Source organism: Megascapheus bottae, chromosome Y (genome assembly GCF_031878675.1).
Source record: "Megascapheus bottae isolate mThoBot1 chromosome Y, mThoBot2.hap1, whole genome shotgun sequence".
NCBI lineage: Eukaryota > Metazoa > Chordata > Mammalia > Rodentia > Geomyidae > Megascapheus > Megascapheus bottae.
In genome coordinates, this window is record NC_143548.1 from 5,693,547 (window position 1) to 5,765,635 (window position 72,089).

Consider the following 72,089-nt stretch of genomic DNA (forward strand, 5'->3'; position numbering starts at 1 on the left):
TGGTCCTAACTGGTGAAATGACTAGACACACCATCAAAGCATTGTTACACGCCATTGCAATTATGGGAGTTTCTTGGACGCTTCAGATAGAAAATGGTCCTGCTTACACATCAAAATCCTTTTGTGAATTTTGTTCACTTTGGAATATTACACATCACACAGGTATCCCATAGAACCCACAATGCCAAGCCATTGTCGAATGCACTTATAAAGAAAGTAAGACCCTCCTTTCAAAAGAAAAGTAGGAAATAGAGGGGCTAGGGCTCAAAAGCCCCAAACACAACTAAATGACTGCCTTACAATGAAAAATTTCCTGAAATTTGCACCTGCTGTACACGGGTCCCCAGCAGCCTTACAGTGGTGCCTCATGAAAACACCTACTCCATTCCCCTTGGTTAGATGGAAGAACCCCATCACAAGAAGGTGGGAGGACCCTGCTGCCCTAATGGCACAAGGAAAAGGATTTGCTTGTATCTTTCCAGATACAAGTGACAAACCTATTTGGATTCCAACTTGAGATGTCTGACCAGCCATCACTGCCCATGAGAGAAATGCATCGACTACACTTGGACAGCCCATCGGACAGCCTGCAGAGGAGAAGATATAGGCCCCGAGCTAGAACACAAGTCATCCCCTGGGGAGATCTGAAGGGATTGGTAGAACAGGCTCAAATTAGGACCCTGGACTCAGACTCAGATTCAGGACACAATACTCTATTCCTCCTGATGTGTGCCATTATTATAGCCAATTCCCAACAGCTGCAGGGCATGTTACAGTAACACTAGTACCCAGCCCCCAGATCTTGGTGATGGTAGGGGAAGATACCACAATTTCCCCCCAAATACTTCCTTCCAATGGCAAGATTGGCCTCCCTTTTACCACAGATGCTTATGGCACCAAAAGATAAACCTCATCTTTGAATGGGAGAAGGCCATTTCTTTTTATTTTTCGAATGAGTCAGTTAGGTACTGTACTACCCCTTGTCATGGTGACTCATGGGACAGTGTGGTGGAACAACATGGGACTTACCCTGTTTGCTCCACTGGGAAAAACTGTACCCATGCTACTGACATACCCTTTTGTATGCAGCTATGCCCCCATAGGGTATTTGATAGTTGTGGAAATGTTTCAGTTCCTCTTGAGGAATTGGTGATTAGTAATCACTGGCAACCTAATGATACTTATTCCTTTGCAGGTTTGGTGCATGTTCCCCCATATATTGTTTTGGCTACTAACAACTCTCATTTTTCTCAGGTTAAACTAATTTGTCCATGCCATAAGAGAGCAATAGGATTGATCATTGTGATCATGTCAGCAATCATCGCCTCAGTAGTTTCTGTTACGACCGCCACCATATTGTTATCTTTGAGCATGTCCACCGTATAACAGATAAATCAGCTTATCCCTCAGCTGTCATCCATAGAACTACAGCACCTGCACATTGCCAATCATTTTAAAGGAGGCCTCCTCATGCTCCAACAGCAAATAGATTTGCTTCAAGAACAGATTATGTTTCCTCGGCTGCAACAAGGAGAACTATGCAATGCTATGACCATTTCTGTATGTCAGTTTTCCACATCTGTGCCCAATATCTCTGAACTTAGTGGTTATATAGAAGGCCCTTGGTCCCTCAATTATTTAAACTTTACTCAGTGCTTATTCCATGATATTACTCGCCTAAATCAGACTACCATACACCTTGTTCCCACTGCATTCTTTGAAAAGATGTACTTAAGAAACTGCAACAATGGTTTTCATTATCCTCTGTAGTTGTCTGGGGGAACTTGTACTACTAGGGCTTGTTCTTTTGGGAATTATTAAGTGCCTGTACTCCCGGCAATGATGCCTCGAGGAATGGGTTACTGTAACGATGGTCCTTTTAAAAGAGCAGGTAGAATTTGTGGGTAGAGCTGGTCAGATCTGCCTGAGTCAGCAAGAGAAGCAATAGAAGCACACTTTCTCCTCATAGAGATGTGACCCACAGGCACATCTGCCTGGCTTGCCAGCCATGAGTTCTCCATGCTCCCTGCACTCCCCGCAAGGACCAATTGGTACCCGCCTCAATTGCCTTACAAAACCTCTTTTCTAGGTAATTGACTGGGGGAGACTCAGCAGGTTGGAGTGCTGGGAATATTTAACCCCTGATCTGCACAATAATGAATGAGACTTGCTCATGCTCATCCTCCCAGCATGTGTACTGTGTGCATGTCATTCATGCTTACCTCCTGCCAGAAATCTAATCCCATAGCTTTTCAACACATTACTACAGCATGAAAATGATAGTAGGAGTGTGTTAGATAAAGCTTCAGCAAGACAGATTTAAAAGAAAGAAAACAGAAAATTAACGTTGTATATTCATAAATATTATACTGAAACAATCTAGACATTCATATACATTTTTCTGATATTGCATTCATTGTTATGGCTTTCAACAAATTTGTTTTTATACAAGTAGATCATATTAAATTCGATACTCTAACTTTTGTAGTAAATAATTACTAATAATTTCATAATCAGTTAATTAGAAAATGACCATATATATATTTGAAATTATTGTATTTTTGTTTTTTATAAATTTTTTATTCTAATTAATAGAAGGGTTACATTACATTCACCAGATAGAAGATGAATTACTTAACATACTTTGATATGCTTTCTCATATTTTGGTTCCCATTTCCTTCCCTACCCTCACCTGTCTTCTTGTTTTCACCCCCCCTACCTATCCAATTTCAAATAACAAATAAGCATGTATACATGTGTCATATAACACGGTAAAAATATAAGATAACCAAGGGACAGAAAAAGAGACGAGAAATAACATAGTACATTAAGGCCAACACTCAACTTATTTAATGTTTTTTTTTTCTATATCCTGGAGGTCATTTCATTTAGCACCATAGTATATGGCCTTGTAAATCTTTGCTAGGATAGCCAAAGTTTTCGAATGATTATGACAAATGAGGGATACCATTGAACCTATGTTCCTTTGAGTCTGGCTTACTTCACTTAATATAATTTTTTAAGTCTTTCCATTTTCTTACAAATAGGGCGATGTCATTCTTTCAAACAGCAGCATAAATTTCCATTGTGTATAAATATCACATCTTGTGGATCTACTCATCAATCGAGGGGCATCTGGGTTGGATCCATATCTTTGCTATAGTAAATAGTGCTGCAATGAACACCATTGTGCTAGTGGATTTAGTATGTCCTTGTTTCTGTACGACTGGGAAAATGCCAAGTCATGGAATAGCTGGGTCATAGGGGAGCGCTATGTTTAATTTTTGAGGAACTTCCATACTGCTTTCCATAGTGGTTGAATGAATTTGCACTCTCACCACCAGTGTAGTAGTCATTCATCCTGTCCATATCCCCTCTAGTATGTCTTGTTAGTAGATTTCTTGATCATGGCCATTAGTGAGATGGAATCTTAGAGATGTTTTGATTTGCATTTCTTTATACCCAGAAAAATAGAGCATTTCTTCATGTGCCCATAGGCCATTCTTTTATCTTCTTCAGAGAAGACTCTCTTTAAGTCTTTGGCCATCTTTTAATGGGATGTTTGTTACTTTAGATAATAGTGTTGGAATGATTCAATGTTTTGAGCAGTTGATATATTTTAGATATGAGGCCTTCGTACATTGTATGGTTACTGAAGACCTTCTCCCACTCTGTAATCTTTCCAGTTAATTTTCTAGCTGTGTCCTTTGCCACACAGAAGCTCTGAAGTTTAATGTATTTCCACTTATCCAAACTTTCTCTGATTTGTTGTGTTTCTGGGTCATTATTAAGAAAGTTTGACCTGTGCCAGAGTACCTTGTGTTTCTCCTATTCCTTCTTGTAAAGTTTTCAGTGTACCTTCTTTTACTTCGAGGTATTTGATGCATTTGGAGTCAATCCTGGGACAGGGTGAGAAAGGAGGGTCCAACTTTAATTTTCTGCAGGTGCTTAAGTTCTATCAGGACCATTTGTTGAAGAGGCTGTCTTTTTTCCATTCTCTTTTTTTTGGCTCCCTTTTCCAAGATTAGGTGGCTACAGGTCAGTGGGTTAATATCCAGGTCCTCAGTTCTATTCCATTTTCTTCAGGCCTGTACTTGTGATAGTACCAAATTGTTTTGGTCTCTATAGCTTGGTAACAGAGTCCAAATTTAGTATTGATATACCTTTTGCCCTTTCTTTCTGCTCAGATTTGTTTTTGCTATACAGGGTGTTTTATTATTCCATATGAAATTTTGGATTGCCTCTACTATTTCTTTAAAGAATGACATTGGGATATTGATGGTTATTGCATTGAATTTGTAGATAGTCCTTGCAGGACTACCATTTTCACAATGTTAATTCTTCCAATGCAGGAGATGTGAGGTTTTTCTATTCCCTTAGTTCTGTTTAATTTCCTTTTCTCAGGGTTTTAAAGTTTTCATTATAAAGGTATTTTACATTCTTATGTTTATTCCTTGGTATTTTATTTTCTTTAAAGCTATGGCAAAAGGAGTTGTGTTGGGGCCTGATCTCCATCTTGGAGGCCTGTTCATTCCAACTCAGCAGCCATTAAAAGCTTTGGGCAGGCATTCCTTGCAGTCCTTGCATACCTGTCTTGAGGCATCTCTGTGTACATGACTCTACTGAGCCCCACAGCACAGGTCCTCAACCTGTGCACTTTCATGCACTTGTCCTGCCAAGTACCTAAAAGTTTGCCCTGACTATTGATAGCATGGTGGCTCCCTTCCTATTGGCTAGCTTCCCAGGTCCTACCTTGTCTTTCCCCAACAGTATATAACTAAGTGCCTGACACAATAATACTGAGATCTTCTGCGCTTTCATGTCTGACACAGCTCCTGGCTCAGTATTGTTTTTTTCCCTGGTATTCGGGAGGGCTGGATCATCGATACATGCCATCTCATGTGGCTTTAGGGGACTTCAGGCTGGACCTGGGTGTCCCTCTCATACCTGTGTTGCTCAAGAGCAGCAACAACTGTGGCCCTGTGTGAGGACTTTTGCCTCCTGTGTGAAGGCTACACATGTGAGGATTTTTGCCGCCCATGTGAGGGCTCCACGTGCTCAAGAAACTTTTATCACTGCGGGTAAGTATATTGCAATGAAATATGGGAAAGACTTTTTCTAAGAATGACCTTTCCCTTGATTCTTTTAAGAGTTGAGAGTTAGAGATTTCTGAAGCACAGGCAGTTAAAACATGGGACACTTTAGTTAAAGTCACCCCATGGCTGCCAGCTAGTAACTTGTTTGATTGGAATACTTGGCATGAGCTAGAACAACTGATCAGAAAAGCCCAGATTAATCGAGGCAAGATTCCTCCACTAGGAGTGTATCCTGTCTTGTTTGCTCTAAAGAGCTGCTTTTCTCCTCAGGCCTCCAAGCTGAGGGCTGAATTCCTCTGGAACTCAGGCAACAAAGAGAATCTGCTTGCCTCCCTTACTCCCTGGAGAGATCCTAATCTCTCACTGTCAATAGAAATGCCAGACTCCCCTCAGGGATATGTGAAAGAGCCTCATGAGAATTCAGATAAGGAGCCTCTCTAGATCCCTTCAATGCTGCTCCTTGGCCTCCAAGATCCAAATCTAGTCTCTATCCTTTTTTGTCAGAGATCAGATCTTCTTCTAATCCTTTTACATCACCCTCTACTAGTCACCCATCATACTCAGACCCTGAGGCCTCAGAAGTCTTATCACATGAGGATCTGGGCCGGGCTGCCCTGCTAGCTTCCCAACCCCTATGTCACCAGCCAGGGTTTCACCCACCACATGATTCAGAGTCCTACCACCTATTTCCTGTTAATGTTAACCTGGGCGGTAACCATCATGTGTCCTGGTATCCATGGGAGCCTGGTGATCTTAAGGAACTCAAAAAAGCTGTCTTAGAAGATAGCCCTAATGCTCCTTGTATGGAAATAATTCTCCAAGGCCTTGATCATTAGCCATGTACTGTGGCTGATTGGATGGCTCTGGCCTGAGCAATTCTTCTAGGCCCCCTTTTTATTTTTATTAAGTGGTGTGCCCTGTACAAGGAAGAATGCCACAAACAGGATGAGAGGAGCCAGCATGCCCAACCCATAATCCCCATTACCCTGAGGATGCTTGCAGGGACCTCTGATCAATACTCAATGAAGTTCTAGCAGGCAACCATACCCCCTCCCTAACAGGGTCAGATTAGATCTCTGGGCCTGGCGACCTTGAGAAAACTCGAGAAGGGTCCCTCTGAGTCTCCTATAGCAGGAATTAACCAAAGACTTGGAGAAGTCCCTGTCCACTTTTATTGATAGAGTTGAGGGGAGCATAAATAGAACGTTCCCTCCTGGAGAGCTTAAGGACCATTTTGTTAAGATGATGGTTTGGTAAAGTCTGAATAATGAACACAAAATGCTTGCTCAGGATTAAAAGGCAGATCTATGGAGAGATAGATTGTAGCCACCCAAGAAATGGATACTTAATCCCATCAGGCACAGACCAGGGCAGCTGTGCTGCAGGCCTCCTGCAGAGTTGATATGGCTGCCCTTGTTTGCGCCCTCAGGCAGGCACTCCCTGGGAGAGGGCATACTTCTTTCCCTGCAGTCAGGAGGGACATTTTAAGAAAGACTGTCCCAATAAGCCACAACACCACTAGACCCTAGCATGCCTCGCTCCCTCTGTCCTAAGTGCCAAAAAGGGTTTCACTGGGCTAAAGACTAAAGATCGCAAACTGATATTCAGGACAGGCCTTTAAACTCCAAGAGAGGTGTACCCCAGCCCCATTAAAAAAAGGGATCTGTCTGGGTGGAGCAGGGGCCATTATCTTGCCAAAAATTAGAGCAGTTTCATCATTTGGTTGACCAACAAATCCAGGTGGGACACCTCCAATGCTCTCTGAGCCCTTGGAACTCCCTAGTATTTGTAATTAAAAAGCCTAATGGCAATAGGAGACTACTTCTAGATTTGAGAAAAATAAATGGAACTTTTCGGGACCCCTCAAAAGGGGGATTCCCTGGATACCTGCCATTCCTAATGACCAATATCTCATAGTTATAGACATCAAAGACTGTTTTTACTCTATTCCTCTCCACCCAGAAGATACTGAGAAGTTTGCCTTCTTCCTTCCTTCATTATATTATAAAGGCCCTGATTTGCATTTTGAATGTATAGTACCTCAAGGTATGGACAATAGTCCCCCTAATATGTCAGGACTACATGTCTAGAGTCTTATCCCCTCTTAAGAAGGAGACAGGCTCATTTTTCTATGTATATATGGATTCTCATTATAGGAAGCCCAGACACTCAAGCCTTTAGATTGCCTTTTTAATAAATGTTTCCAACTGTTAAAAGATAATAGCTTCCAAATTATCCCAGAAAAAATCCAAAAGATACCCCCATTTAAAATCCTGGAAGCTGTTCTAACACTGGATGTTGTGTCTCCTTTAAAACCCAATTATCTATCTAAGACACTTACACCCTGCACCAACTTCAAAACCTTATTGATGAAATTAATTGGATGAGGCCATGGATCCTCATAACCACTGCAACTGTAACACCCCTTTTGATCTTTTAAAGGGTCTTGATCTGACCTCAATAGTAATGTTGTCAGCTGATAATAAAGAGGTTCTAAATAAAATTTAATTAGCTATTGTTTAAGCAGCCTTAAAGAGTTATGATCCTGCTGTGCCCCTTATGCTCTATATCCTATCAGGAGAGACCTTTCTTACTGCCCTCTTAGGCCAGGAAGGGGAACTTCTTCACTGGATTCACCTCTCAGTCAGAGGTATGCCTAGAGTTTATTCCATGATTGACCAGATGGCAGATTATATTGTCAAAGGGTGAGATTTATCCACCTGTCTTTTTGGGAGTGAACCCCACTCTCTTATTGTCCCCTTTAGGATTAATGATTTCTCTTGGCTACAAAGAAATAGTGATAGATTAGAATTAGCAATGTAAGGCTTTCCAGTTAAAGTGTATTGTCATTGTGGTGCCCTTAAATGGATGAGCCCCCTTAATCAGCTGGAGTGGTGACATCCAAAACTTTTTCTGAGTGAAGCCAATCCCCCTTTCCCCACCGTATTCATGGATGGAGGCAAGAAGTGGGCTTACATTTTTATTTTCTCCGCAGGTAAAGGCAATTTTTCTCCTTCAGTGACTCTGTCTCATGAAATACAGGGCTCAGTCCAATTTAAGGAACTTTATGTTCTGGTCCTAGCAATATCTGAGGTTACTGGTCCTCTTAACCTATTTTCAGATAGCCTTTATGTGCTCAATTTGTTACCTAACCTCATAGAAGCTCATATTAAAATTGATAGTAACCCCATCACTCCCTTGATGATTCAAGCTAGAAATTTGCTCAAACAAAGGATTGCTCCTATGTTTATTAAACATCTGGGAGTACATCAAAGCCTTCCAAATATTTTGAACGAAGGCAATGCCCTCTCTGACCGGTTAGCTTCTGACCCAGAAGCTACCTCTTTCCATAAGCTCATGCATGTCAACTGGAGAGGACTACTCCACTGATTCCCCAGGTTTCTATTAAAAATCTAAAAATGATTATTAGAAGCTGTAAGTCATGCCATCCTTTTTTTTTTTTTTACAAGTTTCACCACTCCAAATGGGTGGTGTTAACCCTCGAGGCTTTAGGCCTAATAATCTGTGGCAAATGGATATTACACCTTTTCCCTTTTTTGGAAAACTTAAATACATTTTTACCAATAATTACTGCTTATAGTTTAGGGTTTTTGTGAGAAACACGAAATATAACAATGGAGCTATGATGAACAGTAGAATAAAATATGTTACCTATAACAAAACTCAGCAATGCATATATGGTAAAGGATTTTGTAATACTTTGGAGGGCTCATAAATACAAGGAAAATATCTATGATAATTTGAAATATTGTGAAGTAAGCACTAAGAAATGCTTACATTTCTTTCAGGAAATACTGGTCATGGCAACATGATCTGCAATTTATAAATATTTATTGTTCAACCCATAGAAAAAATATATACTTTCCTGGAATTTGAAAGAATGTTGTTGCCATGGAAGCTGAAATTTTCTTGAGTTCTAGCCTACCAAATTCTAATTTCATTGACATATGTTGATCTGCAATAATTTGATCAATTTGTTGTGATATTAATTAAACTAAAAGAGGGAACATGATATCAAGAAAACTTCATTGCCACATAACAAACGAATCCAGAAAATTGAGTAACTAATAAATACCTTTTGGATAAGGTTCAATATTTGGGGGAACTTTCAAGTTTGGATGATTAATGGGTCTTTCTATGTGCACATGTGAGTGTATATATGTGTGTGTGTGTGTGTGTGTGTGTGTGTGTGTGTTTTGTTTTGGAATAAGTCACTAGTGACTGGGAAAAATAAGAACACTATCATGTACCCTTTCAAAGCTGTTGATGTCAAATTAATAAAGTTGAAGAGAAGGAAGATATTGTCTAGAACTCAAGAGAGTTTACAATGATTCTTCTCCAAAGCAGTTCACAAGTAAAACTCTGGAATTATTCCTCACACATATATATTCACTGTCCATCTTCACTCAGAAACTAGATCCCATGTGTGGCCCACCAGGTTATAGGAAAATAGAACTTGTAGAACCCTATATATGACCAATCAAATGGAGTTTTTGTCAGGTCTAAAATTTTGATGTGAAGTGAACAAACACATCATTTCAGAGGAAGAGAAAACTTTTGTGGTTGGAATATGCAGAAGTGTGATTAACTGAATTATCTTTCAAGGACCCATTTCTCTTCTCACTATTATAGCCAGGACAAACACACCAAGGACAGGGTAGAACTGTTTGGGCAATAATGATCAATATATGAAATAAGCATATCACATTGAATCTGCAATTCATGCTAAGCTATCACCACTGAGGTTTCTCAGGTTTCTGCATTCCTAAAATCTCAGAACAATATTGTCCAGTGTCAGAACTTGTCTCATTTGCAAGAGTTTCATCGTGTGCTCTATACATATCGATAAGCTTCTTTTGTTGTTCATCACCCCAGGGTAAACAGCAAAAGAAACTTTTGTTTTCTAGTAAATGAGAAAAGTGGATCATGCAAAACCTTTGCCTTGGTAAAGCATAGGAATTTCTTAATCACATTATGTGTTCTGGGCAAATTTACCTTGAAATCTAAGCAATTCACCACACCTGCACAAGAACATTTGTCAAGAAATGCAGAGGTTTGAGATCACTTTCATATGGCTGAGAATCTTTTCTTTCATATTTTTTGATTGTAATAATTTTTTATTGTAAGAAGGGTTATATGATATTTGCCAGACAGAAGGTGCATTAATTCACATATATTGATACCCTTCCACCTGTCTTGGTCCCCCTCCACCTCATCTTGTTTTCCCCCCTTCCCTATCTAACTTCAAATAACCAAATACAAATATATCTGATATATCAGGTAGCAAAGTGACATACTATAACAATGTGAGATAACCAAGGGACAGAAAAAGAGATGAGAGATAACATAGTACCTTAAGGACAACAATCATTCATTATATGGCTTATGTTTCTATATCCTAGAGATCCTTTCATTTAGCATCCTATAATATTGCCTTATGTATCAAGGTTTTGGTCTATTGCAAATCTCTGCTAGGAGAGCCCAAGGTTTCTACTTATTATGTCAAATGAGTGAAATCTTTGAGCCTAAGTTCCTTTGAGTCTGGCTTACTTCACTTAATATGATTTTTTCTAAGACTTTCCATTTCCTAACAAATGGGGGGATACCATTCTTTCTGAGAGCAGCATAGAATTCCATTGTATAAAAAATACCACATCTTGTTGATCCACTCATCAACTGAGGCACATCTAGCGTGGCTCCATATCTTTGCTATGGTAAACAGTACTGCAATGAACATTGTTGTGCTGGGGGATTTAGTATGTCCTTGCTTATGGATGATTGGGTAAATGCCAAGTAGTGGAATTGCTGGGTCATAGGGGAACTGTATGATTAGTCTTTTGAGGAACTGCCATACTGCTTTCCATAGTGGTTGAATGAGTTTGCACTCCCACCAACAGTGTAGAAGTGATCCCTCCTGGCCACATCCCCTCCAGCATCTGTTGTTATTAGTTTCTTGATCCTGGCCATTCCAACTGGAGTGACGTGGAATCTTAGTTATTTTGATTTGCATTTGTTTTATGACCAGAGTTGTTGAGCATTTCTTCATGTGTCTATAGGCCATTTTTGTTTCTTCTTCAGAGAAGAATCTCTTTAAGTCTTTGGCCCATATTTTATGTTGATGGTTGCTACTTTGGAGATTAGTTTTGGATGGATTCAATTTTTTGAGCTGTTGATAATTTTAGATATGAGGCCTTTGTCTGTTGTATGGTTAGTGAAGATCTTCTCCCACTTTGTAGGCTTCCTAATTAGTATACTATCTATGCCCTTTGCCATACAAAAGCTCTGCAGTTTAATGCAGTCCCACTTATCCAATCTTTCTCTGATGTCTTGTGATTCCTGGTCCTTATTAAGAAAGTTTCAACCTCTGCCAAAGAGGTCTAGTGTATCTTCTATTAGTTCTGGTAAAGTTTTCAGAGTGTCGGCTTTTATCTCCAGGTCTTTGATCCATTTGGAGTTAATTCTTGTGTAGGGTGACAAAGAAGGATCCAACTTTTCGTTTCTGTAATGCTTAACCAGTTCTGCCAGCACCACTTGTTGAAGAGGTTATCTTTCTTCCACTCTACTTTTTTGGCTCCCTTGTCAAAGATTAGGTGGCCATAGGTCTGTGGTTCAATATCTGGGCCTTCAGTTCTATTCCATTGGTCTTCAGGCCTGTTCTTGTGCCAGTACCAAGCTGTTTTGATAATTATACCTCTGTAATAGACCCTAAAGTTTGGTAATGAAATTCTTCCTGCACTGTTCTTTCCTCTACGAGTGTTTTTGCTATATGGGGTCTTTTATTATTCCATATGAACTTGTGGTTTGCGTCTTCTATTTCTTTAAAGAATGACATTGGGATATTGGTGGGTATTGCATTGAATTTGTAGATAGCCATTGACAAGATTGTCATTTTCATGATATTGATTCTTCCAATCCAAGAGCGTGGGAGATTTTTCCATTTCCTCAGTTCTTTTTTAATTTCCTATTTCAAGGTTTTTATGTTTTCAATCAGAATGTCCTTCACATTCTTAGTTAAGGTAGTTCCTAGGTACTTTATTTTCTTTGAGGCTATTGTGAAAGTAGTTGCTTTTCTGATCATTGCCTCATTCCTCTCACTGTTGGCGTAGAGGAAGGCAGTTGATTTTTGTGGGTTAATTTTATACCCTGCTACCCTCCCAAAGTTATAAATCAGCTCAAGGAGCTTGGGAGTAGAGTCTATAGGATTCTTTAAATACAGGATCATGTCATCTGCCAAGAGGGAAAGTTTTATTTCCTCTTTCCCTATTTGGATCTGCTTTATGCTTGCTTCTTGCCTTATTCCACTGGCTAGGAATTCTCATACTATGTTAAAGAGGAGTGACGAGGAGTGATTTGTGTATGTTGAACCAGCTTTGCCTCACTGTGATGAATCCTGTTTGATCATAGTGTATAATTTTTTGATGAGTTGTTGTAGATGGTTAACCAGCGTTTTGTTGAGAAGTTTTGCATTGATTATCATCAAAGAAATAGGTCTATACTTCTCTTTCTTTGATGAATCTCTGTCTGGTTTGGGGATGAGGGTTATAATGGCTTCATAGAATGGTAAAGAACCTTCATTTTCAATTTTGTTGAAGATATTGAGGAGTATTGGTGTGAGCTCCGCGTTGAAGACCTTATAGAATTCAGCTATGAATCTATCTGGCCCTGGGATTTTCTTAGGAGGAAGGTCTCTTATTGCCATTTCTATTTCAGAGCTTGAATTAGGCCTGCTGAGTGGGTTAGTTCTTCTTGGTTCAGTGTGAGTATGTTAATATTGGCTAGGAATTCATCCATTTCTTCTAGATTCTCAAATTTGTTGGCATAAATGTTTGAGAAGTGTTCCCTCATGATACTCTGGATCTTGGTCATTTCTGTCGTGATATTACCATTTTCATCTGCGATTTTGTTTATTTTGGTATGCTCCCTTCTTTTTTTGGTAAGATTTGCTAAGAGTTTGTCAATTTTGTTAATTCTTTCAAAGAACCAACTCCATGTTTTGTTGATTCTTTCTATACTTTTTTGGATTCCAAATCATCTAACTCTGCTTTGATTTTAATAATTTGCTTCCTTCTAGTAGGATTAGGGTTGGTTTGTTTCTCTTTTTCCAGGTGCTTAAAGTGACACATTTAATTGTTGGTTTGTGATTTTCCCAATTTGATATTGTAGGCACTCAGAGCTTTAAATTTTCCTTTGAGTACTGCCTTTGCCATGTCCCAAAGGAGCTGGTATTTTGTGTGCTCCTTTTTGTTAAATTTCATAAACTGTTGGATTTCTGTTCTGATCTCTTCAGTGACCCATTGGTGATTCAACAATGTGTTGTTCAATCTCCATGAGTTACAGGGTTTTCATTGGTTGATATGGGTGTTCAATTCCAATTTGAAGTCCTTGTGATCTGAGAGAATGCAGGGAAAAATTTCAGTATTTCTGAATCTGTCTAGGTTTGTTTTATGGCCTAAAATTTGGTGTATTTTAGAAAATGTTCCATGTGCTGTGAGAAAAACGTATATTGTGTTGTTGCTGAGTGGAATAATCTGTAGATGTCTGTTAATCCAGTTGATCTATATAGTTATTCAGTTCTAAGGTTTCTCTGTTGAATTTTTGCCTGTTGATCTGTCCAGAGGTGAGAGGGGTGTGTTAAAAATCACCATCAATCACTGTGTTTTGATCTATGTAGGGTTTCAGTGAAAGTAAAGTTTGCTCGATGAAGTTTGGAGCTCCCGGATGGGTGTGTAAATATTTAGGATCATTATGTCTTCCTGGAGGAAAGATCCCTTTAGTAGTATGTAATTACCTTCTTTGTCTTTTCTTACTAATTTTAGTTTGAAGTCTATTTAATCTGATATGAGGATGGCAACTCCAGCCTTTTGATGGGGGCTGTTAGCTTGATAGAGTTATTCCAACCTCTTACTTTCAAAAGATGATTGTTTTTTGGGGTAAGATGTGTCTCTTGAAGACAGCAGAATTATGGCTTTCTTTTTGATCCAACTAGATAATCTATACCGTTTAATTGAAGAGTTAAGTCCATTTATATTGAGAGTCAGTATTGAGAAATATGTATTAGTTCCTGTCATTTTTACAAGCTTTCATTAGGGCCTGTGGTCTTGATAGTTTTTGTGATACTTAGATGTGATGGGTTTTAGGTGCCTTTTCTTTCTCTGTATTACATTTGTGTTGGTTTTCCATGTCCAACATCTTTGAGGATTTTCTGTAGTATTGGTTTTGTTATTACATAATGTTGAAGCTTTTCCTTGGAATGGAATATATTTATTGTTCCCTCAGTTATGAATGAGAGCTTAGCTGGGTACAGTATTCTTGGTTGGTAGTTTTGGACTTCAGGGCATGGTATATATCGTTCCAATCCCTTCTTGCTTGCTTGCATGGTCTCTGCTGAGAAATATGGGGTTATTCTGATTGGTTTGCATTTATAGGTGATTGTTCTCTTCTCCCTGACTGCTTTTAGGATCCTATCTTTGGCCTCTATTGATCAAGTTCGGATTATAATGTGGTGGTGGGATGTCCTTTTCTGGTCAGGTCTGTTTGGGGTTCTAAAAGATTCTTGTATTTGGAAGGGCCTGCCCTTCTGGATATTTGGGAAATTCTCTGAGATGATTCCCTGAAGTATATTTCCAATACCATTGACCTCTTTCTCTAGACCCTCCTTAATACCAAGTAGTCTTAAATTAGGCTTCCTAATTGTATCTTGGACCTCCTGTATAATTTTCTCATATTTCCTAGATTTGAATTGACTCAGTTCTATATTTTTCTCTAACAACTAAATTATCTTCACCCCGGAAATTCTCTCTTCTGCATTGTCTAACCTGCTATCAAAACTATCTTCTTTATTCTTCATCTCCCTGCTTCTAATTGCTATTTTTTGATGCCTTGCATCTCTTGTTTTAGATCATGTATGGATTTCTTTAGCTCCTTGATTTCTGTTTGAGTGGTTAGCTCAGCAGCTTTATTCTCTTTGGATATTTATTGGAGTTCAGTCACCTTTTCATTTGTGGATTCTATGAATTCATCCATTTTTTTTGGAAAAACCTTTATTATTGCCTCCTTTATGTCTTCCCCTTTTTCACAACTCACCTTGTTTATGGTTTCCTCTTGTTTAGCTGTGGATTCCTCCCTTATCTCTTTCTTTATGTTTTCACATTTTTCATTAATGATATTTATCAATTGCATTTGTATAGCACTTGGAAGGCTCTCCTCTAGATTTGCCACTGATTGTTCCATTGCCTGTTTATGTTGGGTGGGAGATGCTATTCCTTGATTTGACATTTTTCTTGAGTTTCTTGTTCTGGCCATTTGAGGATAGGAGCAAGATTAACACTAAACAAGATTATAATTTTTCAGATATAACCAACCTAGACCTTTTTATTTGGCTGACAATAGATATTAGCTCTTTTAGATTGGTAATAACACTCTCTCTGTCTTTTTGTACACTTACATACAAATCTAATACAATCACAGGTGACCAATTTATGACCAAAACAATAAGCCCCTCAATCCAATCTCTATTGTATTTAAGTCCCTCTGGACCTAGAGTATAATTGAACACCTAGATGCTCAGCATTGCTCAGCAACCATCAAATGTAGATCCATGCATTATAAGAGCTGAAGGATAAACAGAGGACCAGAGATAGAAAAATAATATGAAAGATGACAAGGGACCTAGGAAAAGAATAATACAGGAGTGTAAGAATATTATAGTAATGAAGAAGGGGTATCGTGTAAGGATAACTGACCTAAGGTGATAGACAGGTAGAGTATTTGTGTAGAAAGTTTAGATGAGCTTAGATAAAACTTATCTAAATAAGAAGTGTAATAAGAATATATAGAGAAAAGAGAGAAGTTGATATAGATTTCAATGATACCAATTTAAGAAAGAAAAGAAAAAAAGGAAAAAGAAACAAAACAGCAACAAAATAAAAGAAAAGAGAACACACACAAAATGAAAACAAAATCACAAATAAAAACAAAAAAAAGAAAAAAAGGTGTGGGGAGATTTCTCACTGCTCTGAGTTCCTACACAAGAGGTATTAGGGTTGAGAACCCAGAGTTTAAAAAGCCGGTGACTGTATCAATGTGGATATTATTTTTGTTCAGAGCTGTCTCTGTGTTTCTAGGAACAACCACAGTGACAGCAGGATTGTGGGGAAAGAGAGGAGAAAAAAAGAAAAAAAAGGAATGAATCATAACATTAGAAAAAAAGGTGTAGGGTAAATGGCAAAGGGAAAAATAAGAACATTTAAAAATGCAAATGAAATGGGGTAAAAAAAAGGCTATTCTTCAGTTTTGTTTTTTTTTTGGGGGGGGAAGTGGTTAGGAAACTTGTGTCTCCACTAAATTTGGGATCTAAACACTTCACAAAATCTTTTCTATTGTGATTTGGCTTTGCGGTTTTTCGGATGAGATTGCTTGTTTGGTAAAACAAAGCTGAAAGATCCACGGGCAGCTTTGTTTACCAGATCTGCAGGCGGCACAGGGGGATGGACTTCAGCAGTGGTGGGGCCAAATTTCTGGCTAAGGGATCTCTGGGAAATCCTTTGCCAGTTAGGTGGCACTGTCAGCAACACCTCTCAGGCTCCAATTGCTTTGGCCTGGGTCATTGCCAGCAGTCAAGATGGCGCTGCTCTCAGCTGGTGGGGGGGGGGGCTCCGTCAGCTCGTGGTCGGGGGCTCCCTCCCAATGTCGTTCCCAGAGTAGAAGTGGAAACTTCTCGGAGGTACTCACAATTTGATGGATTCTCTGGATCCATGAAGCTGGCAGTTCCGTGCACAGCCGGGTGTCGGTTCTGGGCTCGTGCAGCTCCTTGTGGCTCTGTCTGCAGCAGGCAGATCTGAGCTCCTGTGTAGAGCTTTCCCTGCTCTGATTCAGAAGAGCCTTTGTCTCCCGGCCACTCTGAGGCGGAGCTCCATGCTCTCTTTTTGCGCTGGTATTCTTCCTTTTTTTCCTCTCTGCCTGAGTTCTCTGTGGTCCAAAAGCTTACTTAGGATCAATTTCTGTTAGAGGACTGTCTCCTGCACTGCCAGTACATGAGTCTTGGCAGGAGCTCAGTATGTCTCACCCTGAACCACCACCATCTTCCGCTGAATCTTCAGACAAGTTTTCTTAATTATTCAAGGCATAAGGACACAAGGTATTTGTGTTTTCTCAATATGCTCTGAAAACATGTTCTAACTTTTCCCAGCATCTCACTTCTACACATTGACTATTTCTGAATTTGTTCTTGCTTATATGGCCTGATTTAAATTTTAACCCTTCTGTGTAATATCCTGACAATAAATTTGAATGAATAGTCCCCAATTTTCTAAAGGCCTACCCTAATTTCATATTTGTATATTTCTCCTTTCCTTACCCAATTCTTTCATTCTTCTAAATGACTTGCCTCATGCCAATAATTCTTATCTCTTCATAGCTTTTGGGGCAGCCATTTTCACTTTAGGGAAGTTTTTAGAAAAGAAAAATCTGATTAATTAGCTTGTAGTATATGACAAATTACTTGATTCAATCTGCAATGCATAACACTTTATGGGTGAGTATTTAGTACATATTTAGTACATATTTCAGAAAGTGTATCAATGTTAAATAGGGCCTGATGGCCTGGCAGAAATAAGGCAATTTTTAAAAATGGACTAAAATAACTATGTGCCTGATGTAGTGGATGGTATTTCACAAGTTCATTTCAGTTTAAATATTTTCAAATGAAATCAGATTTGCCTAGGGTAAATTTTACAGGATCACCTGATTTTTATCTTCCCAGGTTGGGCCTTCAACTCAGGCCATGAACACTATCCTAGGGCTAGAGATCTACTACTTGAGCCACGGCACCACTTCTGTATTTTTTTCTTTGTAAGTGAAATCGAGCAATCAAACCTGAGTCTTTGTGCATGCTAGGCAAGCACTCAACCACAAGGCCAAACTCCCTGCCCCTGATCACCTAATTTTTTTTGTATTATTTTTTATTGTATTTAATAAAAGGGTAACGTGATATTTGCCAGATAGAAGGTGCATTAATTCACATACATTGATACCCTTCCACATGTCTTGGTCCCTTTACCCTCCCCCCTACCCCCTCTTGGTTTTCCCCCCTTCCCTGTCCAATTTCAAGTAATCAAATACAAATGTATCCAATATATCAGATAACAAAGTGAGATATTGTGTCAATATGAAATAACAAAGGAACAGCAAAAGACATGAGATAACATAGCACATTAAGGACAGCAATCATTCATTATATGGCTTTTGTTTCAATCTCCTAGAAGTCCATTCAATTAGCTTCATACTATATGGCCTTATGTATCAAGTTTTTGCTCTATTGCAAATCTCTGCTACTATAGCCCAAGGTTTCTACAGGTTATGATGAATGAGGGAAACCATTGAGCCTAAGTTCCTTTGAGTCTGGCTTACTTCACTTAATATGATTTTTTCTAAGTCTTTCCATTTCCTAACAAATGGGGCGATGTCATTTTTTTCTGACAGCAGCATAGAATTCCATTGTGTACAAATACCACATCTTGTGGATCCATTCATCAACTGAGGGACATCTAGGTTGGTTCCATATCTTTGCTATGGTGAATAATGCTGTAATGAACATTGATGTGCTAGTGGATTGAATATGTCCCAGTTTCTGGATGGTTGGGTAAATGCCAAGTAGTGGAATTGCTGGGTCATACGGAAGCTCTATGTTTAGCCTTTTGAGGCACTGCTTTCCATAGTGGTTGAACGAGTTTGCACTCCCACCAACAGTGTAGTATTGATCACCTAATTTTTAATGTGCCCACACAGTGTGGAAGATTAATTCCTGAAAAGCTGTCCATTCAATAATAAATTTCTTTGGAATGGAAGTTCATAAATCATTGAATTTTTTTCATGTTAAATGGCAATATGCTGTTTTAACATTGCATGTATATCCACAACAATTATGAAGATGTTTGCAGGGTTAAGCAGTACACAGAAAAAATATATATATATATAAATTTTTTTTGCATACGAATGAACAATGGTGTTATTTCTTATCCCCTTGCAGAAATGATTCACCAGGCAAAACCCATGAGTACAAACTTTTCTCCTCTTTTTATGTCTTTTTATGACATGGCATAGCGAATGACTTTTTCATATTCCTTTGCAAAAGATATTTTGTACAGCATGATGTACACTAAAATTTTTACTGGAAATTAAAAGCACATCATAGTGCAGAAAATTGTATATTTTACAGCATAAAATTTGAAGATGTACTTCATAAATGTGCCTCACATTTATGTCTGATTTTTATAAGTACTCAGTTATCATTATAAATTTTACAAATTTACCATAACCATTACAGCTGTGATATTAAAACCTACCTTTGAAATCATAAATACGACTATATATGTATATATGTATATATATAAAACTATATATAGAGAGAGAACCTAAATGAGATGGTGTTCTACTTCCAATATATATCAATTCTTACCAATTTCACTATGAAATACATGGCTGATAGCAAATCTTCAATGGAAGCAGGGCTTTGGAGGCTCTCTACTGTAATCCTAGCTACTCTGGATACTGAAGTCTGATTATTGCATTTCAGAGCTAGCTCAGGAACCTAACTCTTGAGTAACTTATCTCTAGTTAAGTGTCCAAAACTTGGTAATGGGTTTGTGACTCCAACGGTAGAGTGCTAGGTTCAAGTAATCAAGGTCATGGACAGCACCCAGTCCCAGATTTCAAGCTCCAGTACCTAACAAAAATTCAAGTGGACATCTCCAGTTATTTCTTGATATACTATTTATGCCATTAACAAACATCCAAGGATGTAAAACATAACTGACTGTGTGTAGAGGGAGATTTTTTCATATTCCTTTGCAATAGATGCTCTCTACAGCATGAAGTACACTAAATGTTTTTTTGGACCTTGAAAACCAAATTGAAGTGCAAAAATTATACATTTTACAATAAGTTTTGAATTAACATGCCAACTTTGGTTATATTCATGTCCCACAACACAAAGATGTACTTTATAACTGTGCCTCGCATTTAAGTCGGAATTTTATAATTATTCACTGTTATCCTTATAAATGTTACAGGTTTTTTCCATAAGAACCATGGCTGTGCAAATAAGATTCATATTCAGAGAATTTGGAAGTGGACAGCTTTTATGTTGAAGAATGTACACAATAATTGCCGTGTGCTTTCTCATGCAACAAAATAGTATCCCCAATGTAGTATCCAAGTGAGCCAGAAGAGTACAGAAATTTTGACCAGAGTGGAAAAAGTTATGCAGTTTACTCAAGAGGAAAGTTTTGCACACAGCCTGTAGTGAAGCTACCTCCAGTCCAACCGTGCTGATGGCTGCCATCACTAGAGCAGGGCTCTGGGAAAAAGGCACAAGATCTCCAATGCAAGGCTCTTATCTTTACCCTCATGACAGAGAGGGTGACTACAGTAGAAATTCCTATCTTGATAACTGCCCTGCAGTTATTACAGAATTGCATCTAGAAGGTAGCCCATACTCCATCAGCTGAGAACAGTGCCATGTGTGTATTGGCAAAGAACTAGTCACACAAGCTTGGAAAGAGTTGCAGCCTGAGAAGCAAGTTACATAGTCCCACAGTTCAATGGGCAACTGAACCTGAAACTTTTCTGCTGCTCAAACTTAGTGAAAAATCATATAATCCCAAGGAAAACTTATTACCACAAGGAAATAAGAGGCATCATCAATGGTATCGCACAAGATTCCCTCAAATATACTGAAGAATTCCTTTTTCTAAGTACAATTTTTAAATATTTACTAGATTTTGAGGTTTTCACCATTTCAATTTCCCTTTTAGCCACTTTTTTCTTCATTTTTTTCCTTTTATTTCTTCATTGTGGTTCTCTTAATCCTAGAAACAATGATTAGGAGATGCTCTCTATAGTGGGCACATTTAACCCAGACTTTACCAGTCTTTTTACCCTTCCATTGTGTTTTTCTATTCATTTCTAACCTTGGATGTATTTTGGGTGTTTCTCATCTTTCTTCTATTCCTTTTCTCCATACAGTCCCCTTTCTTATCTTCTTACCTTTCATTACACCTATTTGTGTCCCTGCTCCTTATTTATTATTTTGTATGGTGATTCTCAAATATCAGTTGTTTCCCATAGGGAATACCTAGGGAAGAGTCCTCAGAAAGCTCTGCAAGTGCTCCTGGTAAGGATGACGGACTAAAAGGTGGATGCATGAAGAACGCTACATGTGAGCCAAATTAAACATTAATGGAGGAATATAATGGGAGCATATATATTCAGATAAATCAAGTATGAGAGAGCATTCAAAACCAAATCAAGGAGGCAAACAATTCCAAGAGAGGTATAAAAGAAGTGATGCATGCTATCAAAAATTAGCACCTACAAGGAAGAAAACAAACAGATAAAGTCTGGTAAATTACTGGAAACACATCTAAGACACATGGCAGATTTCCAGTGCTCCAAAATCAAAACATAATTTCTAATTTTAAGACTAATCTGCATTGACATGTGTGTGGAGAAAGACATCAATGGGATAGGAAGCATGTTAAATGGAATCATTGCAGAGAATTTCTGAAATACTGAAAAGGACAAGCCCATCAAGATAAAAGATGTCCAAACAGATCAGCACAGAAGAGGACATCCACAGTCCATTAGAATCCATAGAGGATCAATAGAGATCAAGAAAAAGATCTTTGTAGCTGCCAGGAATAAGAGGACAATCACCTATATAGGAAAAGCAATGAACAAACCCCCACAGATGCCTCGTCAGAGACCACACAAGCCAGAAAAGGCTAGAATGACATATTCCATGCCATACACACCAATATTAACCAACCAAGAATACTGCATCTAGCTCATGGCTAAACTTCAACTGCTGGCTGAGAGAAAAACAAAACCTTTCAATGCAAGGAAAATTGAAACAGAGCATACACATCAAAGCTGTATTCCAGAAATTTCTCAAAGCTATTCTACACATTGAAAAACCAACACAAACATGATAAGGAGAAAGATACGGTACCTAAAAAGTACACCAAATTACTAGAGCAAGAACTGACAATACAGTCCACAAGGAAACAGATAAAATGATACTAACAAATACCTTCCAATTCAAACTTACAACATCAAGGAGCTTAACATTTCAATCAAATCACATAGACTGACTTGTTGAATCAAAATTGATAATCCATCACTCTACTGTCTTCAAGAAACAAATATGCCTCCCTCTCATACAAAAAATTATCTTGAAACTGAAAGGCTGAAATAAAATCTATTATGTACTAGGCAATATGAATGGGGGAAGAGCCATCCTTACAGCAGATAAAGTAGACTTCAAAGGAAATTAGTGGGAAAAGACTAGGAAATATTTTAAATATTGATAAAGGAGGACAAAATTATTTTAAACATCTGTGCTGCAAAGAATGCCAGAGCATTCAGTATCATCAGATATTAATGACAGTATAGAAACAAAATAAAGATTCAAATACAGTAATTATTGGTGACTTTAACACACTGCTGTCACTTCTGGATATATAACAAAGCAAACCTGAACAATAAACTTAGAAATGTGCAAATGCATACAACAATTAGACCTAATAAACATTTACAGATCAGTTTACTGAATAAAATCAAAATATTCATTTTTCTCAGCAACATACAGAGAACATTTTCTAAAACATAACATTTTAGAGCTCAAATCAAATCTGTGTAAAAACAGAAATACTGATTTTATTACCTGCATGCTCTCAAAACACAATGATGTAAAATTGGAAGTCAACCCCAAATGACAACATATAAAACCCTGTAACTCATGGAGATTGAAGGAAATATTGTTGAATCACCAGTGGAATACTGAGGAGCTCCAAACAGAAATTCAAAACTCCATGGTATTCATAAAAAAAAGGGAGGCTGTGCAGTTGCTACTATCTCATCTGGTCTCCAGCTACTGGCCGGGGTCAACCCCTCCGTACTCTCCAACAAGGCTTCCGACCGGTAATTATGGGGTAACATTCGTGTGGAGAGAGTTGCTGACAAGTTCCAAAGACCGAAGAGAATTTTTGTGCTCTGAGCACTGAAGAGAAAGGATTTGTTTATAATGGATTCCGCTTTCACTGGATTATCCCAGGATTCATGTGCCCTGGTGATGACGTCACATACCACACATACCAGAACGGTACTGGTGGCAAATCCATTTATGGAGAGAAAATGAAGATGAGAATTTCATCCCGAAGCATATAAATTTTGGTATCTTGTGTGGGCGAATCACTGATGGCCCCGTTTTCCTACACACTGTCAAGACTGATTGGTTGGATTACAAGTATGTGGTCTTTGGAAGAAGAAAAGGCATATCAAAGTTGTGGAAGCCATACAGGGCTTCGGATTGGAAATGGCAAAACCAGCAAGAAAGTCACCATTACCCACTGAGGACAACTCTAATACTTTTGACTTTGTTTCTCATAACCATCAGAATATTGCTTCCATAGCTCAAGAGAACACCCTTCTACCCAATCCTGCTTGCAATATCCTGTAATCCTTGTGCTCTCACTGCCCCTGATTGGCTTCCATGTTTTCCTTATTCCCCTCCCTCAAACTCTAGCTGGATTGCAGAGTGAGGCTTCTGATTAGGAATGAAACCTAATTTTTTAAAGGAGCAGAAAATAGACAAATTCCTTCCAATCAGAGTTAAGAGAATACTCGCAGGGATATTTGTCACTCAGTGCATTAGAGAAATCTCAAATCAACAATTTAATGAGATACCTTAGGCTCCTAGAAAGAGTATAAAAAGACAATTCCTAATCCAGTAGAAAAATACAAATAGGAAAATGAAATCAGAATTAAGTGAAATAGAGTCCAAAAATCACCGAATCAACAGAACATGGACTTGGTTCTTTGGAGAAATTAACAAGTTGACAAATATTATACATACAAAAAGAAAACAAACCCAAATTAACACAATCAGACACAACCAATGGAAGTATCAGGGCAAAAACAACCCACCATGATCCAAGATCAGAATATAATAAGAATTTTTCAAAGTATTATGGCAACAAATTTGAGAATGTTGAAAAAGTGGAAAAAAATTCTAGCAAATATTGATAGAACCAAATCAAACCCAAAAGATCTAAACCAACTAAATAGTTGATTTTCAAGTAATCAAATAGAAATGCCTGTAAAAGACTTTTCATGTAATAATGTCTTAGAGTCTGAAAAAGTCACAGTCCAATGGCATTAATCCTTCAAAGCAGAACTCACACAAACACTCCTCAATCCACCGAATAAATTTGAAATAGAAAGTTCTTTGAAGCCAAGAAAATCAGAAAAAGACTGATCAAAGAAATAGAAATGTAGAGCAATTTATTTGATGAATATTGATTCAAAAGTTCTGACCAAAATTCAGGCCAATCAACAGCTACAATATATCAAGCAAGAACATTCCTATCAAACACCACTCATTGCTAGGATGCATCACTGACTCAATTTTGATGAGTCAATTAATATATTTAATCACAAGTCATGACAAGTCATCTCAATTGATACAGTGAAACTATTTGAAAAATTCTAACAATTCTTTTTATAATATTAGCTCTTAAAAAACCAGTAACTTATGGAACAATTTCAATATCATAAAGGCTGTATTTGCCAAACCTACAGCTAGTTAATGATGAAAAATCAAAGCCATTCCCTCTAAAAATCAGGAGTGAGACAAGGATTCCAGTCTATCTACTCCTTTTCAATGTCGTATTAGAATTCCTAACTAGAGCAATATGGTAAGGAGCAAATACAAATGGACTGCAAATAGGGAAAAGGAAGATACAAGGTCCCTCTTTGTGGAGGACAGCTTTCTGTGGTTAAAGAGCATTACAGACTCCAATCTCACATTATTCCAGCTCATTGAAAATGTTACTAAAGTAATAGGTTTTATTATTTGTTTTGTGAAAAACCATTGTCTTCTCTATATGCCAACAAGGAGAAGAGAGAGGGTGAAACCAGGAAATCAACTTCTTTTGCAATAACCTAAAAAAATAACTGAGCTTAAAAAGAGAAGAAGCAGTAAGATGAGAATTTTGAAATTCATAAAGCTGAACAAATAGAGGCCTCCTATCTAAAATTTATCTGCAGTTCAAAAGAAATTAACTCATTCAAAACAAATCCATAAAGAAACAAAATATCCCATGCAAACCTTGGCTGAAGACATAAACAGAAGGGCCAGGAGTTTGGCCTAGCGGTAGAATGCTTTTCTAGCATGCTCTAAGCGCAGGGCTCAATTCCACAGTACCAACATACTTAAGAAAATATCCAGAAGTGGCTCTGAGAGGTACTGTGGCTCAACTGGTTAAACTCTAGCTCTCAGAAAGACCAAGCATGGTGCTCCATTCCTGAGTTCAAAGCCTAAGGCTGGCAAAAAAGACTTAGAGATACATTTCAATGAATAGGAACTCAGAATGGCCATAGATAGACAAAGAAATGCTCAATATCTCTGTTCATGAAAGAAATGCAAATCAAAACAACTTTGAGATGCCACCTCAGTCCCATCAGAACAGCCATTGTCAGGTCAGGTTTCCAGATAGAGGACAACAGGAATTCCTTCCGCAGAATAAATATCCTGAATTCTATCACAGTTACTATGAATTCCATTAACGAAAGTTCATCATATTGGGATGTCTGACTTTATCCTCCAATTTGATTCCAGCAGAATGAATTTTAATGAAAAAAGTAGAAATGCACTTCATTTGCCATCTCACCATAAGATGAACACAGGCAGAAGGCACAAAACAAATCATGATCCTTCTTTCTGAGGAGTCAATTTTGTGGCCTCTGCTTTCTACTTAAGAGAGGAATACTCTGTTGGGTGGGTCTGCTTTTCTTCTTCAGATAACAAACCTTCCTTTACCCTCTTTTCCATTTTTATATTTGTGTGTCTAATTTTCTGTCTAAGGGATGTGTCTAGGTATTCTCTTTGCTACATACAAAAGGGCATCCTCATTGTTTCAAACTATATTCTTTGCAACTATGCATATTGCTAATGACATGTCTCAATCTTTTCGTCAAGGACAAAGTGCAAAATTCAGCCAACAGAGAGGTTGAAATCCTCATTATTTTTCTCCTTCTTTTTGGGGTAAATCATTTGATGTTAAATCAGCATTCTATTTCATTTGATAAATTTTCATGTTGGAAAATGTAATTAGTACTACAGAAATACCTTTTAAAGGGCAACTCCTGGCTCCTATTTCTAAGCAATAGTTGAATGTTTGGAGCACATTTGGTATACTCAATATGTGTCTTTCAATTATTTCTTCCACAATTCAAAAATAACTATAAAACTTTCTTTTACAAAATTTTATAAAATTTCCTTTCCTGTTCATTCATTTTTTATAAGTGTCTGACAAGATTCATTTTGATCCTAAACTGTTTTTCTTTACTTTACATGATGTTTATTCCAGTATTTGTTTTAGCAAAGTATGTACACATGTTGGGGGGAAATGCAGCTAAGGCAATGCAAAATTTTTCTTTAATGTCAGTTCCCTTAATGTCAGTGTATTAAGGAAGTGATTATTACATATCTGTGTTTCTCTTAAATAGATAAAGTTAAAGTCAATCTATTCTGGGACTTCAAGTAAATACAGATTGCTTTTTTTGGAACAATGCTGGAAACATCTTAGCCCATGTTTCATTTTATCACAATGAAATACTCAAAGAACAACAGGTAAATTATCACTGACTTATGACACTATTTACTCCATCGAAAATAAAAGTAAGGGGCTGGGAGTTTGGCCTAGTTATTGAGTGCCTGCCTATCATGCAGGAAGACCCTCAGTACCACCTATATAGCAAAATCCAGAAATGGGGTGGTGACTCAGATTAGAACACTAGCCTTGAGGAAAGCCCAAGGACAGTGCTCAGGCCCTGAGCTCAAGCCCAGGACTGGCAAAAGAAAAAAACAATAAAAATAAATAAATAAATAAATAAATAAATAAATAAAAGTAAGCAAACAGAGCAAATGAGCAACAAACTTTCTTTCCTAAACAAGGATCAAATTTGCACTCAAAAATGCTGGGATTTACTTGCTCTCTCTTTTTGTGGTTAACAATATGCTTCTCATATGGATTCAAATGTCTGCTAAGCAACAACATCAACAAAAGTAGTGAAAAGTAGAACATCCATGGCCAAGTTTTCTTTAGTTTCTAATACTCTATTGGATTTGAGCAAATTGTTGTTCTTCCAGATATACTGATTGTTCTTTCCATTGCCATCTTTCATAGTCCACTGATTGCATAGAAATCTTTTTTGTTGGTTGCAGTTTATGGTCTTTGGCTGAAAAATCTGGGGATGGATGATATACCTGAGCTCCTCAGCACAAATCTTGGACCATACCATTTGGGCCTTCCAGTTTTCTGGGACATAATTGGAGATAAGATTCATGGGCTGGCTTGATCCATGAACCTCATATTTCAGTGTTCTGCCTTGCTAGGATATCAGTGGTGATGAACTATATCCCAGCTCAGTGTACAAAGTTTTAAAGTGAAAATAGGAAGCCACCAAGTGATATTAAACAACATGGCCCACTGTTACCCATGGAACTACTCAAATCAGAAAATGACTACTGAAATAGGACAATGAATTGAATAGTAAGTTTTTCACTAGTGGATCCTGTACTTCACTAATGGATCCTGTCTGCATTTTTATGTAAATTCCTTATGAGAGTTTTTTAGATGACTCAAATAAATTAAATATATACTAGAAAATATTTTACCAGTAAGCTTTTACATGCATTTCCTATTTGATGATATTGAAATACGTATGAAAATATGTATGACAGTAGAAAACACAAAAGTAATGAGTGGTATTTTGAGTGAATAAGGAAAGTAGACAACACAAAAGGAATGTGTACTATGGTGAGTGTGTATTAAGTATTGGACTGTGAGTGTGTCTAAGTACAACACAGGCAAAGACTCAGAAAAAAATGAATAAAGAGAAAAGAAATACAATATTAACCACATTGATCCAATCATTGTAATTTTTGAAAGTGTCTTGATCATCCACAACCTCCTAAGGGCTTTAAAATTCGCAAGATATCTTCCAATTATAATTTTTGTGCATGAATGCACACAATTAACAATTTCTTTTTAATATGATAGTATGTTTAGTTGACATATAGCCATTTTACTGACTATAATTACTTTGGAATTTAATTTATGCACAGCCAGAATTTGGAGAAGCTGGAACTCTTCCTCATGCACACTTTTGCTCAGCACAAGTATGATGGCTATTATGAACATGTGAATAGTGAAGTTGGTATTTTCCATTTTAAGTCATTTGTACTGTCATTTCAAATTCCTAATGTTTGCTTGTAAATTGCATCGTACTCGACACTAACCTCACTGCCATGATAGATTTCGTGCCTTCCTCCATGACTCACAAGAACCACAGAATATATTGTGACATTGCAAATGTATTTTGCAATTATTTGTAAAACTCTCAATGTAAAACCATATTCCTAGTAATCATACTCCCTGTGTAATCTATAAGTCAGATGTTGAAACTGACATTTTCTTCTGTAGAAACAGTTAATAGAGGGCCTATGAATTGAGGAGCATAGCTGTGAAAATTTAGGAGACTAAATAATATTTTCATTATATTTTGTTTTATTTGTTCTTTTGTCTCTTATAATTGAGTCAGTGAACATTAAAATTATGTAAACATCAGCATATTTTTCTTTGTGTTTAGATAATCCAAACTATTTGGATTTCTTAATTTAATTCAATTTTTGTGATAATGTATAGCGGGTTCACAGTTAAAATTATCAGGGAGTAGGTGCACTACTTCTCAGACATAGTTACCCCTTCTCATGATTTTGTCCCTGATTTCATCCCCGCCCACACTCAATCAGCTGTTTCCTCCCTTTCCTTCCCTATTTCAAATAAACAAATAAACATATATACAATTTACAAGGTAACAAATGCAGACAGAGAACCCGATGAGATTAACCATGATGGCAAAAAAGGAGAGCAGAGAAATAATGTAGCACATTGAGAACAACATTGTGTACAATCATTTTCTCTGTGTTTCACCTAATGGTATTCAAGGCTGCAATCTTGTGTTTACTTTACTTTAATCACTACTGTTTCTGCACTGCCTAAAGATTTTTAACTGAACTGTAAACCTCCAATGTTACTTTTTTATATTTAATTGCATAGTGTATACAGTATGAATCTTTTTGCTAATATTTGCTACTGAATAGAGATATTATTTTTTTGATGTTATGATCTTGTTTGGGTTTCATCAGGATCAAGAATAGTTTACACATTCATCTTTACTTAAATGTATATTCATATATATATACATTTTATTTTAAGTATTTCTTATATGGAAATTGTTTCCACAAAATTGCACTTATTTCCCTGCCATACCTTGGAATGGTGATTGTCACTTTTCTACAACGTATTTGATTTCACACATAGAAATGGAGTACTGGCTGATTTTCTTTTTAATATGTGTGGATCCTGGCAATCATAACTAATTTCCTGTAAATGTACCTGGAATGTTTTGAACTTCATGAATTATCATTTAACATGCTTTTCATATTATGTGTATAACAATTTATTAGATTCTTTTTGTGTAACCATCCAACATTTTGCGTAACTTTGAATTGAGAAATTAGTTTCACATTGAAGGAAATAGTCTGCAAGCAGGTGGTAATATTTGTTACATTTATCATAAGATACAGACTCACTTATTTACTTTCTGTACAATGCACTGTAAATCAGTGAGGATTCTGTAACTTTGACAGCGTTTTACAAGGATGAGTTATTCAAATAACATTTTGTTAAGTGCCGATTTTAGCATGTTCTCCTAATTTTGAATGTGTTCAGAGTGTTCAAATATAATTCCTGAGAAGGTGTCCATAAAATTAAGTTTCCATAGAAACAAGTTCAGTTAATCATTAAATTTTTAATGGTAATTGGCAAGGTACTGTTTAAAGTTGTAAGTAGAACTACTACATTTAATGAAGTTGTTATTCTTAGGGCATGCACAGTGATATATGTATGTTTCCTTTTCATAGGAATGAATGATAACGTTATTTGTTATTCTCTTGCAGAAAGGATGACTGGATTCAAATAATAAATGTATTGTGACTTTCAAACAAATACATGAATTTTATTTTAAACTGTGTATCTAAACTCAGCAGTTTCTTTAGAAAATATATCCTTCACACTGAATCGTTAAGGAAATGTGTTTGCTTTAAAATGATTAACCCATTTCAGTTCAGCATTGGAAAACTGTAGTGAGAGTGCCTTGGTAATGAAATCAAAATTGGACTAGGCTTCTTAGTGAAGAATGAACCGCCTTTTTTTCCATTTTAATTACATTTCCTTTTGAATATCAAGTGGCTTTGGAATTTTTATTCGACTATCATCTGACATCATATTTCAACTCTTGCACAAATTCCATATCAATATCATTTTGGAAAGTTGACAAATGTCTGAAAACCATATAGTTCTGGCATAATTTTCTCACTGTACAAGATTCTGACAAATCTCTAGGATGCTTGTTTAATTGATTCTCATGAAGAACTCTGGGATTGCTTCTGAATATTAGTTGCAGAGAAACAGCAGACATTTTATGTACACTAAAGTAGCATCCAAAATTTGTACAGTGTGTGAAAACTTGAACTCCTTGAGAAGGTTAATAGTTATGTACTGAGAATCTGACAAGTGTACATCACTGATGTGAGAAGAAAAACTGGTGTTTGATAATTTGCAGATGTAGTCCTAAAATATTGAAGGTAGTTTGGATTCACTGTAACTCAGGAATCTTTTGCAAATATGCTGACTCCATTTTGCTTTTCAACTTTTCTATAAATTTCCCCATACATTAATTTTTGGTTGATTAAGAACCTTTTTAATCAACATTCACTTTTTGTGTGTGTCTATATTTTATATTGTGATTAATAGAAGGGTTTCATTATATTCACCAGATAGAAGGTGCATAACTTCACAAACATTGACATGGTTTATCATGACATGGTCCCAATTTCCCTCCCCCCTTCCCTCACTTATCTTGATTTTTCCCCTTTCCCTTACCAATTTCAAATTAAGTACATATAAAATATATCAGATAAGAAGTTAAAAATTGTAACAAAATGAGATAACCAAGGGAAGGAAAAAGAGATACGTGATAACATAGTACATTAAGGACAACAATCACTCATTATATGGCTTTTGTTTCCTTATCCTGGAGGTACTTACATTTAGTGTCATACCATCTGGCCTATTGTCTTTAGATTTTGTTCTATTGTAAATCTCTGCTAGGAGAGCTCAAAGTTTCTATGATTATGACAAATGAGGGGGACTATGTTCCTATGTTCCTATGTTCCTTTAAGTATGGCTTATTCACTTATTATGATTTTTTTCTAAGTCTTTCCATTTCCTTACAAATAGGGTAATGTCATTCTTTCTGACAGCAGCATAGAATTCCATTGTGTAAAAATACCACATCTCGTTGATCCACTTAACAACTGAGGGATATCTAGGTTGGTCCATATCTTTGCTATGGTAAATAGTGTTGCAATGAACATCATTGTGCTACTGGATTTAGTATGCCCTTGCTTCTGGATGATTAGGTAAATTCCAGTAGTGGAATTGCTGGGACACAGGAGAGCTCTATGTTTAGTCTTTTGCAGAATTTTGATACTGCTTTCCATAGTGGTTGAATGAGTTTGCACTCCCACCAACAGTGTAGCAGTGATCCCTCCTGGCCTCATCCACTCCAGCATCTGTTGTTATTAGTTTTCTTGATCCTGGCCATTCTAATTGGAGTGAGGTGGAATCTTAGATTTATTTTGATTTGCATTTCTTTTATGATCAGAGATGTCAAGCATTACTTCATGTGTCTATAGGCCATTTTTGTTTCTTCTTCAGAGAAGACTCTCTTTAAATTTTTGGCCCAATTTTTAATGGGGTGGTTGCTACTTTGGAGATTAGTTTGGAGTGATTCAATTTTTTGAGCTGTTGATATATTTTAGATATTAGGCCTTTGTCTGCTGTATGGTTGGTGAAGATCTTCTCCCATTCTGTAGGCTTCCTATTTAATTTACTACCTATGTCCTTTGCCATACAAAAGGTCTGTAGTTTAATGAAGTACCACTTATCCAGCTTTTTTCTGATTTGTCCTGTATCTTGGTGCTTGTTGAGAATGTTTCGGCCTGTGCCAAAGAGGCCTAGTGTGTCTCCTATTCCTTCTTGTAAAGTTTTCAGTGTGTCAGCTTTTACCTCCAGGTCTTTGATCCATTTGGACTTAATTCTAGTGCAGGGTGACAAGGAAAGGTCCAATTTTAGTTTTCTGCAGGTGCTTAACCAGTTCTGCCAGCACCACTTGTTGAAGAGGCTGTCTTTCTTCCATTCTATTTTGGCAGATTCAGAAACACTGAAATTATTCCCTGCACTCTCTTAGACCACAAGGGTATCAAACTGGACCTGAACACCAATCTCCACCAACGAAAACCATGGAAATCATGGAGATCAATCAACACATCAATGGATCATCGAGGAGATCAGAACAAAAATACAACAGTTTATGAAATTTAACAAAAATGATCACACAAAATACCAGTTTCTTTGGGACACAGTAAAGGCAATACTCAGAGGAATATTCATTGGTCTGAGTGTCTACAATTACAAATTGGAAAAATTGCAAACCAACAATGTAATGTGTCACTTTAAGCTCATGGAAGAAGAGCAACAAACCAACCCTAATCCCAGTAAAAGGTAGCAAATTATTAGAATCAAATCAGAATTAAATTAATTCCAAAAAAACTATAGAAGAATCAACAGAACTAGGAGTTGCTTCTTTGAAAAAATTAACAAAATTGACAGACCCTTAGCAAATCTTACCAATAAAAGAAGGGAGCATACTGAAATAAACAAAATCACAGATGAGAATAATAGTATCACGACAGAAATTACCAAGATCCAGAGCATCATGAAGGAATACTTTTCAAACATATATGCCAACAAATTTGAGAATCTAGAAGAAATGAATAAATTTCTAGCCAATATTAACATACCTATACTGAACCAAGAAGACCTAATCCAACTAAACAGACCGATTTCAAGCACAGAAATAGAAATGGCAATAAGAGACCTTCCTCCTAAGAAAAGTCCAGCATTAGATGGATTCACAGCTGAATTCTATAAGGTCTTCAAAGCAGAGTTCATATCAATACTCCTCAAGCTCTTCAATGAAATTGAAAATGAAGGTTCTGCCATACTCATTCTATGATGCCAGTATGAACCTCATCCTCAAACCACACAGAGATTCATCAAAGAAAGAGATCTATGGAGCCATCATTCTTACTGCTGAAAAATATAGACTTTCAATAAGTATTAGGAAACATTTATGATGTTTTTGTATGTACATACACAACAAAACTGGAAACAAAGAATAGGTGGGATATGGTATCAGGTCAGGGTGAGTCTTTCTGAGCTCTTACCAAGATAGCAGTTCTTGCATGATGGTGGAAAGTTTATACCTAAAGATCAAATCTAAGTAAATTTAGGGATCTTAGTAACCATAGGCAGAGGCAAAACAGTGAGGCAGCCAGCTCAATTTGCATCACACAGCATTGAGAGCTGTGGTGCCAGCTGCTCCCAAATGCATGGACGAGGAAACCCACAGACCTGCCAAATACAGACAGTCCTGACCAATACCTATTTGGGGCTCGGAACTGTAAATAGCTCATTAATGACATTTTCATTTCTGATTGCACAACAGCATTGGGAAGTTAACCCTTCCCCCACAAGCCAACAGCAAGGCCAGCTTGACTATTGACAGAGACCCTGCCATACCAATTGCAGCCTGAGAAGTGGTGCTGGCAATGTCATCTTTCAGAAGGGGAAAGGTTTTCTCCTATAGTCAGCTTATCTGGACATCCAAATTCCTAGTCATGATGAAGAAGAATCTCGACTCTCCTGGTAAAAAAAGCTACAGATTGCTCCACCCAAGCTCTCTGTTGAACTGGCTAAACCTCAATCAAATAAAAATAGACAATTTTGCATGCAGGACTCATAAAGTTCACCACCCTGGTAGTAAATTAATCTGGGTGAACTGTCACAAAATCCACAAACCAAGTCTGTAAGACAGAAATTTTCATATATATATATATATATATATATATGTTTTAATTGTAGTTAATAGAAGGGTTACATGATATTTGCCAAATAGAAGGTGCATTAATTCACATACATTGATACCCTTTCACATGTCTTGGTCCCCATTTCCCTCCCCCTACTCCCACCACTCATATTGTGTTCCCCACTTCCCTATCCAATTTCAAACAACCAAATACAAATATATCTGATATATCACATAACAAAGTGAAATACTGTAACAAGATGAGATAACCAAGGGACTGCAAAAGAGATGAGAGATAACATAGTACCTTAAGGACAACAATCATTCGTAGTATGACTTTTGTTTCTATATCCTAGAGGTCCTTTCATTTAGAGTAAAATTTCATGGAAACACATGTTTCCCATCCTCCCCCTCCAAAAAAAGAGCTTAAGAATAATTTTATCTTTTCTTACTGACCATATTTTTTCCAAATTTTACTATATTTCCCATTTGCATTTTACTACTTCTTTTCTGCATTTTACTACCATCCTGTTGGGGCCCGACTGTGGGGTCAATGACCTTAGACCTGACCTTGGACCTGACCTTGGACCTACACAAAGAAATAACTTTTTTTTATTTAGTTTTTTTTTATTGTAATTAGTAAAAGGGTTACATGATATTTGCCAGATAGAAGGTGCATTAATTCACATACATTGATACCCTTTCACATGTCTTGGTACCCGTTTCCCTCCCCCCCCACATCCCCCACCCGTCTTGGTTTTCCCCCCTTCCCTATCAAATTTCAAATAGCCAAATACAAATAAATTTAATATATCAGATAACAAAGTGAGATACTATACCAATATGAGATAACCAAGGGACAGCAAAGGAGATGAGAGACAACATAGTACATTAAGGACACCAATCATTCATTATATGGCTTTTGTTTCACTATACTGGAGGTCCTTTCAATCAGCTTCACATTATGTGTCCTTTGCTCTATTGCAAATCTCTGCTGGTAGAGCCCAAGGTTTCTACTGATTATGACGAATGAGGGAAACCATTGAGCCTAAGTTCCTTTGAGTCTGGCTTACTTCACTTAATATAATTTTTTCTAAGTCTTTACATTTCCTAACAAATGGGGCGATGTCATTCTTTCTGACCGCAGCATAGAATTCCATTGTGTACAAATACCACAACTTGTTGATCCGCTCATCAACTGAGGGACATCTCGGTTGGTTCCATATCTTTGCTATGGTGAATAGTGCTGCAATGAACATGGTTGTGCTAGTGTGTTTAGTATGTCCTTGTTTCTGGGTACTTGGGTAAATGCCAAGTAGTGGAATTGCTGGGTCATAAGGGAGTTCTATGTTTAGCCTTTTGAGGCACTGCCACACTGCTTTCCATAGTGGTTGAACGAGTTTGCACTCCCACCAACAGTGTAGTAGTGATCCCTCCTGGCCACATCCCCTCCAGCATCTGTTGTCATTCGTTTTCCTGATCCTGGCCATTCTAGCTGGAGTGAGGTGGAATCTTAGAGTTGTTTTGATTTGCATTTCTTTTATGACCAGAGATGTTGAGCATTTCTTCATGTGTCCACAGGCCATTTTTGTTTCTTCACAGAGCAGACTCTCTTTAAGTCTTTGGCCCATTTTTTAATGGGATGGTTGTTACTTTGGAGGTTAATTTTGGAGTGATTCAATTTTTTGAGTTGTTGATATATTTTAGATATGAGGCCTTTGTCCGTTGTTTGGTTGGTGAAGATCTTCTCCCACTCTGTAGGCTTCCTGATTAGTTTACTAGCTATGTCTTTTGCCATACAAAAGCTCTGCAGTTTAATGCAGTCCCACTTATCCAGCCTTTCTCTGATTTGTTGTGATTCTTGGTCCTTATTAAGAAAGTTTCGACCTGTGCCAAGGAGGCCTAGTGTATCTCCTATTCCTTCCTGTAGAGTTTTCAGTGTGTCAGCTTTTACCTCCAGGTCTTTAATCCATTTGGAGTTAATTCTAGTGCAAGGTGACAAAGAAGGATCCAGCTTTAGTTTTCTGCATGTGCTTAACCAGTTCTGCCAGCACAACTTGTTGAAGAGGCTGTCTTTCTTCCATTCTATTTTTTTGCCTCCCTTGTCAAAGATTAGGTGGCCATAGGTCTGTGGTTTAATATCTGGGTCCTCAGTTCTATTCCATTGGTCTTCAGGCCTGTTCCTGTGCCAGTACCAAGCTGTTTTGAGAATTATAGCTCTGTAATAGAGTCTAAAGTTTGGAATTGAAATTCCTCCAGCACTGTTCTTTCTGCTAAGAAGTGTTTTTGCTATACGGGGTCTTTTATTATTCCATATGATATTTTGGATTGCGTCTTGTATTTCTTTAAAGAATGACATTGGGATGTTGATGGGTATTGAATTGAATTTGTAGATAGCTCTTGGCAAGATTGTCATTTTCGCAATGTTGATTCTTCCCATCCAGGAGCATGGAAGGTTTTTCCATGTCCATAGGTCAGCTTTAATTTCCTTTTTTAGAGTTTTAAAGTTTTCGTCAAAAAGGTCCTTTACATTCTTAGTTAAGCTAATTCCTAGGTACTTTATTTTCTTTGAGGCTATTGTGAAAGGAGTTTCTTTCCTGATTATTGCCTCGTTCCTCTCACTGTTGGCATAAAGGAAGGCAGTTGATTTTTGAGGGTTGATTTTATAGCCTGCTACTCTTCCAAAGCTTTGGATCAGCTCAAGGAGCTTGGGAGTAGAGTCTATAGGATTCTTTAAATACAGAATCATGTCATCTGCAAAGAGGGATAGTTTTATTTCCTCTTTCCCTACTTGGATCCCCTTTATGCTTGCTTCTTGCCTTATCACACTGGCTAGGAATTCTAGTACTATGTTAAAGAGTAGTGGAGAGAGTGGGCATCCTTGTCTCATTCCTGATTTTAGAGGGAATGGTTTTAGATTTTCACCAGTAAGTGTAATACTAGCAGTAGGTTTCTCATACACAGCCTTTATTACATTGAGGAATGTTCCATGGATTCCTAGTTTCTCCAGAGCTTTTAACATAAAGGGGTGTTGGATCTTGTCAAATGCCTTTTCCGTGTCTATTGAGACAATCATGTGATTTTTGTCCTTGCTCCTGTTGATGTGTTGAATTATATTAATTGATTTGCGTATGTTGAACCAGCTTTGCCTCCCTGTGATGAATCCAGTTTGATCATAGTGTATAATTTTTTTGATGAGTTGTTGTAGACGGTTGGCCAGTATTTTGTTGAGAAGTTTTGCATCGATGTTCATCAAAGATATAGGTCTATAGTTCTCTTTCTTCGATGAATCTCTCTCTGGTTTGGGGATGAGGGTTATACTGGCTTCATAGAATGAGTTTGATAAGCAACCTTCATTTTCAATTTCGTTGAAGAGCTTGAGGAGTATTGGTGTGAGCTCTGCTTTGAAGACCTTATAGAATTCAGCTGTGAATCCATCTGGCCCTGGGCTTTTCTTAGGTGGAAGTTCTCTAATTGCCATTTCTATTTCAGAGCTTGAAATAGGCCTGTTGAGTTGGCTTAGTTCTTCTTGGTTCAGTGTGGGTATGTTAATATTGGCTAGGAATTCATCCATTTCATCTAGATTCTCAAATTTGTTGGCATAAAGGTTTGAGAAGTATTCCCTCATGATGTTCTGGATCTTGGTAATTTCTGTCATGATATTACCATTTTCATCTGCGATTTTGTTTATTTCGATATGCTCTCTTCTTTTTTGGTAAGATTTGCTAAGGGCTCGTCAATTTTCTTAATTCTTTCAAAGAACCAACTCCTTGTTTTGTTGATTCTTTCTATAGTTTTTTTGGATTCCAAATCATTTAATTCTGCTTTGATTTTAATTATTTGCTTTCTTCTACTGGGATTAGGGTTGGTTTGTTGCTCTTTTTTCCAGGAGCTTAAGGTGAGACATTGACTTGTTGGTTTGCAATTTTTCCAACTTGTTGTTGTATGCACTCAGCGCTATAAATTTTCCTCTGAGTACTGCCTTTGCTGTTTCCCAAAGGAGTTGGTATTTTGTGTGCTCCTTACTGTTAAATTTCATAAACTGTTGGATTTCTGTTCTGATCTCTTCAATGACCCATTGGTGATTCAACAACATGTTGTTCAGTCTCCATGAGTTACAGGGTTTTCGTTGGTGGACATGTGTGTTCAGTTCCAGTTTGATGCCTTTGTGGTCTGAGAGTGTGCATGGAATAATTTCTGTGTTTCTGAATCTGTCCAGGTTTGTTTAATGGCCTAAAATGTGAACTATTTTGGACAATGTTCCATGTGCTGCTGAGAAAAACGTATATTGTGTTGTTGCTGGGTGGAATATTCTGCAGATGTCTATTAGATCTAGTTGGTCTATATAGTTGTTCAGTTCTAAGGTTTCTCTGTTGAGTTTTTGCCTTGTTGATCTGTCTATAGGTGAAAGTGATGTGTTAAAGTCACCAACAATCACTGTATTTCGATCTATGTATGGTTTCAGTGTAAGTCAAGTTTGCTTGATGAAGTTTGGAGCTCCGGGATTGGGTGTGTAAATATTTAGGATCGTTATGTCTTCCTGGAGGAAAGATCCCTTTAGTAGTATGTAGTAACCTTCTTTGTCTTTTCTTACTAATTTTGGTTTGAAATCTATTTTATCTGATATGAGAATGGCGACTCCATCCTGTTTATGGGGGCCGTTTGCTTGATAGAGTTTATTCTAACCTCTCACTTTCAAAAAATGCTTGTTTTTTGGGTAAGATGTGTCTCTTGAAGACAGCAGAACGATGGCTCTTGCTTTTTGATCCAACTAGACAGCCTATGCCATTTAATTGGAGAGTTGAGTCCATTGATATTGAGAGTTAGGATTGAGAAATATTTATTAGGTCCTACCATTTTTAAAAGCTTTTATTTTGGCCTGTGTCTTGACAGTTCTTGTGGTCCTTAGGTGGTATGCTGTTTAGGTGCCATTTCTTTCCCTATATTGCCTTTATTTTGATTTTCTATGTATAGAACATCTTTCAGAATTCTCTGTAGTGTTGGTTTTGTTGCAACATATTCTTGCAGCTTTTCCCTGGAATGGAATGTTTTTATTGTTCCCTCAGTTATGAATGAGAGCTTAGCTGGGTACAGTATTCTTGGTTGGTAGTTATTTGACTTAAGGGCATGACATATATGCTTCCAGTCACTTCTTGCTTGCATGGTCTCTGCTGAGTAATCTGGGGTTATTCTGATTGGTTTTCCTTTATAGGTTACTGAACCCTTTTCCCTGGCTGCCTTTAGGATCCTTTTTTTGGTTTCTACTGATACAGTTCGGATTACGATGTGGTGGTGAGATGTTCTTTTCTGGTCAGGTCTGTTTGGGGTTCTAAAAGCTTCTTGTATCTGGATGGGTCTGGCCTTCTGGATATTTGGGAAATTCTCTGAGATGATTCCCTGAAGTATATTTCCAATACCATTGACCTCTTTTTCCAGACCCTCCTCAATACCAATTAGCCTTAAATTAGGCTTCCTAATTGTATCTTCCTAATTGTACCTCCTGAGGCGCTCTCTCATTTCTCTTAGATTTGGATTGACTCATTTTCTGTTCTTTCTCTATAATAACTAGATTATCTTCAGCCCCGGAAATTCTCTCCTCTGCATTGTCTAACCTGCTATCAAAGCTATCTACTTTATTTTTCATCTCCCTTGCTACTAATTGCTCATTTTTGATGCCTTGCATCTCTTCTTTTAGATCTTTAGCTCCTTGATTTCCATTTGAGTGGTTAGCTCAGTAGCTTTATTTTCTTTGAACATTTGCTGGAGTTCTATGGATTCATCCATCTTTCTTTGAACAGCCTTTATTATGGCCTCCTTTATGGCTTCTTCTTTTTTACTTATCACCTTGTTTATGGTTTCCTCTTGTTCAGCTATGGCTTCCTCCCTTGTCTGTTTCTTTATATTTTCACATTTTTCATTAATGATGTTTATCAATTGCATTTGTACAGCACTTGGAAGACTCTCCTCTAGGTTTGCCAGTGACTGTTCCATTGGCTGTTTACATTGGGTGGGGGAGGTGGGAGATGTTGTTTCTTGATTTGACATTTTTCTTGAGTTTCTTGTTCTGCCCATTTGAAAATGGGAGCAAGATTAATACTAAACACTATTATAGTTTTTCAGATATAACCAACCTAGACCTCTGTAGCTGGCAGACTCTAGATGTTCACAAGTTTTGATTGGTGTTATCACTCTTTCTTTTTGTGCAGTTATGGACTAGTCTAATTATTCACGGATAAGCAATTTATATCCAAAACAATAAGCCTCTCAATCCAATCTCTATTGTCTTTAAGTCCCTCTGAGCCTAGAGAATGATTAAACACCTAGATATACAATGTTGCTCAACAGCCATCAAGTGTAGATCCATGCAGTATAAGTGTTGAAAGAGGAGCAGAGGTCCAGAGATAGAGAAATAGAATGAGAGAGGTCAGGGGGTAAGTAGGTAGAGTATTTGTGTACAAAGTTTGGAAAGTGTTAGAATAAAACTTACGTGTTGCTGCGGGACTAGCTCTTAGCCCAACCAGTGGCCTCACAGTGGCCCAGGGATGGATCTGGGAGCTTCAGTCTGAGTGCGGTTGGTGGACATTTTCCTGTGCTGCTTCCAGGGGCGGCCCCAAGCCAAAGGTCTGGGGATTGAGCCTTTCAGGAGCTCTCAGCAGGACCAGCAGGAGGCCCCTCTGTTCCCAGGGGTGGGGCCCAGCTGGGGACGTGGGTTCCAAGGGCGGAGCTGTGCCTTTTTGGTTCTCAGAAGGGGAGCTTGGCTGCTGGTTGGTCCTTCAGATCCCTGCTGTGTTTCCACTGCTTTGTCAGAGTCTGTGACTGTGGGGGGGGGCCCTCGGTGGTGTCTTGCTCAGGAGTCCCAGCTGGAGGATGCCCCGCTCGAGTATTGAGGGGGGGCAGATGCTGGCTCCTATTTACCTGCACCCCCTACCCACTTTTGTAAGTCAGGGTCCCAAAGCTCTCCACTCTCCAGATTCAGTGGCCTGGGTGAGGAGCCTTGTGGGCGGGTGGGAGCTGGGACAGCTCCGCCTCCCCTGGTGGGGTGCTGAGTCTTAGGGTCTGCCTGCTTGTCAGTCTCCAGTCAGAGGGCTGGGGGTTGAGACCATTGGGCGGATGGGAGTTGGGACAGCCCCGCCTCCCTTGGTGGGGTGCTGGGTCGTATGGGTAGCCCGCCTGTCAATCTCCAGTCAATGGCCTGAGGGAGGGGGCTGTTGAGGGGAGGGACTGCTCCCGCCAGTCTTTCTTTGGCGGGGTGTTGGGGTCTGAGTTAAGTTCTATTGTTTAGCACCCGCTCCACTTTCCCGATGTGTTTGGGGATACGCTGTATTACTCACGCCTCTGTGTCCGTCTGCTCCACGGTGGTGAGTCTTTCACTCCCCTCCTGTCTGAGTTCTGCTTCTGGGTTCCGCTGCTTGCTGTTCTGGTTCTGCATCTGGGTCCTGCTGCTTCCGTCGTTTGCCGGTCCGGTTCTGTGCTGGTTTCTGCAGCCGTTGGGCTCCCAGCCTGGTGCCCTCCACTGCCGCCGCTTTTCATGGGTTAGAGCCGGTGCCCGCCCCCTCTTTCCTCGCGCGGAGCCGGTGCCTGCTCAAGTCGCTTTTCGTGGTTTGGTCTGGCGCGGCTTTCCGCGGCTTTGGGCGAGAGGTGGGGGAGGGGTCCTCGTGTTCCGAATTCTTTGAGAAAGTTGGATGTGAGCTTTATCTGGATTTCTTTTCCGCTTTTAGTCCTTCCCCATTGCTTTTTGAGTTTGTTGTTGTAGATTTCTTTAGATAGTTGGCTCGTGGGACTCCCTGGTTCTCTCTTTTTGTCAGAGAAAGCTAGGCAGCGTCCCTATTGTCTCAGCGCCATCTTCCTCCTCCCACAAGGAAATAACTCTTATCAGGATAACTTTAAGCAATGTCAATCAGTTCTTATGGGGATGACTTTAAGCAATGTTAATCCTTTCTCATTTATTCTATATGTGACTTGTTTACTATTTTGTATGAATGTAGCCTCTGGCAGTTCCCTAGTTTTAAGAAGAGTATTTAAGGGCAGAACTTAAAATAAACAGGACAGTCTTAGGGGCAGTCTGGAACTCACAGCCTTCTTGGACTGCTGACTTGAGCTGTAGTCCTCCCGAACTCCAACTCCATCTGTTTGTCTCTCTTTTAATTTTTCCCAGTCCTTGCCCCTATTTCATGAATCCCAATCTGCGAACCCTGGTTTGCTGCCGGCTGGCCTCGGCAACTGGCACCCGAACAGGGAACCTGAAAATCTGGGACAAAGGTGAAGGACCAACCCCCCCCCCCCGTGGTGAGTAACACGTCGTAAGACTATTAAGAGAGGATCCTAAGAGAGTGTATAGTCAGGAGTAAAAATTATGGGTCGAACTCATAGCCATAGGTTATATGTACCGATCTTAACAGGCCTACTTGAAGCCCACAGAATGTGGGTGGAAAAAGGGGTGCTTCAGAGCTTCCTACACTTTGTCGAGGAGGCATGCCCGAGGTCTATAGAGGAGGAATTCCTAAAAACCTGGCCACGGATAGGAAAAGGAATTCAAGATTATTATAATGCATATGGCCCCCAAAAGACCTCAGTAGAGGATATTACTGTATGGAATTTAGTAAGTGAAATGCATAGATCCTCAACATGAGAATGGTGAACTTAATCTTGAATTAAGGGAAATTTATGAATTAAAGGACCCTTCTGAAAAACTTGAGGCTGAGCCATATGCAGCAGCCCAAGAGAGTCTAAGTGAGATCTTGAAAAGGGAACAACAACCAGTAGATATTGAGTATCAGAATTCAAATTTGAATATCAAGGAGGAAAGTTATGATGAGCCGATGGAGGACCAGATAGCTACGATAGAAAAGAGGTTAGAGGAAATACTACATCTACTATCTAAAATATGGATAGAGCAGAGAGCCCCCCCAGAAGTAGGAAAGAAATATGACCCTCAGGCCACTATGGTGTCTAATTCTAAACCTTACCCCTCACACCCACCACCTCCGACTGCAGCCTTACAGCGCCAATCCCTTTTTCAACCTTTACGCAAGCCTAAAGGCCCTAGCAACAAGTCCCTTTTAACAGGCACTACAACCAGGCACAGTGCATCACAATTAAACCTGGCTCAGGATGCTAGAGAGAGGGAAGATATTTCAGGGCCTCGATGCTTCCCGAGTATAGTTGATCATGATGAACAAGTATACCATCAACCTGTTCCTGTTAAACTATTGCAGGATTTAAAGAGTGCCTGCTCCCAATATGGGCCAACTGCCCCTTTTACTCAAGTAATATTGGAGGCCGCGTGTGCTGGTATTGTATGCCCAAATGACTGGAAGCGGCTTGCCAGAGCATGCCTTAGTGCGGGAGAGTACTTATTATGAGAGACAGAGTTCACTACACAGTGTCGGGCTAAAATTGAAACAAATAGGTCTAAGAACGTGCCTTACACTTTTGATCAGTTGTTAGGAGAGGGAACCTATAAAAACACCGAAGATCAATTGGGTTATGCAAAGGAAGCCTATTCACAAATAAATGCTCTGGCGAAAGAGGCTTGGAAAAGGTTACGTAATTCCAATCGTACAAAAAATTTAGTAGAAGTTAAACAGGGACCGAATGAACCTTATCTAGAATTTTTGTCTCGATTAATGGAGACTGCAGACTGCCTAGTACAAGATGAGTTCACATGGAAGATTATACTTAGACACATAGCCTATGAAAATGCCAACACTGCCTGTCAGGCGGCTATCAGACCCCATAGGAATAAGGGAGGAATCACGGACTTTATTTCACTGTGTGCTGATATTGGACCCTCCCATGTACAAGGCCTTACTTTAGCCGCCGCTCCTCAAGGAAAGACTATTACTGAATTACTAAAATATAGAGGTCAGCAGCATTCTCGGGATGCTAGTCCTCTGGGGAGTTGCTTCTCTTGTGGAACAATAGAACATTGGATGACGCAATGCCTAAGCCAGGCCAGGTTAAAGAGAGAAAAATCACCTGGCACATATCCACGCTGTGGTAAAGGGAAGCACTGGGCTAAAGATTGCAAGTCAGCAACAAATTGCAATGGGCGCCCGTTTTCGGGAAACTGGAGAAGGGGCCAGCCCCCGGCCCCGCAAAACCATGGGGCAGTCCCTCCCTCTTCTCGGCCACAAGTACATCTTCTAATAACCCCCAAAAATTAGTCTCCAGCCTCTTCCGTGCCACCCCAGGTAGTGCAGGATTGGACCTCTGTTCCTCCACCTGCTCAGTATTGACCCCAGAGATGGGGACACAAGCTCTCCCCATGGGGGTCTTCGGTCCCCTTTCCCCGGGAGTGGCTGGATTGCTGTTAGGGTAAAGTAGCTCAGCCCTTAAAGGGATACAGATTACACATGGCAAAATTGACCACGATTTTACTGGAGAAATCAAAGTTATGGCCTCTGCCCCAAAACATGTGGTATCGATCCCCGCTGGTCAAAAATTAGCACACCTAATACTTGTGCCTTTACCTCCCGGGGAGACTGCTAATTCTTCTGCCCCATGCGGACAGAGAGGATTTGGATCCTCTGATATCTATTGGGTACAAAGCATAAAACAAGAGAGGCCTGAGATGACTATATTTATACAAGAAAAACCCTTTAAAGGAATATTAGACACAGGAGCGGATGTGTCTGTAATATCTAAAAAGCATTGGCAAGCCCAATGGCCCCTGACAACCTCTATGACTTCCCTACAGGGGAATGGGCAAGCAACTGACCCACAGCAGAGCAGTGCGATCCTTCTTTGGAGAGATAAGGAAGGGCACTCTGGTCATTTTCAGCCATTTGCCCTGGATCATCTGCCAATTAATTTATGGGGTCGTGATATCATGGAAAAAATGGGAGTGTATATGTTTAGTCCTAGTGCTGTGGTCACTAAGCAGTTACTTGATCAAGGCCTCCTCCCCTTTAGGGGACTAGGCCGAGCAGCACAGGGGGAGCCAGAGCCACTCCAACCCCAGTCTCACCCCCCGAGACAAGGATTAGGGTATTCTTTAATGGGGGCTGTTGTTTGTCCTGCCCCTCATGCTGATCCCATAAATTGGCTCTCTGAAGAACCGGTATGCGTCGAACAGTGGCCCCTCTCTCTAGAAAAGATCATTGCAGTACAGCAGCTAGTACAGGAACAGCTAGACTTGGGACATGTGGCCCCTTCTAACTCTCCGTGGAATTCTCCAATTTTTGTTATAAAGAAAAAGTCAGGTAAATGGAGGCTGTTACAGGATCTGAGAAAGGTAAATGCAACTATGTTACTGATGGGGGCCTTACAGCCTGGCTTGCCTTCACCCATGGCAATCCCAAAGGATACTTATAAGATTATTATAGATTTGAAGGATTGTTTCTATACTATACCCCTGGCACCTCAAGACTGTAATCGCTTTGCTTTCAGCGTCCCCTCTGTTAATTTTAAAGAACCCATGAAGCAATATCATTGGCTTGTGTTCCCACAGGGCATGGCAAATAGCCCAACTTTATGTCAAAGTTTTGTAGCTAGTTCCATTTCTTCCACCCATGAAAAATTTTCTTCTGTTTATATTGTTCATTATATGGATGACATCTTGTTGGCTTTTTCTGACCCTATCGTCGTACGACAAGCCTTTGGACAACTAAAGCAAGATCTGAGCTTCTTTGGCCTTATAATAGCAGCTGAAAAAGTTCAGGAACACCTCCCTTTTACGTACTTAGGCCATATAGTAGGCCCACACTATTTTAAAAGCCAAAAAATACAATTAAAAACTTCACACTTAAGAACTCTTAATGATTTTCATCAATTTTTAGGAGATATAAATTGACTTCCTCCTTATTTAAAGCTGTCCACAGGAGAGTTAAAACCCCTCTTTGATCTCTTAAAAGGAGATACCAACCCTCCAGTAATGCATCCAGTAATGGGGAAAAGACCTGAATTCATGTTTTTGTGTTAAGTGTAAAAGTCTCTGTTTCTTTGTCTTGTTCTTGTTACATATGTTTTCGTGTCCAGTTTTGTCTTTGAAATTGGTACCAGTTTTAAATATGGATCCGTATGTTTTTCTAAAGTTTTGTTTTGAACCTGGTTCTCACCTGCAAGAGTAAAATTGGCAAAGCTCTCTTGACACAAACTTCCGGAAAATGAACGACCAATATTAATTTTGTGCACTTTAAAATCTTTGAGTATGAATGTGTGTGAATGAATGAGTGAACATGTTCAAGGTTTAGTCAAGAAAATCATTTAGGTCCAACTCCTGTTGTTTCTACTCCAAGTAAAGTGACAACTGAAGCTATGGCTGGGAACAAATCTACACCTATGGCCAGTACCTGTCCAATGGTCACATTTGCAACAGTCAACCAATTGAACAACTCCGCAGATCTAAGCCCCAGATGGATGTATCCCCCCCGCCCCCGAGAGGAATCAGGAATCGCAGTCAAGGATGGGATAAGAGGGGATGCTCTCTGACCAAACTAAGACAGGACCTTTAGCTTGATCTGAAGAAGTTCCCCATGACAGGTAAGGCAGAGTCAGGGATCCACCCAACCTAAGACAAGCAAGTCCACACCTTTTAAAAGAAAGATGAGAGAGATGTTGGGGACCGACTGTGGGGTCAATGACCTTGGAGCTGACCTTGGACCTACACAACTGTATAAACAAGGAAGTAACTCTTATCAGGATAACTTTAAGCAATGTCAATCAGTTCTTATCAGGATAACTTTAAGCAATGTCAATCAGTTCTTATCAGGATGACTTTAAGCAATGTTAATCCTTTCTCATTTATCCTATATGTGACTTGTTTACTATTTTGTATGAATGTAGCCTCTGGCAGTTCCCTAGTTTTAAGAAGAGTATTTAAGGGCAGAACTTAAAATAAACAGGACAGTCTTTAGGCGGCAGTCTGGAGCTCCCAGCCTTCTTGGACTGCTGACTTGAGCTGTAGTCCTCCCAAACTCCATCTGTTTGTCTCTCTTTTAATTTCTCCTAGTCCTTGCCCCTATTTCAGGAATCCCAATCTGCAAACCTTGGTTTGCTGCCGGCTGGCCCTGGCACCATCCTTCTTTTCTTTTTTAAAATATTTTTACTCTATTTTTCTTTCTTGTTTTCTCTTTCCTTCCTAGAAGCATAGTGGCTGTATTGTGTAAAGATGTTACATTTTATAATTTTTTATTTTTTTCAAGTTCTGGGCTTGAGCTTAGGGCCTAAGCACTATCCTTGGTCTTTCTCAAGGCTAGAGCTCTAGCATTTGAACCTCAGCACTACTTCCAGATTTTTCTATGCATGTGTTACCATGGAATCGAACTCAGGTCTTCATGCACGCTAGATAAGACTATACCACTAGCCCAAATTCCCAGCCCCACAAATTATTTTTTATTAATATAGTCCCCTGCTTTCTAATCTACTGGTTCTGAACGTTATTATTGCTTATTTAAGAACTCACAAATGTGTGGTGTCCGCCTTTTTTAATTTTAACTTTTTTCTTAAGCTCTCTAATATGTACTTTCTGCTTTTCTTTATAAATCCTTTTTATTTTTTATGTTTCATCTTATTTTTTCTAAATTCTGGGTTTATTTTCCCTCTCTATCTCTTAGATCAGTTATCATTACTCTATTCTTGTCCCCCATTACTATATTATTCTTACACTCGACCATTGCTCTTTTCTTATCTACCCTATTGGCTTTCATACTAATTTTCTATCTCTGGTTTTTTGTTTTCTCTTCAATTTTTATAATGTATAGATCTACAATTGATTGTTGTTGACCAAGACTGTGTATGTATGTGTTCAATTATACTGTGGGTCCGGAGTGACTTAAATATCATAAAGATTGAATTGTGGGTTTTTTGGTCATAAAAGAGTGTTCAGTGATGGTGTTAGATTTGTATTTTAAGTACATATGGTTGAGTCACCAATTGGTCATCGAAGAGATCACAACAGAAATTCACCAGTTGATTAAATTTAAAAAAAGGTCATATGAAATACCAGCTTCTTTGGGACACAGCAAAGGCAGTTGTTAGAGTTGTTGAGTGCCCTCATTAACAAATTGGAAATATCGCAAACTAATAAATTAATGGCAGAACTTAAATTCTTGGAAAAAGAGTAACAAATGAACCCCAAGCCCAGTAGCAGTAAGCAAATTAGTAAAATCAAATCAGATTTAACTGGATTGGAGTGCAAAAAAAAACTATAAAAAGAAGCTACAAAACAAGCAGTTGGTTCTTTGAAAAAATTAACAAAATTGACAGACCCTTAGCAAATCTTATTTAAAAATAAAAAAGGGAGTACATCTAAATAAACAAAATCATCAATGAGAATGAAAATACTATAGAAAGTATCAAGATCCAGACTAGAAGAGAATCTAGAAGAGATGGAGAAATTTCTTTTCAAAATTATCATGCTCACACTGAACCAAAAATACCTAATCCAATTAAATTGACCAGTTTCAATTACTGAAATAAAAATGGCAATAAAAGATTTCCCAGCCAAGAAAAACCCAGTGCCTGATGGTTTCACAGGTAAATTCTATAAAGCCTTCACAGCAGATTCCACACCAACATTCTTCAAACTATTCATAGAAACTGGAGGAAAAGGCTCTCTGCTACCTTCTTTCTAAGAAGCCACCATAATGCTCATCCTAAACTCAGGGACACATCAAAGAGAGCTATAGAACCATTTCGGTGATGAATATTGATGCAAAACTTCTCATCAATATACTGGGCATGTGTCTTCAGAATCTCATCAAAAACATTATACACTAAGATCAAATAGGATTCATCACAGAGATGCAATGCTAGTCCAATATCCACAAGTCAAGGTAATTCATTACATCAAGAGTAAAAAAACAGAAATCACATTATTGTGTCAATAGACACAGAAAAGGCTTTTGACAAGGTCCAACACCCCTTTATGCTCTGGAGAAACTAGGAATCCATGAAACATTCCTCAGTATAATAAAGTCTGTGTATGATAAACCCATACCTTTCATTATACATAATGGAAAAAAGGTAAAGACATTTCCAGTAAAAGAAGGTAGGAGACAAGGATGTCCACTATCTCCACTCCTCTTTAAAATAGTATTAGAATTCCTAGCCAGAGCCGCAGGGCAAGAAGCACAAACAAACGGGATCCAAATGGGGAAGAGGAAGTGAAACTTTCCCTCTTTGCAGATTACATGATTGTATATGTAAAGAATCCTATAGATTGCACCCCAAAGTTACTTGAGCTTCCACAAAATTTGGCACACAAGCAGGTTATAAAATTAGCCCTCAAAAATCAACCCCCTCCAACAATTAGAAGTCAAGTTGGCAGTCAGGAAATCAACTCCTTTTGCAATGGACTCAAAGATAATAAAGTACCTATGAGTTAACTAAGAATGTAAAGGACCTTTATGATGAGTATTTTAATATCCTAAAAAAGGAAATTAAAGCAGAATTGAGGAAATGGAAAAAACTCCCATGCTCCTGGTTTGGATGAATTAATATCATGAAAATGGCAAATTCCTCAAAGGCTATCTACAATGCAAGGCTCATCAATATCCCAATGTCATTCTTTATGGAATAGAAGAAGCAATCCAAAATTTCATATGGAATAATAAAAGAAACAGAATGCTAAAGTCAAGATTTAGAAGAGAGAACAGCCCAGGAAATATTTAAATACCAACTTCAGACTACATTACAGAGGTATAGTAACCAAAACAGTTTGTTACTTGCACAAGAACAGGCCTGAGGCACAATGGAATAGAACTGAAGACCCAGAAATCAACCCACAGACCTACATCGATCTAATCTTTGAAAAGGGAGCAAAAAAATATAATGGAAGCAAGACAACATCTTCAACAAGTGTTTCTGGCAGAACTGATTAAGCACATGAAGAAAACTCAAGTTGGATCCTTCTATGTAACCCTGTACCAGGATCAACTCCAAATGGATCAAAAACCTTGAGGCAAAAGCAGACTTTCTAAAGACTTTATACTTTGAAAAAAAATGGCATAAGAAGGAAAGCGGCTACAGTAAGTTTCCTTGGCCCATGCAAAAATTTCTTAATAAGGATCCAGAAACACAACAAATTAAAGAACGTTTGGACACATGGGACTACATTCAAGTGCAGTATCGGTATTGCAAAGGACATAGCTAGCAATTTAAATAGAAAGCCCTCAGAGTGGGAGAAGATCTTCACTATCATATAACAGACCACGTCTTCATATCTAAAATATATCAACATCTCAAACAAGTAAATCACTCTACAAGTAATCTTTAAAGAAACAACCATCCCATTAAAGCCAAAGACTTTAAGAGAGACTTCTCTGAAGAAGTAATAAGAATGGTCTATAGACATATGAAGAAATGCTGGACATCTCTGGCCATAAAAGAAATGCAAATCCAAACAACAATGGGATTCTACTTCACTCCAGTTAGAATGTCCATTATTGAAAAAAATCTAACAACAACAGATGCTGGTAACGATGTGGCCAGGAGTGAATAGTACTACACTGTTTGGGGAAGTGTAAACTCGTTCCACCACTATGGAAAGCAGTATGGTGGTTATCCAAAAGACTAACCACAGAGCTCCCTTGTAACCCAGAAAATCCAGTACTTGACGTTTACCCAATCCTCTAGACACAAGGACTTACTAAACCACTAGCACAATGATGTTCACTGCAGCACTATTTACCACAGCAAATATATAGAATCAACCCAGATGCCTTTGAGTTTATTATTGGATCAACAAGCTGTGGTATTTATAGAAAATGGAATTCTATGCCATCAGAAAGAATGACATCACCCCATTTATAAGTAAATGGAAAGACTTGGAAAGAATAATAAGAATTATTCTTTTGGAATAATCTTGAACTCTTTTAGCAGAGGATTACAATAGGGCCAAGCCTAGATACATAATGCCATAAAGGATGAGGCTAAATGAAATGACCTCCAGGATATGGAAACAACAGTCATATAATGTGAGATTCTTGTTCTTTATGTGCTATGTTCTTTGTATCCCTTCTATTAATTACAATTTTTTTAAAAAGGCAATAGAGCAGTCAACGTAAAACCTACATGAGAGTCCCCAAAACACTCCACCAATGAAAGTAATAAACATGATCAGTGAAAACTGTAAAAGCATGAATAAGGCTATTTGTAGATGAATGGTTGAATTCATGTTACTGACAGACAGAAATCTGGATGAATTACCTCACAAGTCCAACAGGTGTGAAGCCAATGGAAGAAATGCATTCAAACACTTCATATACAAATCAAGAAAGTGAAGTCCTTGCAAGTTCTAAAACAGGAGATTTAGACCATCAAATACTACCAACTAGAAGGAGGGGGGTTATATACAAAATAGAATATATCGATACCAGGTTGTATTATGATGAAAGAAACTCTAGAATGTGTGAAGTCCAGAAAGTTATTTAAAACACGATCAGGGGCAAGAAGTTTAGCCTAGTGGTATAGTACTTGCCTAGCATGTACAAAGTCCCAGGTTTAATTCCTTGATATCACATATATAGAAAAGGCAGGAAATGGTGCTGTGGCTCATGTGGAGAGTGCTTGCTCAGAAAGACTCACCCTGAACTGCTGCCATATCTCACCTATCCTCTATTTCCAGTTTTGTTGTGTATGTAAATACACCATCCCACTAAAGCCAAAGACTTTAAGAGACACTTCTCTGAAGAAGTAATAAGAATGTCCTATAGGCATCAATTTCAGGAATTCATATTCACTGTAGTAAAACAGAAGTTCAGTCCCTTCACAGCTGAGTAGCAATATACATTGTCAACCTTTATGGAAATACTTCTTCAGAATACAATTATCAGGTAATTTTACTAAATTATTTTGGAATCTACTTAATGTAGCTCAATTTTTTTCATACTATACTGTCCCCCTGATATCGTTGCTCCCTAGGGCAATATGTATTTGCTTAGTATGTGTGGGCTCATGTAATCATATATTCTTGTTTGTGCAAAAGTTCATTGAAGTTTGAATTTTTCTGATTCAGGTTTTAGTGCTTCAGGATTCATGGCTTCAACCATAATAAAAAATATTGAAAAATATATATTCTAAGTGCAGCAAAACATTGGTTAGTGTTTTCTTAAGACCTTCTCATAATTATAGTTCACTCCAAAGAGAAGCTTTATGAATATGAACACTAAAGCAGCATTAAAAATATTAATTAATTGAGAACAACTTGTAGAACATCAAGAACCCCTATCAAGAAGCAAATATCTATAATTCACTAAACACAAAAGGGGAAAAAAGAGAAAGAAAGAAACTTAGAAGTGAAAATAAATAATGACAATGGACAGTGACCAATTCACCATAATTTCCCTAAATGTGAATGGGCTGAACAATCCAATCAAAAGACACAGAGCAGCAAACTGGATTAAGAAACACCACCCACCCATATGTTGCCTCCAAGAGACCCACCTCACCACTAAGGAGAGAAACAAATTCCAAGTGAAGGATGGAAATGAATTTCCCACCGCATTGCACCATACAAAATAGCAGATTATAACGCAGGTCCTGTTTAAGAGAAGTGGCTTAATGACTCTGGCCAGGACAAGGGGTGTGCCAATTGCTAAGATGCAGCTAGGCCAGCTCTGCCCAGGGTCTGGGGCCTGCTGCAGTTTGTAGGAGCTGGGAACTTAAGGCCTGAGAGGAGATTGTAGATCATCGGGGACAGGGTATTTTAGGTGCAGTTAGGCCTTTTGTCTGGCCTAAAAGACATCCCTGTGGGGGATCAGGTCTTATCCATCCCCTAGGGCAATCTCTTCTAAAGTGGCTTTGCTGGCCACACCCATAACAAACTCCTCTTCCAGCCCCATTGAAAGAGGTAAGGGTGGTAGAAAGCGCCTAGACAAGGGAAGCTGTTTGGGCTTGTAGGGCCACAACCAGTGTCTGTGACTGGTGGACCTGATTGCCCACATACTTAGTGGCAACTATCCACCTCCCCATAGATTTTTCCTTCATTCCTGCACAGGCCAGTTTGTGGTCTGTGGTCATCCCCTCCCAGACCAGCATTGAAAAATATGAAATCTCCCCATAATGATGAGAAATATAAAATCTCCCCATAATGTAATAGTAACCAATAGCAACCACTCGAAAGTACTTTCACAACACAAACATAATCCAAAGTCTTAAAAGAATGGTCTTTAGAATAGTGCAAGTAGCTGCAGTTTATACAATGGGCTGGAAAAACAGCCAACAGGATGTGCAGTTTGAGTTGGTTCGAGTCAGTGAAACTGAACCTGAATAAGAGAGGGAAATTCCAGGAATAAAACAATAAAATATGGCCAGAAACAAGACATGCAGTCAACTGCCTGTTTAACCAAGTGGAAATTCAATAAACCCCTAGCTGAGTCTTACCTAATGTGATTATAATCAATCATTACTCTGTAACTATGCTTCTGCTTCTGTAACCTGCTTCAGCCACCCATAAATATCCCCCTCTCCCCAGCCTAGGTGCGCAAGTCTCCTAGGAGACCTTGTTGCCCCGAGTACTCGTGTTCCTGAATAAACCTCTTGCTGATTGCATCCGACTGCGTGGTCTCGCTGTTCCTTGGGAAGGGGGCTCCGTCTGGAAGACATCCCGCTGAATCGGGAGTCTAACATTTGGAGGCCCCAGCGAGATAGGAGACCCCCCCCCAGGGACCACCGACCCACCTCCGGGAGGTAAGCTGGCCAGCAAATTTCTGTTGTCTTTTGTGTGTCTTGTCTTATGTTAAGAGTATTTCTGGAATCTGTGGCTCGGCCGTGTCAATCTGTATCTGGCGGACCCGTGGAGGAGCTGACGAGCTCGTACTCCCGACCACAGCCTCCGGGAGACGTCCCGGAAGGTGTCTGGGGTCAGATTTCTGACCCATCTGGTTTCGGGGCTTCGCCCCGGTCTGAGGACTCTCTAGTCCGTCTGGTTTCGGGGCTTCGCCCCGGTCTGTTTTCGAGGCTTCGCCTCGGTCTGAGGACTCTCTAGTCCGTCTGGTAGGGGAGACTCCGAGCTCCCCCTCGAACGCCCTTCCCCTTTTGGTTTTGCACCGAAGCCGCGCTGCGAAGTGTGTTGTCCTTTGTGTCTGTTTAATTGTTGTGTTTACGGTGACAGGACTGGGACTGATTATTAACATGGGACAGTCTGTGACTGCTGCCATGCATGCCATCAAAATTTAGGGTACTTAAAGGTCTCTGCTTCTGTCTTGTTTTGTGAGGTGTTTTTTTGTTGTCTGGTTTTGTTTTCAAAATTGGTACCAGTCTTAAATATGGATCCTTGCAATTTTTGTGTGTGTATTCTGGGCAGTTGTAACAAGCCCTAGAAAAATAAATCACTGCTAAGTTGCCTTGCAAAAAGTTTTGTTTTGAACTTGGTTCTCACCTGCAAGAGTAAAATTGGCACAGTTCTCTTGACACAAACTTCCGAAAAATGAACGGCCGATATTAATTTTGCGCGCTTTAAGATCTTTGAGTATGAATGTGTGAATGAATGAGTGAACATGTTCAAGGTTAAATTGTCAGCATGCTGTATAAAACAATGGATATATTTATACTTGAAACAAAAAGGCAATTGGGTAAATCTAAGTCTAAACTTCAAGAAAATTATTAGGTTAAAATATTTTACAATGTCTTAAAGGGTAATTGCATTGTTTTAAAGAAAAACTGGTAAAAAGTAAAGTAGAAAAAGTATTTTCTAAATGAAATTTACATTAATAATTTGATATTAAAATGCACAGAGCTGTTTACATTGTAAACATTGTATCCTGTTTAATCCAGAGGTATTAGGGAATTTGGAATCTATTCCCTTAAGTTGAAATTTGGAGATAAATATTAAAAATTAAAATGTAAATTTTATTTATTAATGTCAGAGACTTTACCTATCTTTCAAAACTGTCTAAGCAATCAAATGCTAAGAGAAAGGATGGGAAAACTTAGGATAATCCTATGTGACCATCTTTGGGGTTGAGAGGTGAACTGGCAAAGGTGCAGCTCTGGGTAAATAAGCTGGAGTGAAGGCTGTTCACTTAACCTGGTCAGGTGAACTGAGATCCACATCTTCGCTCTTTTTCTTTGCAGACTGACATTAAAAATCTGATGGTAAAATCTGGGTAATATAATTAGTATTTTAAAAGGAATAAATATTTAAAAATTTATCTCTATATGATTTGGGTTCATGCTACTGCATTGCAATTGGATGTATTCTAGAAAAAAAAGGAAACTAAGTCCAGATTTAGACTTTTGGTGCACTGATGATGTTTACAGTTCTTGCATTGAGAAAAAACTTATTTGAGTTTAAACTGTTGCTGGAGTTTTGAAACCTGGAAACAAAGGGAGTTCCTTGGGCCCTTAAAGATTTTTCAAATGCACATAAAGGCTAAAGTGTTAATTGTTTAAGCAAATATCAGTAAAAATTTTAAAGAACATTGGAAATGGGTTTCTGAACAAAGTTTGAAATTGAAATTATCCTAAATGTTTGTTTAAACAAGAAAAATTAGGACTACCAAAATGGTTGCTTAATTGCTATTTCAGCTTATTCTTGCAAGTTACTCTATAGCAATCTGCAGCAGGTCCATGGAGAAGGACAGCAGATCCTCATTCAGATGTAAATTTGGCCCTCACCAAGTTCCAGGTAAGGTCATGCTTAGAGACTATTTCTGAGTTGACCACCTTGTTGCTTCTAATTGGAGTAAAGTGGCCTTTGTAGGACTCACTGATCTAAAAGCCGCAGTTTTGAGCCAGCCCGGGCAAAGCAAAGTCCCTGTGAGACTGTGGTGTCTAATCTGTCAGAGTGCTATTAAGAGTTGCTTTGGAGCTCCAAGTGGCAGAGTGCTGGCTCTGAGCTGAAAAGCTGGGGGACAGCACTCAAGCACCAGGCCCAGGACTCAGTGGCAGAGTGCAAGCCTTGAGCTGCAGAGCTGAGGTGAGGCACTCAGGCCCTGTGTTTGGGACTTAAAAGTGGCAGGGTGCTAGCCTTGAGCTGGAGAGCTGAGAGACAGCACCCAGACCCTGAGTTCAAGTCTAGCAACCAACAAAGTGAAATGCCAATGGGACATTTATCCCTGTGTGAAGAGACACTACTGGGACAATGAAGCATCCAAATGCAGTAAGCCACAGCTTGGATGGCAGAGGTGGTGTCAGATCCTAGAGTCATTTGTGCTTGGCCATTCAAAATTAATCAGAGCCGGGAGGTCATAGAATAGTTTGTAAGCATGCCTTACTAATGCCCATGCCTTTCATACCTGGGCAGGAACTTGTCAATCATCTGTAATAGAGGATGGTTTAAAATCCTAACTGAGTGAAGTTTAATTTGACACCAGCCACAAATTCAGGGTGGATGTGACACTTGCGTCCCTATTATCTGTTTAGATCTGGCAACTGAAGCATAGAGTGCAGGAATTAAGTTCCCCAGAAAATCAGGAAAATGCCTTTGCAAATGGGTGCTAAGTAAGCTACACTGTTGTAGCCAAAGAAAAAGTTTGTGCAGTTGTTAAATGCTTTACATAACCTCCAATTTGGAGTAGAATTGTCTTAGTAAAATAGGCTAAGTTTTCAGGGTCCCTGGCTAGGTATAGAGACAACGCCCCTGAGTCAGCCTAAAGAAGTTATAGAAGATGGATCGTCGCCCATCAGTCCTCTTTAAATAAAGGAACCAAAAAGTTGTTTCTTAAAAATTAAGACAGCATAAGTTAGAGGCATAAAAAAAATATAGTAGTAACAAATGTGCAAGAGTGGAGACTGCACTTGTGCGGCTACAGTTTCGAGTCTTCTGTGCCTGTCTAGAGAGTGCTAAGCCTTGTTCAATCCGGTTACTAAAAGTTGTCACCCTGGTATTACTTTGGATTCTCAATCCTATACTGTCTTAAAAACCAACGGGTGCCAGCCTGCAAAAATGAGTGTGCTCGGGTAAAGCAACTAGAAAAGCATTGGGAAAATTCACCAGAGTCAGGCCTTAGATTAAGCTTCTTTAGAAATTTTGTAGGTGACCCAGCAGGAGGTGTGACATTCCATTGGAGCTGCTGTGCTGCCGGATTCAACCACCACCTCACAGTTGTTTCCTGAGAGGACTGGAACTAAACTCTTGGTGATGGGACCCAACCTGATTTGACAGACACCCCCTTCAGGATGCTGAGCTCACCTGGTTCACGGATGGCAGTAGCCTTCTGAAAATGGAGAGCGGAAGGCAGGGGCAGCTGTTACCACGGAGACTGAGGTAATTTGGGCTGGAGGACTGCCCCCTGGAACATCGGCCCAGAAAGCGGAACTTATTGCCCTAACCAAGGCCCTCCAAATGGCAGAAGGTAAGAAACTTAACGTCTACACAGACAGCCGGTGTGCCTTTACAACCGCACATATACATGGGGAAATCTATAAAAAAAGGGGCCTATTGACATCGGAAGGGAAGGACATTAAAAATAAGGCTGAAATTATAACCTTATTGACTGCATTATTCTTGCCCAAGAGACTAAGCATTATCCACTGTCCTGGCCACCAGAAGGGAGAGTCGCTGGAGACACGAGGCAACCGCCTAGCTGACAGGGTGGCCCGGGAGGCAGCGTCACAGGAAACCCCACCAGCACGAATCCTCCCAATGGCGGAGAAATCACCCCGCAGTCCTCCTCCACTCCCATATAGCCCGGAGGACATTGAGTGCCTTAAAAAAATGGGGGCGGCCTATAATTCCAAGCAAAAACTATGGATTTTTAATGGAAAAACAGTATGGCCCAAAAGGTGGACTCTGGAACTTATAACTAACTTACATACCCTCACACACTTAAGTAAAAATAAAATAAAAACCCTCTTAAACCGGGAAAAAAATTCTGGCTATCTCCTGGAAAAGGATAAAGCCCTACAGCGAGTGGCCAATCAATGCTCTGCATGTGCTAGGGTGAATGCAGGACGGACTAAAATTGGACTTGGAACCAAAGTGAGAGGACACCTCCCAGGTGTTCATTGGGAAATTGACTTTACAGAAATTAACCTGGACAATCTTGGTTGTAAAAATCTCTAACATCCTTGTCTAAAAAACTTTTCTTAAAGGATAGTAAAACTTAGGGAAAGACTAGCAGAAAGAAAAAAGGAATTCCATTCCCAACAAGGTTAGTTTAAAAGCTGGTTCAATCAGTCCCCCTGGTTTGCAACTCTGTTATCCACTATAGCAGGACCACTCATTATACTCATTCTAATTCTCACCTTGGGTCCCTGTATCCTGAATAGACTAGTCCAATTTGTAAAAAATCGATTAACTGTAGTACAAGCCTTAGTGCTCACTCAACAGTATCAGCAACTTAAGAAAAAAAAGACCACACTCATTGAATAAAGGATTTCATTCGACCCATAAGAAAATGGGGGATAAAAAATATGAAATCTCCCCATAATGATGAGAAATATAAAATCTCCCCATAATGTAATAGTAACCAATAGCAACCACTCGAAAGTACTTTCACAACACAAACATAATCCAAAGTCTTAAAAGAATGGTCTTTAAAATAGTGCAAGTAGCTGCAGTTTATACAATGGGCTGGAAAAACAGCCAACAGGATGTGCAGTTTGAGTTGGTTTGAGTCAGTGAAACTGAACCTGAATAAGAGAGGGAAATTCCAGGAATAAAACAATAAAATATGGCCAGAAACAAGACATGCAGTCAACTGCCTGTTTAACCAAGTGGAAATTCAATAAACCCCTAGCTGAGTCTTACCTAATGTGATTATAATCAATCATTACTCTGTAACTATGCTTCTGCTTCTGTAACCTGCTTCAGCCACCCATAAATATCCCCCTCTCCCCAGCCTAAGTGCGCAAGTCTCCTAGGAGACCTTGTTGCCCCGAGTACTCGTGTTCCTGAATAAACCTCTTGCTGATTGCATCCGACTGCGTGGTCTCGCTGTTCCTTGGGAAGGGGGCTCCGTCTGGAAGACATCCCGCTGAATCGGGAGTCTAACAGCATGAACAGTTCTCAGAAGGGCCGCAAGGGGAACTTTCTTTGGAGGCTCCATTCTACTCTTTCTATAAAGGTGGCTAGGTATTGGAAGTTCTGAGGGGCCTTCTTGCAATTTTTTCCATGCAGCCAGACCTAAAGCCCACACCTATTCTTGGTAGGTGGCATGGATAGCAGCCTGCTGGAGGCCTGTGGAAAACACATCATTGGATCCTGAAAGCATCCCATAAGTCACAGGAACTGGGGATTAACAGCATGGTTCCTCTCAGCCTGGGCATGGCACTCCTCATTTAAAAAGGTACAGCATTTGAGATACAGGGGGCCAGGAAGCTAAGCCTTAGTTAAAATCTTCCAGTCTTGGGTGATGTACTGCTGGTGAGCCAGGCCTTGGAGAATGGTTTTCAGCCTAGGGCAAATTAGGCCCACCTCGGAGACTGCTTTCTTAAGCTCTTGTAAGTCATGGGCCTCCCAGGGGTACCATTGGGCCGGTATATTGCCCCCAGAGTTAGCATGTACCAGGAAAGCCAAGCATGGCGGCATAACCCCCCATTTTGGTTTGGGGGAGGACCTGCCACTGTATGGCTGTGTAACCTCCTCTTCTGGCTTAGGAGAGGAGCAAAATGGAAGCTTAACCTCCTCTTCCATTTCAACATGAGGCAGTGAAGAGTTTTTGGGGGAAGAAGGATAGTAAAAGGGCAGAAGTCCCTCTGCACCCCAATTATCTGCCACAAATTCCAGAGCAGGAGCACTTGGTATAGGGCTCAGGGCCTGATGCCAGAATCAAAGGGGACCAAAAATCCCTCCTCAGAGTGAGGCTCTGAACCCTTCTTTTCCTGAGCAGTGGGAGGGCTAACTATCCACAACTCTGAGCGCTCCTCAATTAAAGTTTCCATGGCCCTAGATGTAAGTGAGCCAGGATAGAAGCAGGCCATAAGGGCAGACAAAGTCAGATAGATCCTAAGGGGATCTTCCCAAGTTAATCTTCCTCCTTCTCATCAGGTGCTCTACATGATCTCAGATGGCCCAATTAAAAAGATTGGCTGCCATTAACACGGTGCATGTTTAGGCCTCCTGGACCTTCTCAGCCTGGGGATCTGAAATCTCCAAACTTCTGCTTTTAAAGGTAGGCGCTTTGAGCACTGGGTCCTCATTCTCCAAATCTCTGCTTTTAAATCTAGACACTGTGAGCGCCAAGTCCTCATTCCCAGTGTAAGTTTGCTCCATTTTTTCAGGGAGACCCTTACCTCATAACTCCCTTGGCTCGGCTCGCCAACAATCCCGCTTCTCATGAGCGTTCTTTTCATGCCCCACATTGGGTGCCAGAATGTCAGGCTTTTTAGTCTTTCTTGCCTCCTGACCTGCAAGAGGCACAGAGAGAACACACTCCGACTAAGATGAGACCGAGAAAGGTTAGGGCCACCTGGCCACCTTCACCCAGCCCTCCCTTGCCGGAGGGATGACATAGATGAGCTAGGGAGATCCATCACAGCAGAAGACTTGCTTATTGGGAAAATACAATGGGTAGGTATAGGATGCAGGAGCCTATCAGCATAGAGGTGGGCATTGCAGGGGGAGGTAGGTGCTATCCGAGAAGGCAGCATGGCCAATCCCAGAGTTAGAGGTAGCCTACTTTACATCATAAACCATAGCCAAGACTCCCCACCAGATGACAGGCAGGTTGGATCTCAAGACCAGGAAATGAGCCCATTTTCCTGTTGTGATGTGCCCCATAGCAGGCCTGCTCCTGAAACCTGAGACTTAATAATTATGCAAAGAAGGTGGACCATGTGCTGTCCGAAAGTGCAACAGGGTTTGGAGCCTATCCCAGAGGTGGCCTTATATTATGTCACAAGCCATAGCCACACCCTCTGACAGCAGGTGCCATCTCAGCTAGGGGAGGTCCCAAGACAAGGAGGTGAGCACTTGGCCATGAGTTAGGCCTCCTTTTACAGCATACATTTCCATTTCCCTGATGTGATGTGCTCCACACCTCCCCCTTATTTAGCAGGTGTTTTCCTTACTCGAGAGTGTGCCTGTCTAAGGTTGTCCCCCTCTGGGGATCTTACCTGTCACTGACTAACACCCTCCCTCTTTAGCAATTCACCTGTAGTGTTGGCAGACACAAATGGAGATTTTAAGTAGGGCAGTTGGTCAATGTCCACCAAGGACATTCTGTTCTCTGGTCTACACCTGTACATCCTCATAAGGTTCCCAGTCCGCATCTTGTTATAATGGCACACATGAGTCAAAACCTTGCCTCATTGTTAAAATAAGGGCTGGCTCCTGCCAGGTATAAGGACAAGGGGCAGGGGGGTTGGACAAGGTAGCATGGTGCCCCAATGCTTATAAGCCAGCGAAAATCCTTTAGATTTGAAATTTAAATGTTCAATGTAAATAAAGCATCAACAAGCTTATCCTGAGGTCTAATGTCTTAGGTACCTGTATCCCACCATTTTTATTTGTTTTCTAAGCGGGCCTATAGCTAAGAGAGAGCTAGGTTAAGTCCCAGGAGTGGAATCTGGGCTAAGATCCATCTGTAACTTTTTCCAGCTGACTCGGGGCGTTGTCTCTATACTTGGCCAGGGACCCTAAAATCTTAGCCTATTTAACAAATTGCTAGGGACAAAGCCTCGGGTTCACAAGCTTCTTTCCTGAATTTGTAGTTGGTGTCAAGCCAGAATCTACTCAGTTAGGACTTAGAGCAAAATTAGAATTGTAAGCTACCCATAATTTTGACAATCTTACCTTTTAACTACCCACTATTATACTAACAGGTTCATGCCCAGTAACACAGGCATTAGTAAGGCATGCTTACAAATGATTCTCTAAGCATAATCTTACCTGGAACTTGATAAGGTACAAATTTATATCTTAATAAGAACCTGCTGTTCTTTTATGTTGCCCCCTTGGAAACAGTTACAAACAAACTTATAAGGGTGAATTGAAATAGAAATTAAACAATAATTTTGTTAGCCCTAACTTTTTTATATATTTTGTTTAACACCCTTTTTCCCAATTTAATACATTTCAGGGGGCAAGTCTAAGAAATACTAATCACATCACACACTTTATCATCATTTTCCAATGTCAGTCTGCAAGGGAGAGGCATGATGAAGCCCTGTCCTTTCTAAAAAAACAAAAAACAAAAAACAGATAAGCAAGGTTTTTGAAACGGATAAATTCACATTTAAATTTCTGATATTTATCTCCAAATTTAAACTCAAGGAAATAAATCCCATTTCCGTGATGCCTTTTTGCTAAACAGGATGCAATGATTACAATGTAAACAGCTGTATGCATTAAAATAGTAGATTTTTAATTCCTGTTTAAAACAATACAAGGCATTTGACTTTGCTTGGAGTTTAGACTTAGATTTAGCCTACTAACCCTTTGTTATATGTTAGTTTCAAGTATAAACTCATAATCTCGAACATGTTCGCTCACATATATTCACACATACACACTCAAACATCCAAAAGCATGCAAAATTAATTTCGGCTATACATTTTCTGAAGTTTTCAAGAGATTCAAATAGATAACAAAGATTCTTATGCACACACACACACACACACACACACACACACAAAACCCACAAGGATCCATATTTAGAATAGGTACCAATTTCAAAGACAAAATCAGACAAAAAAAATAACAAGGAAACAGATAACATGGACTAGACAGAGAAGCAAAGACTTTTAAGTAATCCCCAAACTTTTGATGGCATTCCTGACCTTGAACTATCAGAGTGATGGAAAATACCATGGGGCCCTGAATTCAGGGGGCACCTCCCCAATGGAGATCTCCATTCCCTGGTAGCCAAACAGTAGAGGACATTCTTTTTTTTTCTTTTTTTTATTGTAATTAGTAAAAGGGTTACATGATATTTGCCAGATAGAAGGTGCATTAATTCACATACATTGATACCCTTTCACATGTCTTGGTACCCGTACCCTCCCCCCCCCAAACCCCCCACCCGTCGTGGTTTTCCCCCCTTCCCTATCAAATTTCAAATATCCAAATACAAATAAATTCAATAAATCAGATAACAAAGTGAGATGCTATACCAATATGAGATAACCAAGGGACAGCAAAGGAGATGAGAGACAACATAGTACATTAAGGACAACAATCATTCATTATATGGCTTTTGTTTCACTATCCTGGAGGTCCTTTCAATTAGCTTCACATTATATGTCCTTATGTATCAAGATTTTGTTCTATTGCAAATCTCTGCTAGTAGAGCCCAAGGTTTCTACTGATTATGACGAATGAGGGGAACCATTGAGCCTAAGTTCCTTTGAGTCTGGCTTACTTCACTTAATATGATTTTTTCTAAGTCTTTCCATTTCCTAACAAATGGGGCGATGTCATTCTTTCTGACCGCAGCATAGAATTCCATTGTGTACAAATACCACAACTTGTTGATCCACTCATCAACTGAGGGACATCTAGGTTGGTTCCATATCTTTGCTATGGTGAATAGTGCTGCAATGAACATGGTTGTGCTAGTGTGTTTAGTATGTCCTTGTTTCTGGGTACTTGGGTAAATGCCAAGTAGTGGAATTGCTGGGTCATAAGGGAGTTCTATGTTTAGCCTTTTGAGGCACTGCCACACTGCTTTCCATAGTGGTTGAATGAGTTTGCACTCCCACCAACAGTGTAGTAGTGATCCCTCCTGGCCACATCCCCTCCAGCATCTGTTGTCATTCGTTTTCCTGATCCTGGCCATTCTAGCTGGAGTGAGGTGGAATCTTAGAGTTGTTTTGATTTGCATTTCTTTTATGACCAGAGATGTTGAGCATTTCTTCATGTGTCCATAGGCCATTTTTGTTTCTTCTTCAGAGAAGACTCTCTTTAAGTCTTTGGCCCATTTTTTAATGGGATGGTTGTTACTTTGGAGGTGAGTTTTGGAGTGATTCAATTTTTTGAGTTGTTGATATATTTTAGATATGAGGCCTTTGTCCGTTGTTTGGTTGGTGAAGATCTTCTCCCACTCTGTAGGCTTCCTGATTAGTTTACTAGCTATGTCCTTTGCCATACAAAAGCTCTGCAGTTTAATGCAGTCCCACTTATCCAGCCTTTCTCTGATTTGTTGTGATTCTTGGTCCTTATTAAGAAAGTTTCGACCTGTGCCAAGGAGGCCTAGTGTATCTCCTATTTCTTCCTGTAGAGTTTTCAGTGTGTCAGCTTTTACCTCCAGGTCTTTAATCCATTTGGAGTTAATTCTAGTGCAAGGTGACAAAGAAGGATCCAGCTTTAGTTTTCTGCATGTGCTTAACCAGTTCTGCCAGCACAACTTGTTGAAGAGGCTGTCTTTCTTCCATTCTATTTTTTTGCCTCCCTTGTCAAAGATTAGGTGGCCATAGGTCTGTGGTTTAATATCTGGGTCCTCAGTTCTATTCCATTGGTCTTCAGGCCTGTTCCTGTGCCAGTACCAAGCTGTTTTGATAATTATAGCTCTGTAGTAGAGTCTAAAGTTTGGAATTGAAATTCCTCCAGCGCTGTTCTTTCTGCTAAGAAGTGTTTTTGCTATACGGGGTCTTTTATTATTCCATATGAAATTTTGGATTGCCAGTAGAGGACATTCTTAAACAGGAGACAAAGCGAAACAGCCCGAAAATTGAGCTGGGTAGATACATGTCTTGCCAGTGGGATTCGAACCCACACATCCTTTCAGATATGCCCTGCAATCAACAAAGAACCCTAAGGGGATCAAGGCATCCGTTGACTGTACTGCTTTAGGCCACAGTTCAAGAAACATACAGGGGGGGTCAACAACTTCTTCTTACCTTCAGAGGCCTTTGGTTTTAACTGGGCATCTTATCCAAAAAGGATTATAATAGGTGGGTCGGTAAAGGAGGAACACTGCTTATAGAAAAAAAGCAATACTTTATCTTAATAGCATAAATATGCAGATTCTTAGGAATTGATGAAAGACTTGGGAGCCCTGATCAGATGGTCTCCATGGGCATATTTACTGTGGGGAGATCATGAATGAACCTGTATTTGAAACCTGTATTTGCCTAGACCTTATAATAATAAAAATGGGGAATTCTGAAGCTGTTCCTGAATTGATTTTAGTAGCTCCAATTGCTTTTCCCACCAATGGGCCACTGCTCCACCCATATGGAGTCATATAATGGAGGAGCAGTTTTTTTTAATTGTAATTAGTAAAAGAGTTACATGATATTTGCCAGATAGAAGGTGCATTAATTCACATACATTGATACCCTTTCACATGTCTTGGTACCCAATTCCCTACCCCCCCACACCCCCCACCCGTCTTGGTTTTCCCCCCTTCCCTATCAAATTTCAAATAGCCAAATACAAATAAATTCAATATATCAGATAACATAGTGAGATACTATACCAATATGAGATAACCAAGGGACAGCAAAGGAGATGAGAGACAACATAGTCTGGCTTACCTCACTTAATATGATTTTTTCTATGTCTTTCCATTTCCTAACAAATGGGGCGATGCCATTCTTTCTGACAGCAGCATAGAATTCCATTGTGTACAAATACCACAACTTGTTGATCCACTCATCAACTGAGGGACATCTAGGTTGGTTCCATATCTTTGCTATGGTGAATAGTGCTGCAATGAACATTGTTGTGCTAGTGGGTTTAGTATGTCCTTGTTTCTGGGTGGTTGGGTAAATGCCAAGTAGTGGAATTGCTGGGTCATAGGGGAGTTCTATGTTTAGCCTTTTGAGGCACTGCCACATTGCTTTCCATAGTGGTTGAATGAGTTTTCACTCCCACCAACAGTGTAGTAGTGATCTGGAGGAGCAGTTTTATGCCAATTTTTCATACATAATGAAGTCAGCCTAGAATGCCACAACATCCACATTTTGTAAAATGTTTCTCCCAAGAGATTACTGGGAAGGTCCTCTAATACCAGCGGCACTCACCAGGGCAGAGGGTGTGCCCTTGCGAACATACTGCTAGGCCACCCAAGTCCTGGAACTGGGTCCTGCAGCGGAGTTGCTAGGAGGTGAGAACTTCCTGCTTTCTAAGGCAAGTTCTTTTAGATCAAGTATCTATTAAGGCCTGGGAGGAGATTAGAATTCTATGTGAGGCATTGGTGTTGCCCCTGACCTAAGAAACATATCCCTGAAAGTAAACTGCCTTCCAATATTGAAGCTATTTTATGCTGTGTGGTTCCTATATCCGCCAGGGAAGATTGCAGTCTTTCTGAGAGTAAAGGACACCTGGGGAGTAACAAGTACCTGATCGATTACAGAAGGCCATGTTGAGGGTTCAATTTGGCCTCAAGTAAAGGAAGCATGGTAGAGGATTACTGAAAGAAGGGCTCCCCACCCTAAAGGATTCCTCAGGAGGCAGAGGGGGATTAGGGAATCTCCATGGAGGACCCACCAGGATGTGCGGGAGATCTGTTTTCATTTTTGAGCTTGAAATCAATCAGAGATGGATAAATTTGCTAGCCCATGCCTTTATCTATAGGGCCAGTTGGCAAGTGTTGGTGCTTGGTCTCTTATCTACAGCCTTCATGGATGAGGCCGAACCTTTATATACAGGGGCAGCAGAGCATTCTTCCGGGGAGGGGAGGGCAGTCTTGGCATCAAGTGCAGGAGCCAAGGTGGCTGAACCCTGGAGGCACCTCAAAATGGCAGCCACAATGGGGGCAAAATTCTGACTCTGCCAAGTTACCCTTTCCTACATGAACTCATCCCATATCCTGTCTGCAATCCCCCACAGGCAGAGAGACAGAACAATTTCATAAAATTGCTCAAGCTTTCTATCAGAAAAGCGAAAGTGCCTGCTCTCCAAGATCCCCTTCCACATAATTGCTTGAAGAGGTCCACTTACCCACTAGTTGTGCCCCACATTTGGGCTCCGGTTGTTGGGGTCCTTCTCGAATGTCTTGGAGGAGGTTAAGATGGTGGCGGATCCCACAAATAATTCTGGGCACAGACTCTGGAGACCAGACTCTTGGTGCAGATCTAACTTTATTTTACAAAATGAGTTCACTAAACACAGATCGAGCGGTGGCTACCATGTCATCAAATAGGGACTGTCAGCCAATAGTATCCTGAATGTGACCGTCAGCCAATGGTGTCTTGAGACACACCCCACTTGCTCTATGTGGATGGGGCAAGGCTCACTCTGGCTCCTGACTGCTTCTGTCACTGAGTGTGTACGTGCTGAAGCACAAGGCAGCAAGCAGCAGTGTCCTAGAACTACCCCACAATGAGGGGCATCTGGATTGGTTCCATATCTTTCTATGGTAAATAGTGCTGCAATGAACATTATTGTGCTAGTGACTTTGGTATATCCTTGCTTCTGTAGATTTCAGTAAATGCAGGCAGTGGAATTGTTGTGTCTTAGGAGAGTTCTATGTTTAATCTTCTGAGAGATTGCCATGCTGCTTTCCACAATGGTTCAATGGTTACATTGCCACCAACCATGTACTAGTGATTTCTCTTGGCCATATCCTGCAAGCATCTGTTGTTATTACATTGCATGATCATGGCCATTATAACTGGAGTGAAGTGAAATGTCAATTTTTTTTTTTGAGTTGCAATTCTTTTGTGGCCAGATATGTAGAGTATTTCTTCTTGTTTCCTCTTCAGAGAGGTCTCTAAGCCTTTAGCCTACTTTAGTTGGTGGGTTGTTTCTTTGAGGATTTCTTTTGTAGAGGTTAAATTTTTTTGAGCTCTGGATATATTTTAGTTATGCATACTTGGTCTGTTGTATGGCTACAGAAGATATTCTCCCACTTTTTGACATGCTACTTAAATTCCTAGCTGTGTCCTTTGCCATTTTGAAGCTCTGCAGTTAAATGCGGTCCCACTTGTCCCAAGTTATTTAGTTAGTTGTGTTTCTGGGTCATTAATAAGAAAGATTTAACCTGTACCAAGGAGACCTAGTGTATCTCTTATTCTTTCTTATAAAATTTTCAGGGTATCTGCTTTTACCACATGGCCTTTGATTCATTTAGAATCAATTCTGATGCATAGTGTCATAGAGGGATCCACTTTTTCTGCAAGTGATTAACAAATCCTGTGAGCACCAATTGTTGAACAGGCTGACTTTCTTCAATCCTAATTTTAGGAACCCTTATCAAAGATTAGGTGGCCATCTGTCTGCAGATTGATTTCTGGGTCTTCAGTTGTATTTCTCTGGTTTTCAGTTCTGTTCTTATGTGAGCACCAAGTTGTATTAGAGCTCTGTGAAAGAGTCTTCAGTTTGGAATTGATATTCCACCAGCATTGCTCTTTTTGCTAAGGTTTGTTTTTGCAGTACAAAATCTTTTATTATTCCAAATGAAAATTTGGATTTCTTTTTCTATTTGCTTAAAAAATGATATTGGGATACAAATGAGTATTGCACTGAATTTGTAGATAGCACTTGGCACGATTTCCATTTTCCCAAATGTAAATTCTTCCAACCCAGGAGCTTGGGAGGTTTTCCCACTTCCTCAGTTCTACTTTAATTATCTTTTTTGAGTTTTTAAAGTTTTCATCATAGAGGTCTTTGACATTATTAGTTAATTCCTAATTACTTAATTCTTTGAGGCTATTGCCAAAGTAATTCCCTTCCTGATTTTTGCTTTTATACAAGAAAGAAGTTCCTTTTTGTGTCTTAATTTAATATACCCTGCTACCTTGCCAAAGTTTCAACGTAGTTAAAGTACTTTGGAGTCCTAAGTGGTTTTTTTTCTTGTTTTTTTTTTTTTTAATACAGGATCATCTGCAAAGTGGGAGAGTTTCATTTCCTCTTTCACTATTTAGATACCTTTTACATTTGCTTCTTGCTTTATTGCTCTCTCTAGGAATTTTAATACTCAAAGAAGAGGGGAAAGAAAGGACATCTTTGCCTTGTTTCTGATTTTCAAAGAAATGTCTTTAGCTTTTCACCATTAATTATTATGTGAGCTACAGTTTTTTCATGCACAGCCCTTATTATATTGAGGAAATTTCCATGGATTCCTAGTTTCTCCACAGCTTTTAGCATAAAAGGGTATTGTATTTTCTCAAATCTTCTCAAATGCTTTCTCTGTATCTATGTAGGTAATCATGTGATGCTTGTCCTTTTGTTGTAGGATGAATTATAATAATTGAGTTGCACATTTTGAACCGATTTACATCCCTGTGATGAATCATTTGATCATAGTGTATAACTTTTTGATGAGTTGTAATGTAATTTTACAGTGTTTTTGTTGAGAAATTTTGCTTCAATATTCATCAAAGAAATGGGTCTACAGTTTCCTTTCTTTGATGAGTCTCTCTCTGGTTTGGGGATGAGGGTTATGCTGGCTTCATAGGATGAGTTTGGCCAAGAGCCTTCATTACCAGTTTCATTGAAGAGTTTGCTTGTGAGTTCTGCTTTGAAGGCCTTAGAGAATTCATCTGTGAATCCATCATGTCCTGGTCTTTTCTTGGATGAGACATCTCTTATTACCATTTCTATTTCACTAACAGACAAAGTCTGTATATTGGATTAGATTTTCTTGGTTTACTTGGAGTATGTTAATATTGGGTAGAAATTCATCCATTTCTTCTAGATACTCAAATTCTTTGGCAGAAAGGTTTGAAAATATTCCCTTATGATGCTCCGAATCTTGGTGATTTCTGTCATGTTATTGCCATTCGCATCCACGATTTTGTTTCTGGGTGTGCTCCATTCATTTTTTGATAATATTTGCTAATTTTGTTGTTTTAATTTTTTCAAAGCAGTAATTGCTTTTTTCTTGATTCTTCCTATGGGTTTTTTGGACTCTAATTCATTTAATTCTGTTTTTAGTAATTTTCTTCCTTCTACTGGGATTGGCATTGGTTTCTTACTCTTTATCCAAAAACTTTAGGTGCACCATTGAATTATTGGTTTTAGGTTTTTCCAATTTCTTATCATAGGCACTAAGAGCTGTAAATATTCCTCTGTATACTGCCTTTGCTATATCCCACAGCTGCTGACATTTTGTTTGCTCCTTCTTGTTAATTTCATTAACTATGGAATTTTTATTCTGATCCCAGTGACCTACTGATGATTCAACAATATTTAGTTCAATCATCATGCATTACAGGGATTTCCTTGGTAGACACTGACTTTCATTTCCAATTTTATGCTCTTGAATTGTGAGAAAATGCAGGGAATAAACTCAGTGTTTCTTAATCTGTGTAGGTGTTTTTATAACCTAAAATATGCTCTATATTAGAAAATATTCCATGTGCTGCTGAAAAATCCTGCTATCCTGTGGTTGCTGGATGGATAGTCTGAGGATGTCTGTTAGGCCCAGTAGGTCTGTGCAATTGTTCAATGCTTATGTTTCTGTTTTTGTTTTTGCCTGTGTTATCTATCCAGATGTAACAGTGGCGAGTTGAATTCACTAACCATCACTGTGTTTAGATCTATGTGTGGTTTTGGTATAAACTTTGTTTGATGAAGTTGGGTGCTCTGTCATTACCTGTGTAAGTATTTATGATGGTTATATTCTCCTGAAAGGGAGACCTCTTATTAGTAAATAATAACCTTCTTTGACTCTTGTCACTAATTTTAGTTTGAAGTCTATTTTATCGGATATGAGGATTGCAACAACAGCCTGCTTTGGGGTGCTTTGATTGATAGATTTTATTCCAGCCTCTCACTCTGAAAATATGTTTGAGGTTCAAGGTGTATTTCTTGAAAAAAGCAGAAAGATGCTGCTTGCTTTTTGAACCAACTTGACAATCTATGCTACTTAATTGTAGAGTTATGTCTAGTGATATTCAGGATTAGAATTGAAAAATATTTACAAGTTACTGTCAATGGTTATATTTTTTAAATTTTGCTGGGGCCTGTAGCTTGTCAGTTCTTGAGGTAATTATCTGGTATGATTTTGAAGTGCCATTTCTCTCTCAATAACATGTTCATGTTGATTTTCTATCTATAGACTTTTAGAATTTTCTATGATGGTGGTTTGGTCACTATATAATGTTTCACCTTTTCCTTGGTATGTAAGATTTTTGGTTTTCCCTCAGCTATCAATTAGAGCTTAGCTGGGTACAGTATTCTTGGTTGGTAAATATTTGTCTTTTAGGCATGACATACATCATTCCAAACTCTTCTTCCTTGTATGGTCTACTAAGAAATCCATGGTTTTTCTGATTACCTTCTTGGTAGGTGATTGTTCCCTTCTCTCTGGAATCATTAAGGATCCTTTCCTTGGTCTCTATTGATCCTAAACAGAATCTAACCTGGTAGTGTGATGACCTGTTCTGGTCAGGTCTCTTTGTGGTTCTTGATCTGAATGAGCCTGCCCTTCTAGGTATTTGTGAAGTTCTCTGAGATGATTCCTTGAAATATATTTCCAATTCCAGGGACCTCCTTCTCCAGGCCCTCCTCTATTGTATCTTGGAGCCCCTGAAGAGATCTGTCATAGTCCTTAGAATTGGTTTGACTCATTTATAACTTCTAGGGTATCTTCAGCTCTGAAGATTCTCTCTTCTACAGTGAACCTTCTGTCAATACTTTCTAATTTGACCTTCTTCTCCCTTCCTTCTAGTAGATGCCTTAAATCTCTTGTTTTAGGTCATTTATAGACTTATGATTTTGATTTGAGTGCTTTCTTTGAAGTCCTTCAGCTCAGAAGCTTTACTCTTATGGAACATTTATTGGAATTCATTCAGCTGTTTGTGGATTCTTTGAATTTCTCCATTATTCCATGATTGGCTTCACCATGTTCACATATATCATTATGTTTTCACTCATCCTGTTTACCAACTGCATTTGTCGAGCATTTAGAGGATTCTCCTGTAGGTTTCTCATTGACTTATTTTTTGCCTGATTACTTTGAATAGAGAATGCATTTCTTTGATTTGCCATTTGTCTTGAATTTCTTGTTCTGCACATTTCATAATGGGAACAAGAGTAATACCACACAATATTTCAATTTTAAAATAATAACCAAGCTACTGCTCTATGTTTGTCCAGAATATACTGGTTCACAATTTTTGACTTTCATTTTCAC